The following is a 72089-nucleotide window of genomic DNA, read 5'->3' as shown; positions in this document are numbered from 1 at the left end:
AAACGATTCCCATAAGGAACAATTTGGTAGAGTGCAACCGTTTTCTCCGTATACATAACGTAAAATATTACAGGACCAAAATTGACAGAGTTACAATTCTAATAGTTGTACCTGAGGGGAGTTCCTTAACCCAAGCTGAGGATAAAGACCACCAGTATCTCGAAGTCCACCAAGGCTAGACATTGAAATGGCTTGCTGATACTCTTCCACCATAGCAATGGCCTCAGAATATATTGCCTGAAAGTGTAACCAACACACGGTACCAGAACCACATATCAGTAAACCCCAATGCATCCTCTCATGCTAACTTTTCTCATGATTATGACCAATATCTTGCGGAAAAAGAGACAAGACAACCCTTCCAAGAGTTTGTGGATCACACCATCCAAACATTTAGACCCAAGTCAAAATTGGTTTTAGAAAAAATCTCAATAGCCAGAATTGTTTGCAAGAAATCGAGCACAAGAGCAACATAGCAGAATTAATAACCTTTAAATGAATCAGATTGAATAGGTCATGCCACTATGTCATTCAACCACCACCAGAATTTCAAAAAACAGAAAAGAAAAATGAATATATTATAACAGCTTCATACTATTGCTATTTTTTTTTATCATTTTACAGATACAAATATCATAGAATATAGAACTAAAACCCTAATTCATTCTGTAGAAAACACTTTACCATGGCTTCCAAGTAACGCAGTCTTTCCCTACACATTTCCTCTCTGGCCTGCAAATCCATTCAGTGAGTCAATACCATAGTCAAACATTCGTCAAAACGGGTCAAAAAATGTTGAGTTTTTAGAGAGAGAAAAAGAGAGAGAGATACAAGTTGGAGATCGTTGTAGAGAGGCTTGGAGATGAGAGATCCATCAGGAGCCAAGCAATGGCGCTCCAGCTGATCAACGACCTGTGTCACATCAGCAGGGAGGTTCTGGCCGTGGAGCCCCTTCACCATTGATGAGTTCAAAACAGTGACGTTTTGGTGGAATCGTGGGTGCTGGCTGCTGCTGCTGCTGCTGGTGGCTGAGAGAGAGGGGAATGGGTTTTTGGCAAGGTTCTGAGAACCGGACCGACAAAAAATCATCAACAAATAATCACAAAACACTAAACCTTCACCCAACAATTACAAACAAAGCCAGCAATTACAAACATTAGCACATTATAAAACATTCCAAAACACTAAACCTTCACCCAGCAAAACCAACAATTACAAAACAAAGCCATCAGTAAATTTGAACAAAAATTTTAGACTAAATCAGTAAGTTTGAAACAAAGGAGTTGGAAGAAGATGCTGATAAAATAAGTCAGCATCAACAGGAGGTGCAGTTACTACAGGAGAAGATTAAAGAACACTTTGAGGCTGGCTCTCATACAACTCTCACTGTGACAGAAATGGCAGAGAAGATTGATGAGCTGGTCAACAAAGTGGTCAGCTTAGAATCCGCTGTTTCCTCACAGTCAGCTCTTGTAGCAAGATGGAAAGCACACACTGATGAACTTAATGCTCTTATTAAAGTTTTTGACAAAAATTTCAGACTAAATCCAGCAATTACAAAACAGTAAAACACTAAATCAGACTAACAGAGCCAGCCATCCGTAAATTTGAAAAAAAAAAAGTTTACAGCCATCACCAACCAGCAAATACAAGACAGATCCATTAGCAACAGGCAACTACAAAAGATTACAAGAAAAATGGAACAACGATGATTGAACAACAATTTCAGAACTTCAAACGAAGAAGAAGACCGAACATTCAGAAATTAAAAGGAAGAAGCGGAGGCCACTAACCTTCGACGGACGGCAACCGGCGAGACGAGGCGATAGGCGAGACGACGGCAAGCGGCGACCCGACGGCGAGCTACTCCAAGCCACGAACAGAGAAGCCAACGAAGATGAAGACGACGTGCCGAGCTACCTGGGTTCTTCAAAACGGGGAAGAGGAAGAAGCGGCGGCGCTGAGGACCTGGGGACGACGGCGGCAATGAAGGGCTACGATTTTGCACTTTTGCTTTGCTTCAGAGGTCTCAGGGAGTGCACGAATTGGGGGAAGAAGATGGGGGGGGGTGTTTGGTTGGTTTGGTTCACGAATGGTTCTGTATTTTAAATTTTTTTTTTTTTTACAAAATAAACAAAATGGCGTCGTTTTATTCGAACCGGCCATTACCAATCCGATCCAACCGTCCGATTTTAGGCCGGTTCGACAGTTTTTAAATGATTCTCTTTTCAACGGTTATAAATGGGGATCGGATCTCAGTTAAATCGGTTCGACCGACAGGTCCGATTCGGTTTTTAAAATTATGGTCTTTGGCGATAGAGTCAGAGACTGTGAGAGAGAAAGGGGTGGCGGTGGGGTTTTGTGGGCTATGTTTAGCCGTTTTCTATTATTTTTAAAGAATTAATTTTTATATTTTATTTTAAAATTATAAATTTGATAAATAATTTAAAAATAAAAAATATTTAATAATAAATACAAAAATTTTATAAATTATTTAATTTTTAGAATGTATAAAATTTATAAATTTAAATTAAATAAGATATTAAAAAATTATGTGTAACGAAATTAAGATAAATATTTATAAAGTTATAAATTAACTATTTATAAATATTATTAAATTTATTTATTTATTTTTTCAATTGTGTTTAATCTAAAGTAGAGATAAAAATTTATATTCAAAAAACTCTTTATCTTCATGCATAATATTAATGGATAAAAAATATTTAAGTCATAATTTAATATAATACATTAAAACAGAAAGTTGTCATTACTTTTTACATTAAATTGTTATTATATCAGTTTCAAGTTTACTTTATTATGCACATTAATTAAATTATATTTTATTATTTTATTTTGCATGTTTTGAAATTATGCGATTATACTATAAGAATGACATTAGTTTTCATAATCTAATATGGGGTATGTCTAAAAGGGTATGTCTAAAATCAGCCCAACCATTTTGTGTGCATTAGATGACCACCATTTATGAATTATTAGATTTTATTAAATAAAATTAAAATGATATTATGAAAGAAGAGTATTGATAGACTTTATAAATATAGAATATATTAGTATATACATACATAAATATATTTTAATACAGAATATTTTTAAAATGACATGTATAATCTTTTACTTTAAATTAAATATAAAACATATAAATACATACAAAAATATTTTTTATTTATTAAGGTTAATTATTATATAGTGCTATTTTTAATTACATAATATAAAAAATTAAATTATTTTATATTATTTGAAAATAATTAAATTATTTTATATTATTAAAAAATAATTAGATTATTCATTAAAAAGTATTTATTAATAGTTAACTTTATTAAAAATATATTATTATATAACATAATTTTTTATTCAAATATTTGTAAACATTTTATTCAAAATAGTATCTATAATATTATTTAAACAAAATTAATAATATTTGAAAAACGTGTAATATTTTCATGTATTATATATAATTTGAAAAAATATTTTGGCAAAATTAATTTTGGAAATATTAAATATGTAATATTTTCATGTATTATATATCACAATAAATGTAAAAACAATAAACGTGTAATATTACAATAAAAATTTGAAAAAAAATAATATTTTTATTTATTATATATAATATTTAAATAATTTTTTTACAAATATTTTGATAAAAAATTATATTATATAATAATATATTTAACAAAGTAATAATTAGTTAATAAATTTTAAATATAATAATCTAATTATTTGTCAAGTAATATAAAAAATATTTATATTATTTATATTTATATTTTATATTTTTTGAAAAAAAAAACTTTTACTTTTATATAATTAAATATGTAATAATCTTCTTAATATATATATATATATATATATATATATATATATTTATGTATTAAAAAATTATAATAATAAAATAACATATCAAATAACATATTAAATTTCTTACATTAAAACTAAAAATATTTTACTCTTGGATTTAACAAAATATATTTTTAATAAATTATATATGATGAAAAATATTTTGTGAAAGACATTTGTACACCAATTTCTCATATATATAAAAAAATCTTGTCGAGTTAGAGTATAAAAAATTTAATTAAAAAAATAAAAAATTATTTCGAAATAATAAAAAATAAAAAATGATCTTATTATAAATATATAATTATAAATATTATATATATGAAACTATAAATGTTAAATTTAAAAAATAATTTTAAATTATTATCTACTTAATATTATAACAAAATAAATATGAATAAAAAAGACAAGAGAAAAGAGCCATGAAGTGGCATATATATTAGAGAGTTTAAAGAATAAAAGAATATATATCAATCCCATATCAGTCACTATTACATACACACATATGATACATATACTTTATATCAATCCGATATTTTTACATTGAAGTTTAAAATATAATTTTAATATATTTTTTTAATATTATAGAAATTTTTTGCATAATAATTAATTTTAATGAATAAAAAATATTTATATGTTCTATATTTTTAATTACGTAAGTTTGATTAGTTTAGGTCTTACTAATATAAGTAAATATATAATGTGATAGGCATGTATTTAGAATTATATTATTTATTCCATTTTTCTAAAAAATTGAAAAAAATGAAAATGTTAATATTTTTATGTATTATATATAATATTTTAAATATATTATATTTTTAAAATATTTTGATGAAAAATTATATTATATAATAATATCTTTAACAAAAGTAGTTAGCTAATAAATTTTGAATATAATAATTTAATTATTTGTCAAGTAATATAAAATAAAATATAATTTTTTGATATTATAAAAATTTCTTGCATAATAATTAATCTTAATGAATAAAAAATACTCATATATTTTGTATTTATATATGTTATATTTAATTATTTAAAAATAAAAAATTCTCTTATCATTTAAAATATTGTGTATTAAAGTATTGTCATTTAAAGCATTTAATTATGTATTAGGATATTCTATATTTATTAGAGTCCATCAATACTCTTCTTTTATATTAACCTTTGACTTTTATCTAATATAATCTACAAAAAAGCTCTGCATACAAGCCCTAATGACTTGTATGGTTTACAAGTTCATTAACAAATAAAACCCCAAAACGCGCTCCAAGGGTTACGTTGTATGCACGCGCTATATAGGATCCCGTGTATATCTAACTACCAAATTTAAAAGATTTGTTTCCTTCTTCGTTTTCGTTATTTGCACAGCAGATTTGCTTGTTCTTCTTCTCGCGAAGCTTCCCCTGGTTTCTTCGATCGTTCTTTTCCCCTCCTTTCTCACTCGTTTCTTCTTCTTCTTCGTCATTTACGTTAGTTCCTCTCTCTCTAACTCGAGCTTCGTTTTCTATTTGATTTTTCGTTTTCTGAAATCAAAGTTTGAACTCGTTTTGAAGATAATGGATGATTCAACCTCAGATTGTCAGCTGAATCCAGGCGAAGTGGACTATGAATTTGAATCTAACGAAGTTCTTGAGGTTTGATTTACATAGGATTACTATGAATTTTGTTGCAGTAATTTGTATAGCAATGTGTAGGTGAATAATTCGTGAACATTGAGTGTCAAAATAATGCATGAAGATAAATCTGTGGATTGAATGTAATGTATTAGTTTTGATTAATTATCTGGAATTTATAGCAGACGCTCGGGTGTAGATCAGATCTTTTTTGGGTGTATTTTTGCTAGAAGTGTGGGTGTATTTACACTTTACTGCCTTTTCTGTTATTTTAATTGAGTTATTGTTGTTCAGGTGTATTATATCAGACATGATTGGGTGTGTTTTTAGTTTTTGACATGGTGTATTCTGCAGCCTGTGTATTTATAGTTTATGGCTTTTATTGTCATTTTAGTTGAGTTGTTGCAGTTCGGGTGTATCATATCAGACATGATTGGGTGTATTTGAATCATATCTATGGGTGTATTTGAATCATATCTATGGGTGTATTTACAGTTTTTGACATGGTGTATTCTGCAGCCTCTCTCGGTTGTTGATGACCAGCTTGTTCCGAAGGTTGGAATGACCTTTATCACCCTTGAAGATGCTGAAAAATTTTACAGGAACTACGCCAAGGCTGCAGGTTTCTCTACAAGAGTTCGGAGCACAAATAGGAAGGGAAACGAGATTAAGAATCAACTGATTACATGTAGTAGAGAGGGAAAATGGAAATATAAAATATCTCCGACCGAGAAGACCAATCCGACAGCCGGTTTAAACTGTCCTGCAAGAATTTATATACACACATTGAAGGATGTCGGTGCTTGGATCATTTCAAAGATTGTGCTGGATCATTCACACCCCTGCTGTCCAAGTAAAGCAGAGATGCTCAAACAGCACAGGGAACTAAGCATGTCCATTCGTCGTACAATAGAGAATAACGAGGAGGCCGGTATCAGACCAAGCAAAACCTACCAATCATTTGTTGCGGCTGTCGGAGGTCACCGCGAGTTAAATTTTATCGAAAAGGACGTGAGGAATTACATTACGAGGGAAGTGCGGAATGTTTCCGAACAAGAAGATGCAAAGGAATTCGGGAAATATTTGTTAAGAATGAAAGAGAAGAATCAGAATTTCTTTTTTGAGCTCGAACTCGAGGAGGATCAATCGATTAAGCTGGCTTTTTGGGCCGATGCAAGAAGCAGAGCTGCCTTTGAGTATTTCGGAGACGTCATTTCATTCGACACCACCTACAATACAAACAGGTAACAAACTGCCCCTGTTTATGATGCTAAATTAATGTATTTTTATGAATCCGCAGCAGAGGTGTATATTGGCTGTTTTTTTGGGTGTATACGAAGCATTTGTTGGGGTGTACCTAATGATTTTGCATTCTGCACTATGGTAATTTGTTTCAGGTATAATTTGGTATGTGGTTCTTTCGTCGGGGTGAATCACCACGGTCAGTCAACACTTCTCGGATGCTCTTTGATGAAAAACGAAGAAATTGAATCATTCAAATGGTTATTTCAATGTTGGCTTCGTTGCATGGGAGGAAACGCTCCGAAAGGGTTTCTCACCGATCAATGCGCATCAATGAAAAGGGCTTTAGAGGCCTGTATGCCAACAACAATTCACCGTTGGTGTATTTGGCACATCATGAAGAAGATTCCAAGCAAATTAAACGGGTACAAGGGACATGCCGATATTGAACAAGAAATGAGCCAAGTTGTTTGGAACTCTCATAGCAAAGACTCATTCGATAGGAATTGGAATAATTTTCTGCTCAATTTTGGTCTTGCGGACAACAAGTGGCTTTCAGGTAATGTTTTTTTAAAATCTGCAGCAGAGGTGTAAATTGCATGTTTTATCGGGTGTATTTATAGTCTGTGTTTGGGTGTATTCTGTAGATCTGTATGAAGACCATCACATATGGGTTCCTATCTATCTGGATCACCACTTCTGGGTAGGGATGAGAAGCACACAAAGGAGCGAGAGCATGCATTCATTTTTTAACAAGTTTATCACTCGGAACAGCTCGCTTATTCAGTTCGTCAAACAATACGATAATTGCCTCGGAAGCAGGGAGCAAGCAGAGAGAGAATCAGATGCTGCAGATTTTCATACGGTCATACCGTGTGCAACCAAATCCTTCATTGAAGCTCAGTTTCAAGATGCGTACACTCATCAAAAGTTTAGGGAAGTCCAAGCGCAATTCAGAGGAAAGGCGAATTGCATCACCAGATTAACGAATTCCACTCTAGGCTATTCAGTATACAAAGTCGGAGAACAAGTTTCCAGCTCAATATTCAACAAGTTTGTGGTTACTTACGACTCAGTTGCAGCCGAGGTAAAATGCCAATGCTTATTATTCGAGTCGAGAGGGATACTGTGTCGTCACGCACTAAGCGTGTTAAGCTTCGAACAAGTAAGCCAAGTGTCACCTAGATATATACTGGAACAATGGAGCAAGAAGGTAAAGAGGTGACACACACACATCAAGAGCATCCACGACGAGCCACTGATGGAGCCAAGAAGCAAGAGGTTCGACCAATTGGTTTTTCGTTCGCAAAATATTTGCGAATTTGCATCCGAATCAGAGGAGCTGACTGCAATTCTGCACCGTGCGTACGATAACGTCATGGCTGAGATAGAATCATTAAAAGCCAAAAGGAAGGGGACATCTTCTTTATCCCACGAAGATGCCAACTTGGAATCCGTTAACGAGCTTCAAAGCCCGCCAAGGATTCGAACAAGAGGACGTCCAAAAAATAGGCTAGGTTCAAAGTTGGACAAACAGATCGCAAATGCCACAAAGAAGAAGAAGACGAAAGTTTTAAGCGAGGTAAAAGTAATGTTCTTTAAATTTGTGGCGATTGAGTTTATTTTTCTCGTTAATAGTTTAGCTAATATGTGAGTGTTATATGCAGATAAACCTGTTTGATGCTGCATCAGTGGTGCATTCAAATTCCAGCCAATATCAAGGACATGTTATGAATTATCAGTTCAGGGTACCAGCAGCAGGGGATAACTCTTTGGGTGTATAGTTTTACAGAATATGGGTGTAAAAGCACTGTTCTTTTGGGTGTATATTCAACTTTATTTGGGTGTAAAAATTCGCAGGTTATGGGTGTATATTTGATTTGATGTTTTTCTTCATATTTTAGTACCTGTAATTCATACATTTTGAATACAGCACAGGCAGTTTAACAGCACAGACAGTTTGGGTGTATTTTTTAAGCAATCTTGGGTGTATATTAAACTTGCGTTGGGTGTAAAAGTTTATAATTTGTGTTTATATCTGCCTTGATGTTTTCCTTCATATTTTACCACCTGTAATACATCTTTTGAATACAGCACAGACAGTTTAACAGCACAGATAGTTTAACTATGGAAAAAAATTTCATTGAATAGAAGTTGTTTATAAATGGCAAATTTTTACAGCATTTGTTCAATTTACAAACTACCTAGCAGTTGGATTACGCAGTTTCTATATCAGTAGAATTTATCTGACAAAACGGACTCAATAATACGGAGGATGGCTTCGACAACCTTATTGCATTACTCTCTCTAATTGCTTGATCTCTCTCTTTATTCATTTCACTGAATAGTATCCGCGAAGCATACTCCACTCTATAGTGGTCCACCTCCTCCTACAATTAAAAAGTATATTCTGTTTAAACAGCAATATTAATTCAGTAAAGTAATACAGAGTTATATAGTTCTAAAGACAGTTACCTGTTTCCAATTATCCCATTCATACTTCCCCTTTTTAATGTTTTCCGGCTCAATTAACTCAAGCCACTTCATAACGTAGATAGCGCAGTCATAGCTGAAAACGAAAAAAATAAATTACAAATCTCATTTAGGAAAGTTTAATGTTCAGAGTCACAAATTTATACCTTGATTTTTGGCCTGATATTTTAACATATGATGCTTTAATTTCCTTCTCCTTCTCGTCTTTCTTCAAAGGTTTCCCGCCGGCATATGCTCTCAATCTTAAAATTACATATCCCTTAAATACCAAAATAAATCAGTAATACACCCGAATGAATGCACAAGATACAACCAACTGAATGGACAATATACACCCAACACAACAAACGAAATACACCCAACTTGATAAAAAACATACACCCAACTTGATCAACAAAATACACCCAAATGGTTCCACAAAATACACCCAACTCGACAAAAAAATTACACCCAAAGGAGAACATAATTACACCTTATATTGAACTAAAATACACCTATCTATTAAAGTAAAGAACACAGAGGCAACTTACAGTAAATTTGTTAAGCTGCTTTCTCTCATCGCTTAGAGCTTTCTTGTGTAGCGGGTCAAGTATATGAAATCTCCGCTTTCTTGTATCAATCACCCATAACCACCAATGGCCCGAGTAGCAAACAGTTGCAAAAATCTGAAGGATTGCCACATTTCAACAGTGTGTTATTTTATTTGGCATATAAGTAAAGAACGGTACTAACAAATTTAGCAAATGAAAACTTACATATGGATGCGAAGTTAATTTTTTTGCATCTATGAAGGGAATAAAACTCGGGTAGTCTTCCACCCTGAATTCTTTATTGGTTTTAGGTGATATGAATTCCCCCTTTGGGTGCTTCGAAAGGGCCATGTTCTGCAACAATTGTGAAACAACAAATGAAATACTGAAAATACACCCAAGTGAATACTTTAAATACACCCAAATGACTAAACAACTTACACCCAATCAAACGTAAAAAATACAACCAAATCAATACAGAAAATACACCTAAAATTCGTAGAAGTAACACTTACCGCAATATCGGGGGGGAGACAGTATACTTGTTCTTGAAACCTTTTATCATTTTTCTGGTTGAGGATGATGCACATGGCAGATACAATCTAGAAATATATGCCGAAATTAATTTACATTAATAAACATAGCAGTAAACTTTGGTGTAAAAACATTAATGTTATTCTAATATTACCTCAGATTCTATATAACTTTTTGCCTGGAGGGATGCAAGGTGCATTCTATTTAAAATGTAATTATCTTGGGCAATCAGAGTGCACATGTGGTCATACTCGTTAGTACCGCCATCTGCGTATGTCTTCAGTCGCGTCCCCCAGATGTAGCACTTTTCTTTCATATCATCCGTAATCTGATTTATTCCCTCAGGAGTTTCAAACTTCCCAGAACTTTCTCCCCCAGTCTCCTTTTGAATTTGTGGACTTTTACTTTTTTCTTTCGCCGCACTGCTTCCTATTTTTTGTACCAAATCACCTAATTGTTCTAGCAAATTTGCAGTTTCTGGAGATTTTGCCCTTTCTGTCTCCTGCGTTGACGCTTCCTCCTGGCTTGAATCAGTCAAGCCAAGGCTGAATGATGGCACTGGATCTGTTTTAGGAACATAGGATGTTGTCCGTGCCATCATCATCAGGGCAGCAACGTCTTCTTTGGCTGGATGACTACGTCATCATGTATAACGTATTATAAGAGTAAGAATATACGGATGATAAGTAAAGATTGATTTTAGTCTGATGAACTTACATTTTAGATGGAGCTGGGGGAAGCGTGGGTGTGGTTTCTTGAAGTTGTTGGGGGGGGGTTCAGGAGTGCTGCACAGTTACACAAAATTAATCATGGCGTAAAAAAAACTACTCAGGAACAATATACACCCAAGTTGTTACCAAATATACACCCGAACTGTAACCCAATATACACCCAAACTCTAAACAAATATACACCCAATACAATTTCTTATGTTTCTGTAGTTCCTTCAATCTGTAGCAGAGGGTTGGTTCAAAATATGTCTCAGGTGTTTCTTGAAGTTCTGGCACAGTGGTTGTTTGGGACGCCGGCACAAAAACTTGAATCGGGACTCTAAACAAGAAGAAAAATGAAAGGTTAACAACGCCTTTGAAAATAATAAGGTTATAAGGTTGAAATATTCTTGGAAAACTCACACTGCAAGCGCATCCGACGGTGTCTGTTCCCTCACAACCATCATATTCGAATTAGCCGGCTCACTGGCTAACTGTTGAACCGGACTCAACCTAAAATACACCCAAAGAAAGTCAAAAAATACACCCGAACAATTCAAAAAGAAGACAGGCTTTGTTTTTTGAGAACTTACATACTTGCAGTTTTTGCTTTTTTTTCCTGCCTTTTTTTTCTCGAATAAAATAATAAAGGGTTTTTTTTTCTAAAAAAAATATATACAGAATTAGAAGTAGAAGGTAATAGAAGAACAAAAGTAAAGGTTATTTGAAAGAGAAATTACATGCTCTCTGCCGGCTGGTTTACACTACTATGTTCTGTGCGTCCTTGAGAGGAAGGATCATCACTTCCCAAGTTCACAGCCGGTATTCTAAACAGATTTCATGTTATTCAGACAAAATATGATACAGGTATAAAATAAACCCAAATGAATGCACAAGATACAACCAACTAAATGGACAATATACACCCAACACAACAAACGAAATACACCCAACTTAATAAACAACATACACCCAACTTGATCAACAAAATACACCCAAATGGTTCCACAAAATACACCCCAATCATGATAACAAGATTTTATTAAATAAAGCTTCTTACGTTTCAGAGGAGACATAGCGACCTTCTGTCGATCGCAGGTCAGCTTCGTTCTCCCTGCGAAACAAGAAACAATTATTAGCAAAGAAAACACACCAAAATCTGAAATATACACCCCAACAAGACATACCCCTCTGCAACAGATTTTTCAACGTTTCCCCTTAGCAATTCATCTAGATCTTTACTTGATATTTCATATCTCTCACTACATTCATAAAAGAAGATGTTAACAAAAATAATTTCGATGATAGACGGTAATATAGCTTACGAGGTACTGTACCCATCAAAGTATTGATCTTCTTCAGGAAATGAATGCTCAACAACAACTTTTTTCTTTTTGGATTGTGTTCTGGGTGGGAAAAAAAAGTATGAATCAGAAATAAAAAATTAATTTTATCACAGAATATTATCCAAAGAAGTGCTTACTTTTTTGGTGTTGTTTTTGTCTTTTTCTTTTTCTTTTCCTTCTCCATCGGTGATGATTCTTCGCTTCTATAAATTAATAAGACACACTTCAGTTAATACATGAAATCTTTATAATGAAGCCAAAAGAAAGGAGTAATAATTTCAGAACATTACTCATCAGTTGATTCAGATTCAAATTCTGAATCAGAATCTGACTCCTCCTGACTCTTCTTTCTTTTTCTGGAGTCCATTCTGGAAGGCAAACAATCATTATTTAGAACATACTAAAGATATAAAATACACCCAAATGAATGCACAAAATACACCCAACTGAATGGACAACATACACCCAACACAACAAACGAAATACACCCAACTTAATAAACTACATACACCCAACTTGATCAACAAAATACACCCAAATGGTTCCACAAAATACACCCAACTCGACAAAGAAATTACACCCAAGTATGGTACTTACTTTTTCCCCTTTTTGCTGGGGTGTTTTCTTGGTGAATCCTCTGAGTCTTCTTGAGTCTCAGACTCAGAGGTAGAACTGTCACTGTCAGTAGTTGTTTCTGTCTCCGAAAACGATGTTGAACTCGCCTTCCTTTTTTTTGTTTTTTTGATTTCTTGTTTTTTTTTTCTATTTTTTTCATTTTTTTTCTTGTTTCCGCCATCTTTACAATCCCCTGAAACATTAGACATTTTAGTTAGCAGCATTCAGGTAAATAAAATACACCCAACATATTATGTTCACTTACCAAAATTTCCTCTGTTTCTGCACTCATTCTTTCCACCAACTGCTCCTTACTCCAGTTGGCAATCCAGGGTTTTAGTGGTCTTTCAGCCCTCTTCTTGCCTTTATTTTTTGAAAGATGAAAGTAAATTATCATCAGGGCAAAGAGGCAGCCATCAATTGCCTTCTTCTTTTTCTCCTTGTAGTCGGTGATGCCCTTGACGATGAAGGTCAAAACATGCCCCCCCCAGTTTCGCTCCGTGATGCTGCCCATCTCAAAAATTGGGGCCAGGTGCACATGCGAGATTTTGTTTATCGTCGTTGGCAAAAGGAACGCCATCTGTATATAGAGGATGAAAATCCTCTTGAACATTAGGCGTTCCTCTTCGTTACCAACGCCAATATCCATCATCTCATCGATAAGACTTTTGAGGGTCTTACCCTGGAATCTTCTAAAAATTACTTTGTCATCCTCAGAAAGTTTCTTATAATCGACTTTCTGAGGAAATAAATCTCCTACAAAAAGGAAAACAACAAAGTATCAAAGTCGGTTCAAATACACCCAAGCATCAACTTAAATACACCCAAGCATCAGTTAATATACACCTATAATTTGTAGCTAGTTACCTATTGCATTGATGCCAAACGCATGACCTATCTTTCTTGGTGTTATTTTAAAAGAACCATATCCTGTTTCCAGTCTGTTCTCCCCAAGTTTGAAGTTGTTTGCCAGCTCCCTTAACAGTTGGTGATGCACCCTTAGTGGTGGGATGTGCATCAACCCACCAAATCCTAGATCCCTCACAATCGCCTTCTTTTCCTCACTCATGTTTCTGAATTTATCACTTAGGAGATGTGTGGCACACTTAAGGTCTTTTGTTTGCTGTAAGACAAAAATAAAATTATAGTCAGATATATATCTATTATATAAAACTGATTTCATGTAAGACATATATTTGTTCTTACATTTCTTCCAGGTTGGTTTCTCGCTACCATTTTCTCTGAAATGAAAAATGCACCCAAAGATATCAGTAAGATACACCCATATATATGAGTCAGATACACCCATTGGTAATAGTAAGATACACCCATAGATATGAGTCAGATACACCCAAAGATATCAGTAAGATACACCCATATATATGAGTCAGATACACCCATTGATAACAGTATGATACACCCATAGATATGATTCAGATACATCCATATATATCAGTCAGGTATCAGTCAAACATGCTTCAATATCAAGCAACATTACAAGGTCAAGCAATATACACCCACCAATCTACGGAATATACCCCCCAAAAATGAGTTACCAGAAGATCTAGAACAACAAGAACAGTAACACCTACAAGAACGAAGAAGAACAGTGTAACAAAGAAGCAAGAATAACAGTAAAACCTAGAACATTAAAACGTACAACCACGTAGAAGAACAGTAAAATCTAGTTCGTAATTTGGAAAATATACAGGAATTGTAATGTAACGTACCTTGAGTATTGTAGGTTTGTTTTCTCTGGAGATTCTTGATCGAGAGTTTGATGGTGTTTTGATGGAGGTTTCGAAGGTTAGCGACGAGTTGTATATCTTGATTTTCGAATTTTGCTCGAAAATGGAATGGTTGCGTTTTCTTTGAATTGCTTTGAGAAGTGGAAAAAGTGGAAGAGTCTGCCATTAAGGGGTGGTTCACTCGAAGCGAACGTAACCGTTTGAGTAGGAGCGCGTGAATGTTACGCTCTATTCAATCCTCTTCATGCGCGTGTGTTTTTTATGGGCTGGGTCAACTTGTAAAACTTGTAACCCGTTTTTGCTTGTATGTGTAGCAGGCCCGTATAATCTAATGATCTATATAGATATGACATATCCAATAAACACATAATTGTTGTGCTCATTTTAGACATCTTGTCTAAAATGAGCACAACAATTATGTACTTATTGAATGTGTCACATCTATATAGACCATTAGATTTTATTAGATGAAAATTAAAGGCTAATATAAAAGAAGAGTATTGATGGACTCTAATAAATATAGAATATCCTATTACATAAATAAATGCTTTAAATGACAACAATTTAATACACAATACTTTAAATGGCAACAGAATCTTTTATTCTTAAATAATTAAATATAAAATATATAAATACAAAAAATATGTGTATTTTTTATTCATTAAGATTAATTATTATACAAAAAAATCTATAATATTAAAATAATATTTTAATCTATAATATAAAATATAAAATAATTAAAATTTTATTTTATATTACTTGATAAATAATTAGACTATTATATTTAAATTTATTAACTAATTATTTTGTTAAAAATGTTATTATATAATATAACTTTTCATCAAAGTATTTTAAAAATATAATTTATTTAAAATATTTTATATAATACATGAAAATATTAACCTTTTTATTTTTAAAAATTTTGTTAAAAAAAGTATTTAAGAATAAAATTAATATAAATAACTTAATTTAAAAATGAAAAATTTTAAAATATAAATGATAAAATAACTTTATAATAATTTATTATTTTTATTATTTTACGTAAGGAGAATTTTGTTTATTAAGGTCTGAAAAATAATATTAAAATTAATACTATCAAAAAATATTTTAAATTTAATATTATAAAAAGTAAAAAAATTATATAAGGGCTAATTTGATTAATTTTTAAAATTTTAGAGATGAAAATGACTTACGTCTAAACTTTCAGGGACTACTATTTTGATTATAAATAACTTTTTACATGTCGTGTCACTGACTTGATACATCATCATACCACGTGGCACTTAATGTGACACGTCATCATCTAACTAACGGAAGGAGTAATATGACTTACGTTTTATCTTTCAAGGATTAATATGATTAAAAAAATCTATTGAGGGCTAATTTGAAAAATGAGTAATCTTTTAAGGACGAATTTGACTATTAACCCATATATATATAATTTTGGTCGAGTTAGAGAATAAAAAATTTAATTAAAAAATAAAAAAATATTTGAAAATAATAAAAAAATAAAAAATGATCTTATTATAAATATATATCTATAAAGATTATATATATGAAACTATAAATGTTAAATTTAAAAAATAATTTTAAATTATTATCTATTTAATATTACCCCAAAATAAATATGAATAAGAAAGACTAAAGGAGAGAGTCATGAGATGACATATATATATATATATATTTTTTTTTGGTGACTTAAAAGAAAAATAAACAAAAACTAAGAAAGAAAAAAAATAAGAAACTGCTTAAGAAAGGCAGTCCCGCTGAATACTACTCTCAAACTCCTTCCAAGGCAATGGAAGCTCCACTTGGGGAGAAATAGTCCTCATTGCAGTCTTTGCCATGATGTCTGCTACTGTATTTGCATCTCTCAAGATCAACCGAAGATCAACACGCCATTTCCAAGACATGATATCTCGGATTTTTAACACCAAAGGATCAGTAAACCCAGAGCAATCTTGTAAATTATTGACAATAGTAAAAGCCTCCACACAGTCTGTCTCACATATAATGTCTCTTTGTCCCGAGTCCCATGCTAAAAGAAAGCCCCTCCAAATAGCAAACAACTCTCCTTGCAAAATGCTACGACTCTCAATTGTTCCCAGACAGCCTCGTTGCCACCTTCCCTTCCAATCTCTGCTAACACAAGCAAAACCAACTCGAGCACCACTGCCAGGATAGCTAGCATCACAATTAATCTTAAAGGTACCCACTGAGGGGGGAATCCAAGAGCCACTAATGGTTGAGGGGATAGATAGTCGTTGCAACTCAAAAATATATATATTAAAGTCTAAAGAATAAAAGAATTATTCCGACCCAGCCCAATTAACCAAATGTCCGGGTCCGAACGACTGGCCGACCCAACGGACTGACGGATCCCGAACCAGGCGGTGACCTGGATGTTACCTCCTCACGCCAGACATCTGGACAACTGGAGTTGGACAGCTGGAAGAGGAACCTTCCAGGAAAGAGAGTCTGCCCCTATGGAACCCACATTAGTACATACTATATAATGGGTGGGCCCTGCCCCTCCCCAAGTATGTCACCTACCCTTTACCCTAATTGCCGCCTTTGTACGAACACTAACTTGAGCATCGGAGTCCTCTTGCAGGTGGCCTTCTCCACACCAAATCGCAAACCGGTGGGACCTCATACCCCGATCTCAAACCCTTCACGTTGGCCCGGGAGATCTTGACGCACGTAGGCGAACCGAACCCAGCCCCCCACCACTTCCAGGCATCTGGCACATCCGACCCGTTTAGGAACCGAGCTACCAAACAAGAATATATCAATTCTATATCAGTCACTACACACATATGATACATATACGTAGTTGATACATATTATTTATTCAGTTTTTCTTAAAAAAATTAAAAAATATATTTTCATGTGTTATATATAATATAATATTTTTAACAAAAGTAGTTAGTTAACAAGTATTGAATATAATAATCTAATTATTTATCAAGTAATATAAAATAAAATTTAATTATTTTATATTTTTTATGTTGCAGTTTAAAATATTATTTTAATATAAATTTTTAATATTATAATTTTTTGCATAATAATTAATTTTAATAAATAAAAAATATTTATATTTTTTGTATTTATATGTTTGATATTTTTAATTACGTAAATTTGATTAGTTTAGGTCTTACTAATATAAGTAAATATATAATATGATAGGCATGTATTTAGAATTATATTATTTATTCTAGTTTTTTAAAAAAATTTAAGTGGATTCTCAATAAAACTTGATTATTCTAAGTGGATTTCCCAGAAATTTCGGTGACAAACCGATTGATATTTCAATGGGGTACCATTTCCGGAAATTTATACGTGCCCGGTCACCCTTACGACGTAGGGTCAATAGAGTATCGAGTCTCAACCTGGAACACTTGGTGGTAAGCCATGATACTTTACCTAGAAAAACTCATATCTCAGATAATTGAGTGTATAAGTCTCATAAACATTCGTAATCATTTGAAATCATGGCACAATCATACCAGTGAAGCCATGGCACCACATACACTCCAAGTATTCATATTTTCTTATATAATTCATCAATTTTCCAACCTTGCTTCACCCCCAAGTTATCACCATATCCTAACTCCATCTTGTTACTAAGCTTATTAATAAAATCTAGGGCTAAAAGAATGAAAATAGAGGTTTGGAAGTTCAAAATTGGTTTTAAAACACAAAATATCCATTTGCTGAAAAACAGGGCTATGCGTACGCATGTAAGAGGTATGCGTACGCATAGGTCTCTTTTGGGTCAGGATGCGTATGCATGCACCTGTCCGCGTACACATACGCACTGGATAGAATCGCATGCTCGCGTATGCCCCATGTTTGCGTACGCATGTCTCTTTTTGGGCAATATGCGTACGTATATACATGTCCGCGTACGCATACGTCCCAAATAGAATTGACCCTTCACAAAGGAAGGGTATGCGTACGCATGCAAGGGGGTTCTGTCAAAAATTTTGCTAAGTCTGAAAGTCTGCAGAATTTTAGTTTTAAACCCCAAACTTCCGACGCGGATAACTTTTTTGTTTCAAATCATTTTTTATCCGTTTTTCGAACGGCGTAAATTTCACGAACCCAATTTTCATATGAAACAAGTTTGAAACTATTTGGGGTCCGGAAGCCGAGTTATGGCCCGCCTAAATTCGGCCAAAAATTAATTTTTTACAAAATCCCTCAAACCTTTATTTCATTAATTCACCATTCAATTATCAATCTTCCTACACTAAAAATCAGTTCCAATATATGCAATATCACAACAACATAGTTCTACACCCTTCTATCATCCGTCATTCATCAACATTACACAATTTCACACTTAAATTCTCGCAACCTCATTAACACATCAATCATTATTCAAACACCATTTTAGCATTCTAATTTCACCATAACAATAATCACCGACACATGCTCAATCCATATCATCAACCATTATTACAAATACTAAACATTCAACATGCTTAATTATTCCAACGTATCCTATAGTCCTCTAGCCTAAGTTTTCACAGAACATTATATATTAAATACCAGAAACCTAAACCATACCTTGGCCGATTTCCACGTATGCCCCAAGGGAACCCACTTGGGCAAAAAGCAAGCCCTCAATACCAAAAATTCAGCTCTAGCACCAACCAAGCTTCCACTTAAGCTTCCAACATATCCAATAGTTTCATATCACATATACATATACACCTAACACATTTCATAACATTTGTATACCCAAAATTCAATATCCAACATACTTAATTGAGGAAATAGTTAGGGTTCTAGAATTCTCACCTTACCCAAGTATCAAATAAGCAAGAGTGAACGTTTTCCTCAAGCTAATTAGGTCCTAATACATCAAAGAAGCAAAATCTCAACACCACTCTAATAATTTTTGAAATTTTGGGAGAAAGAGAGGCTGAGAATGAAAATGGAAGTTCCATACCAATCTACATACCGGGTTTTGTAGAGCTCGACGCTGCGGGAGCGTGACCGCAAACAGTGTGGCGATCGGAGCTCGGAGTGAAGAGATATGGGTGTTTGAAATCAAGCAAGGGTTTTGAGTTATTCTTCCCTTCTCCAAGAATGTTTCCAGCGTGAATGAAGAGAAAGGAGGAAGGGAAGCTGTGTTTGATTGAGTGTTGTTGGGCTGAATTGGGCCTTGGACCCGGTTCGGCCCAATTTTGGGATAAATTCTTTGAAATTAGTGTCAAAATTCTTATTTTAATTAGCTCTATCTTATTTTACTATAAAATTTACATTTATAATTTTCTTTATTAAAATTTGATTTGTTAATTAATTATTCGCTAATTTTACGGAGTTTACAGTCGCCTTGTCCTATTTTAAAATGGATAGGGACTGAATTAGGTGTTTACTCAATATATAATTCATTTTTTACGAAAGACATTAGCCAGTGTTTATATTTAATAATCTTAATTTTTTTTCAATGGAGGGTTCCACTAAAAAGTAATTTACAGCGTCTATCACTTCCTGCAAAATTGCTATACCAAACATAAATACAAAATGCCATATATCAATCATAGTTATCATAATTAAATTGGATCGGCTAATTGATAAACCCCAATTTTGTGGTTTATCTTGTGTTGAATTTGGTGGATTTTATCAACTTTTCTGATATTTATTCAATGAAATAGCATGCTTTTGTAATTCTCCCAAATTTGTGCTTAAGAGTGAAAACATGCTTTTTAGCCCTTAAAATAGCTAAATTTAATTCACTTTAATTCCATTCGATGCCTTGATATGTTTGTTGAGTGATTTCAGATTCATAAGGCAAGTAATGGATGGAAGAAGTGAAGAGAAAAACATGCAAAGTGGAGAATTCTTGAAGAAATGAGTATTTGAAGAATTCAAGGCCACGCACACGTGTCATCCACGCGTACGCGTGAAGAGGACATTCAAGCCACACGCACGCGTCACCCACGCATACGCGTGAGGGGGAAATTTGCCAGCAACGCGCACGCGGCGACCACATGCACGCGTGACACTGATCACGTGACCTCATTAAAGTGAATACGCTGGGGGCGATTTCAGAGCTTTCCAGGCCCAAATCCAACTCATTTCTGAGACTAGGGAGCAATTAGATTAGGTTAGGAATCATGCTTTAGATAGTTTTTAGAGAGAGAAGCTCCCTCTTCTCTCTAGAATTAGGGTAGAATTAGGTCAAACTCTCTTAGATTTAGGTTTAATTCTTATTTTCATCTAGTTTCTTTTACTTTTCCTTGTTCAATTGCTTTGATTCTCTTAGTTCTTCTTGTTAATTTCTCATTTTGGGTACTTTTTTTATGTTGATAAACTCTTGTTGGATCTTGATTTTTCTTTAATGCAATTTTATGTTTTATGTTTCTTATTGGTTAATTTAGTTGTTATTGTTATTTTCTTGCATTGGATAGTTGTAGAATTTATTATTTCTTACACTTTTATGATGCTTTCCTTTTACGCCTACCAAGTATTTGACAAAATATTTGGTTAGATTTTAGAGTAGCTTTTTGAGCGTTCTTGGTTTGGAAAGAGAAATTAGGCAATTTTGAGTCATTAATACCCAACTCGTGTTGGTGATCTAGAGTTGTTAGTTAATATTATTTTTATTGACTCTAATCTCTTTCTAATTCAATTAGTAAGCTGATTAGGATTTTTGGATTGAGATTAACTAGTCCTATTTGACTTTCTTCCTATGTTGAAGATGACATTGTACCTTCTTCTGATATTGAAGATGACGAAATAGGATTAGCTCTTGTTAATTGTTGTATGATCATTAATGACTAGGATAGAAAGCCTAGGTTCTCAATCCTGGCCATGAATGCCTCTTTTTATTAGTGTTATATGTTTGATTTACTTTCATTGTCATTTAAATTTCTTGTTATTTAGATTGTAGTCTTCTTATTGCAAACCACCTCTTGGAACCTCATAACCAATAATGTGCAAACATCACTGTAATTCCTTTGAGAGACGACCCGAAATCTAATACTCTCGGTATTTTTATTGGTTTGCACTCATGACAAACAAAATTAAACTTTAATGGAAGGTTGTTTGTTGGTTGGGATCTATACTTCGACGAGATTATTTGTGTGAAATTCCTAACTGACGAAAATCCTCACATCACCGATTCGACAAAAAAATTGGTGAACCGATAGTTCAGTCATTTCGGTTTGCTATTTGGACCGTTCTTGTAATTAATCCAGTCAACATTGGTTAAATTCATTAAAAACCAGACGGTTCGTATCGAACCGGAAGCGATCAACCGTTGAACCTGCACCTCCACTAGTAAACCCACGTGTGGATCACCGTAGAATATCAACTATGAAAAGCCTCCAAAAGGGAAGAGCTAAAAGAAGGAAAAACTTTAATAATATCATGTTGCCACCAAGTAGGGGTGGCAGTGGGGCGGGTAGGGGTGGGTTTTTGCCCTACCCGACCCCGCCCTGCCCTCCTTTGACCCTACTACTACCCGCCCCATCCCTACCCACGGGTAGTAAACTGTTCTACCCTAACCCGCCCCTACGGGTACCCGCCCCGCCCCGCCCCTACCCGCCCCTATCAAAATTAACTAACATTTTAATTTTTAAATATTCATATATAAATTAAGATAAAAATTTAAAATTCATACTTAAATTAAAATACAAACATAAAATTCATACAATGTCAAATAACTTGAAAGTAAAAAAGTTAACGTTTGATTACTACAAATTTAACACCATAATAAAAATATTACATAATTAAATATAAGAGTCTTCAATTTTTATTCTTGATCACTTTCAACATCTTCATCATCATTAAAGGTTTGGAGGTCAAGATTCAAACTTGAAATTCAAAGAGATAACAATTAATAAATTAATTAGTATTAAGTAAAACTAAGCAAACCATATAAAATGCTTTTGGAAAAGACATAAAAATGATAAATAATAGCATAAAACCAGATTATTAATCAGCCATCAACAATCAACAACTCAAAATCAACAATCCACAACACAATCAAATTATCAATCATAAAAAAGACAACAACAATAGACACTCACTCTTTGTGACAAGTACAACAAATTAACTCATCTTTATGCTATTGAAAATTTTTATGACTAACACAATAATATCATACTGTAGTCTCTTCTCTAAATACTTAAACCAGCTTGACAAGAACTAACTTTTAAAAAAAAAATTTAAGTTTATTAAATGTTAATTCTAATAAAATTTATTGTATAAAATAAGAGTAACAAATTTACAGTCAAGGGATTAATAATTTAATAAACAAATTTGATACAATAATGCTAAATGTAAGCTGTAACATCACCAACTTTGAAACAAGAGACCAAGAAAAAGGAAAAGGAAAAAGAAAAATAATAAGCACTAAGCAGCTAGAGAGAAGAAAGATAAAATTTTATATTTAAAGAGTTAGTGGACCTCATATGTCATTATAAGCAGCAAGTGAATCACTCATTACCTAAATGAGTTTTATGTGTATACATAGAAGCATGATGACTTGATGGTGTTAGATTGAAATCAATTATAACTAATCAAGCACAAATCACAAGAATATACAAAAGGATAACATTCATTGACCGACTCTGAATCAGATCCAAAAGAATACGTGGCATTATGGATAATCAGCCTTCAATTTTATAACTACCACAAGTATCTTGATTCTTAGAAAATATTAAACAGGAAAGCCATAAACAATGCTTAAACAAGAAAGCCATATGATATATATTTAAACATAAAAAATGAGAAGTAATAGATAATTTCAGTTTCCAAATATACTTTGATTTAAAAAAATAAAGATACATAAATACTCCAACCAAAGTTTATAGGCCAACACACATAAATTAGGCCGATTCTTATTAGTAGTAAGAAAACTTACAGTTGTTACTCAAACAAATTGCAAAGCTCATGCTTTAAAGAAGTACATAAATCAACTCAGCTTAGCAAATGTTAATCTATAATCTATAATCTATAATAATATATAATGCTAAAACTCATTTTGGTGTCCAAATTTTTTTTTTCATTTTTATCCTTCCTAATAACTTATTCTTAGTTACAACATTCCCATTACATCATTTTCATTCACGTTCACATTCACGTTCAGGTAAATGTAACCTTTTAATTTGATACCAGTTTCTCCCGTTAATTTCTCTCACTTCATGTTACTGCATAATACTCCACTACTTCATCTTCATCTATAATAACTAATAGGATACCAGTTTCTCCTGTTAATCTCTCTCACTTCACATTACTGGTTACTCTATAATAGAAAAAATTTCCTTCATTTCTCATCCATCTTCTCCTACATCATTCTCACTTCACCTAAATATAACATAAAATCTAATGTATTTTGCTTTTCGTCATTAAATAAAAGTGTAAAACTATATTTATATGTTTCTTTGATTTTTTATCGTTGACAACATACCAATGGAAGATTCACGTAGAAGTGGTTGACGAACTTAGCAAGACTATGCCAGGTAATGAAGACAGACAAAATATGAGTGAAGAACAGAGGCAGCAACACCTTGCCAGAAGGCGTGCCAGTTACCGAGAGAGTATTAGACGAGGAAAACAAATCGATACATCGAGTGGAACTAACATGACAAGACCATTATAAGATATCACAAATACACCCGCATATTAATATTCTGTATCAGGTACTCTAAGTTATACTTTCCATTAATAAATTTATGTTGTTAGTTTATCATATCTATGTTACTGTACTTAATACCAATTATGTATAATTTATCTCTTGAGTGTACCCTTAAATTATCAAATTACATGATTTTCATCTTAATAATAATTTTTCTAAATATACAGATACTCACAATAACAACGGAGCTGGTTCAAGTAATATACCGAATGGTCCAAATATGGGTAGGAATCCTGTATATTTATATTTATATTTATTTTCAGAAATTACTTTAGATTTATCTTAACGTTTTTACTTATAGTTTGATCTATAATTTAAAAAAAAAAGACATAATTATTTTTCTTCTTTGCACTTTTTGCAGGCACTTGAAAGATTCTTTAAATACAAATCTGTATTTTGGCTTATCACTTAAAAAAAAGGTCCCTAAACAAAGAAAAAAAATGACTTTTGAATATAGCTCATCTTTTGTAAATAATCGTATTTTTATATTTATTTTTATGACTTTGAGTTAGATAGAAGAATATAATATATTATAATAATTACTATTTTATGGATTATGGTATTTATAGATAAGTGACGTATGTATTTATTATAATTAAATCATTTTCATATTATTATTATTTATAGATAGGTAATATATGATTATTTTAATTTAAACATTTCTATATTATCATAAGTTATTCTATATTATTATTTTTAAGTTATTCAAATTTAAAATTTCAAAAATTATTAAAATAATTAACTTTAAATCCCATAGAAAAAGCGGCTGAATAGACACAGCAGTGTCTGTTAAGCCGCTAATTTCTATAAAAAGGAGAGGATCTTGGCAGGGCCAACAAGTTCCTGAGGGCTGAGGACATCATTCTTTATATCGTCATCTAGGGATTTTTCAGGATCAATAATTATTGTACTCAAAGAAGTCCTCTGTCAACAATTTACATAATATTAATGAAAAGGCAAGTTTAACTGTTTTAACATAAAAAAATAAATTATAAAATCTACTCACAGAAAACAAATCTGGAGAAGGCAAGAAGCAGAGAGCAAGTCAGTAAGCTGTAAGTAGTGAGTAAAAGAGGAGTGCTTGCTGCTTACCAGTGAGACGACGACAAAGGAAGGAGGGACCGGAGACTGCAAATCGAAGAGACGAGCGGCGAGAAGAGTGACGTCAACGAGAGAAGTGCGAGCGAAGTGAGTACGGTGAGGGAGAGCGGCGAGGTGAGCGACTGAGCGACGACGGCGGTGAGCGACTGAGCAAAGCAAGCAACAACGGCGGTGAGCCACGGAGGCGGTGAGCAAGGTGGCTGCTGTGTGTGTTTCTGGGATTTGGGTAAGTGGGTATGAGCCTATGAGGGATGGCATGGCTGCTGTGTGTGTTTCTGGGATTTAGGTAAGTGGGTAGGTGGGTATAACCGTATAAGGGAGGGGAGGGGGCAACCCTAATTTCTAAAAGAGATATATATAGGAGGGAGTATATGTACACTCCGGGGCGGGTAGGGGCGGGTTTACCATGAACCCGACCCTGCTCCGCCCCGATCAACACCCCGCCTCGCTCAGAACCCGCCCTGCTTCGGGTCGGGTTTAAACCCGCACCGGTCGGGTAGGGGCGGGTCGGGTACCCGCGAGTTCGGGTACTCCTGCCATCCCTACCACCAAGTCAAATTACTCTTCGATATATATAGCGCTAATAATTATATATATGATATCAATATATTTGATTGTCACACATTTTTTTTATATACTTTATATCTGTTTATAGTTATTATAGGCATCTTTTATATATATATATATATATATATATATATATATATATATTATGTCTTATTATAATTTATACATAATTTAATTAAATTAAATTTAAATGAAGATTTATTTTTTTATTTAATTATGACTGAATCAATCAGTTCAAATTGTGATTTATTGATTGAACCAATAACCTAGTAACTTAGTTATATGACTGGATCAATTACTGGTTCAATTTTGATAACTATAATATCAATAAGAGCTAGGAAGTCTAGCAAGCATATTTTTATACATAAGGAACAATTTTAGTTTTTACACCGTAATCTTGGCTAATTAAAGTCATCACATTGCAAATTCTAAGCAATCATAGAGAAGGTTAAATTCATAAAATTCAATAATTTATCTAAAATATCCATTTGTATTTGTTTAGATGGGATACACAGATATGATGCAACATGGTTATTATCCATTTATCCATATTTATAGGCAAAAAATTATTATCAAGTATTATTGAAAATAAATTTTCTTAATTTTTTTCAATTATTTTGTAAAGTATGATGTTTTATTATTCAACATTTTTTTCATATAATTTTTTTAGTCCCATTTAAAAATTATAAAATAAAAAATCACAATTTACAAAATAATTGAAAAAAAATTAGAAAGATCCATCTATTATTTATATTTGTCCGAAAAGCAGTATTATCAAACCGAGCTCAACTTGATCGGTTGGACTGAAAAAACCGGTCATTCGGATCTTAAACCAGGTCGAGCCACCAATTAGACCAGACATGCAGATGCAATAGACCTACTTTGACCCGCTTCAACCCGGCTGGTTTTTAAAACTCGGACCGGATCAAGGTTTGTGTTTTTTGTTAATCTTTCTCTAAACTCAAAAAACGATGTTACGTTTTGCTATTTACCCTGAAAGTCAAACTGTTCCTCCCTCCCTCCCTCCTGGCCTCATCCTCCCCCAATTTCTCAGTCTCTTCGACTGAGTCTCACTTCCCTCACCCTTCCAGTCTCTCGTCGTCCTTTGGTTCATCACTGTCGTCGTCACAGGTGTGGGCATCCGTTTCTTCTTTTTTCTGTCTTCATCCACTCGTACTTCTTACCTTTGTCTCACCATCTGCCGCCTCTGCGTAAGTGCGTATCCTGGTTTGTCGTGGCTGTCCTTTTCTCTGCCGTCGTCGTGCTTGGGCTGGCCGTCTGCCTCTCCTACTCCTCTGAATCTACCGCTACCTGTGCTAGAAAGCTTTGGGTCCTGTGTGTTGTGAACTATTTAATAATTGGTTTACAATTAAATTGTCTTCCAATTCATTCTTGAAGAGGCTATCAGCCTCTTGGAAGTGATGCGGTGTATTAACGATGTGAAGGGATCACATATTGGAGGCAAAAGAATTTGATGTTGAATTTGTTGCATGAGATCGGACCTCTTATATTAAATTTTGAAAATGCAAAAATCTTCAAATTATGGTGTTCTTAGTGTTGAGTCCAGGTGCTCAGTTTCTACCTTAGCTTACTGATGCATCTGCCGTAGGAATGCCATGTGGAGGTTTGGTGTCTTGCTTCAGGTGTTGGTTTTTTTTATGATTTGGTGTTGTCCTATCTTGTATTTCTTAGATGTGGATCATAGCTTATATTTTGCTAAGGTTAGGTATTGTATTTAGGTGTATGTTTTAGAACCTTTGTTACCTTGAATCTCCCCTTTTCACGTCAAGAACACATAAAACTATTGGGAAAAATAAAACAATTAGTTGATAATTAATTTATTGGCATTGGTAAAAATGTAGAACAAGGCTAATGAGTAATAGCTTAAATGGCATAGTCTCTCCATACTCAATTAAGAGGTTGTGGGTTCGAGTCTCATAACTTTGGTTAAAAAAAAAAAAAAGATGTAGAACAAGAGTCATAAAGCTTGGAAGGGAAGAATATATTTTAGGTATAAGAATGAAGGAACCATGTCTGTATAATAAAAGTGAAAAAATATTTCCTTTTGCTGTGAGTCCTTTTCTATTGTTGTGAAACTGAAAAATGGAACTCTATGAATGAATTGAATATGCAGAAATGAGAAATGGAATTCTTGGAATGAAAACAATCTTCATAAATGAATTGAATCTGCCTTATTTATGCAAAAATGAAAAAAATGAACCTTTGAATTTGAATCTATTGAGAATTTAGTAAAAAAAATCTATCGAGAATTCTAGTATTTTTATAATGATAATATATGAATTAATTTTTATAATTAATTGGTGATTAGTGAAAATATATTATTTTTTATATTTATTTAATTGTAACTGAGTTAGTCGGTTTAATCAGTAATTCACTGGTTGAGTAGTATGATCGGTTTGATTGTCGGTTCGCCAAAACCAAGTTAACAATTAAAAAACCTGCCTTGTTCAGGAAGGGACAGATCCGGGTTTTCTCAAGTTTGTCGCATCTCACGCACTCACTTGTGCCGGCCACCTTAAGTCAACTCTCTCTGGCCTCTCGCAGTCTGCCTTCCTGTGTCTCACACAACGGTACTGCTGTCTTCAGTTAACGCTGACGCTCTCTTCGCACTCTTCCTCTCTCTCGCTCGTTCCATCTGCCAACACTCAAACCTCCGTGGCTCTTTTCTGCCTCCACACTCATCCTGCTCGAGGAAGAAACAAAGACACCGTCGCAGGCGCAGCATCGACACCGCTGCAGGTTGAGTTCAGTTGACCCTCCTCTTTTGCTCCTCCATTCCAGGTGGTTTCCTTTTCCAGAAGCTGTTATGCTGAATTTGCTGAAATTGGATGCTTTTATAAATAGAAAGATGCTTATATTGACTAGATTTTACAATCTATTACATGCGCAAATTTTTTTGCATTTTTTTTTGTATATACATGTATTTTTAGTCCATCTGCCATTTCTGCCGTTTGGCGCAACGCCATGAGGCGCCATCCAGAATAAAAAATTATGCCAAGGCGTCGATGTTAAGACAATCTGAGCAATAAAACTACCCCATATTTCGTATACAACTCGTGCTTTCGTACGGATTGTAGGATATTTGTCTAACATTTGTCTCTGTCTACTCCAACCTTGATTATATACATTCCCACTATTTGGCCATGTAGCATTGCTGCTTTGCTCATTTTTTTTCCAAATTGTAAGTTGTGTAACAGTTTTCTGCTGTTAATTATCTTTCTTGGTTATGAGATATGGTTATTGTTATGCATTAGCATTACCCACACTTGTTATGAGCTTTTGCCTCTTATTTCTTTCTGGGGATTTTGGTCTTTTTTCTAGTGGTGAATGTTTCAGTGACATGATTATTGTTTGCACTTTTATCTGTTGTAGTTAGATCTGGAACTTTGCTTAGAAGTTTTCTATCTTTTGATTCCAACCCTTTTTTGTTTACAATTTGCTGAGTTGGTGCTCTTTGTTTTCATGATGTTTAAAATTAGCACAGACCCTTCTTTGTTCGATTTCAAGAAGGACGGGCCTTGTTTTGTGCAACACATACATCAAAACAACTACCATGGGACATGAATCCCGAAAGCTCTTGGATGAATATGAGGTGTCAGAGATTCTAGGAAGAGGTGGATTCTCTGTTGTTAGGAAAGGCATAAAAAAATCAAGCAGTGATGAGAAAACTCATGTTGCCATAAAGACACTAAGAAGAGTAAGTGCCTCTACTACAACCCCTGGTTGTTTACCAAGAGAGAGGAGCAACATGGGGTTTCCCACATGGAGACAGGTTTCAGTATCAGATGCTCTTCTCACCAATGAGATCCTTGTGATGAGGAAGATAGTCGAAAATGTGTCGCCACATCCGAATGTGGTTGACCTCTATGATGTTTATGAGGACTCGAATGGTGTTCATCTTGTTTTGGAGCTGTGTTCTGGCGGTGAGCTGTTTGATCGCATTGTGGCACAGGATAGGTACTCAGAGACTGAGGCTGCGACAGTTATTCGCCAGATTGCGGCGGGCTTAGAGGCTATTCATAAAGCAAACATTGTCCATAGAGACTTGAAGCCTGAGAATTGCTTGTTCTTGGACAAGAGGAAGGATTCTCCTCTAAAGATCATGGATTTCGGTTTGAGCTCTGTTGAAGAGTTTACTGATCCAGTTGTTGGTTTGTTTGGTTCCATTGATTATGTTTCACCGGAGGCACTTTCTCAAGGAAAGATAACAGCTAAGAGTGACATGTGGTCTCTAGGGGTAATTTTGTACATCTTATTATCTGGGTATGTTAATCTAATTCATGTTTGGTACAGTTGCACTTTGTTCAGTTAACGGTTAATGCTTACTTTGGTATACATGTGAACCATGTTGGTCTCATAGGTTTTAATGAGTCAAAATATTTTCTGTAAATAATCGTGAGTCAAGTTAGCCCCGCATTTGATTAATGAAGGACTAATCAAATAAAGTGCTAACTTGACTCGCATTTATTACTTAAAGGGAACTATTTTAACTCATTAAAATCTATGGGAACCAAGATAATTCACACGTATACTTATAGGCACCAAAGTGAATATTAACTCTTCCAAGTGACTTTGTACATCTTTCTGTTTGGGTATGTTAATTTAATTGATGTCTTGCACAGTTGCATTATGTTCTATTTTTCGGTGATGCCGATATACCTTGTGCTTAATGCATATGGATGATCGTACTTAATCATCACTTTTAGATCTAGAAATGAAAAAAAAAAGGTTGCAAAGTGCCTTGGTATGAGTTACTTCTTCTATTCTATATTTAATATGTCAATTCTAACATTTTGAAGTATTATTGAGTCAGTGAATTTAAATAAATTGATTCAAAATGTACTAAAAAGTTAACTTATACAAGAAAACTAATGGAGTAATTTGTTTAGGGTTTAAAACTCTTGGCAAACAATTAAGGGATTGTTTACATGTTTTGCAGATATCCGCCTTTCATTGCTCAGTCTAATCGCCAAAAACAACAAATGATAATGAATGTAAGTAACATTTGCACAGATTAATGTTGATGACTCAAGAAAGTATAAGATATCAATTGGTTACATATGATCTAATATATCATCTATTTTCCCTCTACATCCTCTATGTCTTAGAGATGTTACTCTAGTGCAATGGTATTAGCATCACCACTTTAGCCACATAAGTAATTCAACTAATTGAGCATTTAAATTTTGCCAAATCCAATGACCAATAATTTCCAACACTATTTAATAGATAGAATTATTACCCCTATTCAACCATGGAACCGAAATTTTCACGTGTCACAAGGGGGTGTGTAACATGGCTAATACAAATATCATAAACTCATTGTTTTATTTCGTGTTAGTTTAACAAAATTAAAACTTGAAACAGGGGAACTTCAGCTTCTATGAGAAGACATGGAAGGGCATTTCTCAATCAGCAAAGCAATTGATTTCGAGTCTTCTGACAGTTGATCCTAGTAGGAGACCTAGTGCGCAGGAGGTATTGTATACCCTACCAAAATAAATAACCAAGGCTGTGACATATTTGCAATATAAGCAACCATATTTTTCTGCATGAGGATATATTGCTTGGGGAATTGGTGTAAAATTATACATAAAATTTGTTTAGGTAGAATTTAATCTGATTTTCACCTTTGAAACAAGACAACCTTTTTTTATCTTAAAAGCTACCCTTACAAACACTATGGTATCACCCAACACAAGACAAGACAACCCCCCTCCTCTCTTTTCCCTCCTCCTCTGGTCCATTTAATTTGAAAATTACTCAATGCACAACTATTTCTTCAAGCTTCTATTGCCTTTTATTTTTGTTTTATTTTTTCCGTGGGTAAAGTTTTCTATATAAAAAGAAAATTTTGTTTTCCTTCTTGTTCCTATACAAACAGTAGCCATCCATTCTTTCAAAGAATACATTTCATTTCATATATTGTAAATAACACACAACTAAATAGTATGTACTTAATATTTTTTAAAAAATATATTATTCTCTAAATAAAGGGGCAACTCAACAAGTACGGTCTTGTTGAGTTGCTAGCAAATTAGAAGCTTGCCAAAAAACTCCATAGAAACAAAGGGTAATCTAACCTAATGCAAGAATTGGTAATTGATTACATGACTTGAACTAATGATCTTGAAATCACATGGAGACAACTCAACTGATATTTTAAGGTTTTCATAATATACACAATTTCTCACTGCTGTACAAGACAACAATAAAGCATTGTGATGCCTTCATAGTTCCTAATTACGTCTCAAATTCGGTGCTAAATTATTTTCAATAATTTTATCGTATTTCAAGCGGATTAAAGTTTTCAGATAGTATATTAACATAATCAGATAATAAGAACTCATAGCTTCATTTGTCTATGTCTTGGATAAGCTCCTGAGTCATCCATGGGTCATAGGTGATGTAGCGAAAGATGATCAGATGGACCCTGAGATTGTCTCAAGGTTGCAAAGCTTCAATGCTCGTCGCAAGCTCCGGGCAGCTGCAATTGCAAGCGTATGGAGCACCACAGTGTTCTTGAGAACTAAGAAACTGAAATCCTTGATAGGATCCTATGATCTTACAGAAGAGGAAATTGAAAATCTTAGGATACACTTCAAGAAGATGTAAGTAATCAGAATATACACCGAAAAAATATTTATTAGAGTCATTAATTGTTGAAAATTTATTAGTGCTCAATAAACTTCACCTATTTAGCTAGTTTTTGAGGTTTATGGCTACTTATTTTTTATGTAATATTAAATTCTACATTTATAAACTTTAGTCTTCTGATGTTTAGTCCTGGACTTAAAAAGGTATGGTATTAGAAGTCTCTCAATTACTTAAAAATCTAACCATGATCATTTTTCAAGTATTTGGTAATCCTCATCCCCTTAAAGATTATCTTTATTAGGGATTGAGATAAAATAACAGTTTTTTTTAATTTAATTTTAATCCCATTTAAACTGTCCCACATTACATGAAACAACTTGTACCATTTCAATGTCTCAACACATTCAACTATATTAAAGCTCATCTAATTCTAATATGACTGTGTTTAACACTTAACAGATGTGGAAATGGGGACAATGCCACGCTCTCTAAGTTTGAGGAGGTACTGAAAGCAATAAATATGCCATCACTAATTCCTCTAGCACCACGCATATTTGACTTGTTCGACAACAACCGTGATGGAACGGTTGACATGCGAGAGATTTTATGTGGGCTTTCCAGCCTCAAGAATTCCAAAGGAGATGATGCCCTCCGTTTGTGCTTCCAGGTTAGTGTTTTAAGGGTTTTGTGTGTGTGTGTGTGTGTTTGCACACGCACGCGCGTGTGTATTACTAACTTGTCATATTTTTTGAACTATATTATCAAATTGTTCTTCGGAGATGGATTTTTCTATTATCATTATCACATGGTATTTTTAACATTATTTTTTACAAATTTAAGGAATTAATTTGAATATTTTATTAGGATTAACCACTATTTTTTGTCATCTAAAATATTTTGGTTTTAATCAACTTGGTTGGTCGAATGGTCAGTTCACTCGTCCGCTTAAGTAAGTGTCAGGGTTTTCTGGATATGCAACAAACTCATTGGCTAATGACAGACCTTTAAATGAAGTCTATATTCGCGGCAAATTAGTTCTTGGTTTGTCGGGATGAGAAATATCATGGGCAACCAAAAAAAAAAAATTGGTTTTGACAAAATAACCCTGAATTTAAAGGAAAGACGTTCATATTTCATATTTGTGATCTTTGGAGGGGCACGTTTAGTGAAATTTGTCAAACCTTTGTAATATTTTATAATTCCGTAGAAGTGTTACAATTCCTGAAGTTGAATTTCAGAAATATAACGTAAGTTAGGATTGTTTTACAAAGTTGGATCTAGGGAATAGCGAAATTAAATTCCACACAACTCGGAAGGGAGCAGAAGAGAATATCCTAAATCAAGGAAGTTTAATAGAGTTCTTCACAATTCACACTCTTTAGTTTCCATTCCCAATTCACCCCCTCCCCGACGGCGGCGGCGGTGGCAGCGGCAGTGGTCTCTCTCTCAACTTGATCTCCTATTTGGGTCCAATTGGGCTTTTAAGTCCCATAATCATAACAAGAAGCCACCTGATACGTTAACATGTCATGTAACATGGTATGATAATGAAAACATGATGGTGCACATTAATGAAAATAGATTTAGACACTAATGTAAATCATGTTTTCCAAATTCAGAGCCTTAAAAGGTTTGTTTGTTCTTTTTCTTGTTTCTTAACTCGCCTATAATTTCATATATAATATGTGCTAATTTTGGTTGTTCGGTTTTCTTGGACCACCAGATGTATGATGCAGATCGATCCGGGTGTATCACAAAGGAAGAAGTAGCATCCATGCTTAGAGTAATAAACCTCTCTTCCATTTCCTTTATTTCTAAAGCCTTCTCCTTTGGCATATTCTTTTAACAAAAATAAACAATCCGTTGAAACAGGCTTTGCCGGATGACTGTCTTCCAGTTGATATCACGGAACCTGGCAAATTGGACGAGATTTTCGACAGAATGGATGCCAACAGTGATGGAAAAGTCACCTTTGAGGAATTCAAAGCTGCTATGCAGAGAGATAGCTCCCTCCAAGATGTAGTCCTTTCTTCCCTTCGCCCACTATAGTTTTTCCATTTTTCATCCAATCAATCACAATGTTTGGGGCTTTCCTTTTTCTTATGTTCATACTGATGGTCTCTTTTGAGTCCACTATGTCTCGCTTTTATTCTCCAACCAAACATATCCTTGGAGAAAAGAGAGGGAATGCAGTCTATGACAATTAGGAACCTTTGCATTCTCAAGTTATGTTATTGAGTACCTGAAAGGCAGAAAGCTAACATGTTCATCATAAATACTGTAATTAAACTAGAAAAGCCAACACTTTTCAGTCATTACATCCAATGTGTGATATATGTAACAGATACTGTAATGGAGATGCAAAGTTTGGTTTGAGAGAAGTGAGAACATTTAAGTGACTATATAGATACTACCGTAATCCTATCCCACAAAAAGACCACCTAATATAAATCTCAGGCTAGACTAACATAAAATCATAAACAGAATGAAATTTTCTCTCTCAAATTAAATCATCTACGTGGATTTTATAGAAAGAAAATATAATTATTCTACTCAAAGTTACCAGAGGAATTAAGGAACAACATTAGTGCACTGGAAGTGACTTTGTTTATCGATGAGAATCTAACCATTTTCAGTTGGATGAAGAAAAAGAATAAATAATATGTAAGGCTACTTGAATTCGTACGAGTTTCTATTATTTGTCTCAAGTTTCGTTCTTTTAGGGATTGACCCAACAACAGATTCAGAAATTTTGAGTCATCATGGAGATCATATTTAACACACAACAATAACAAAATTTTTGTTATAAATATTTCAAAGCATGTAGAATTAAATAACATAAAAATATTAAAAATTAAATAAACTTTTATATATTCATTATCATTATTGGTATATATATATATATATATTAATAGGTACTAATACAACTATTAATTTATCTTTTATAAATTAAATACATTTTGTTAGAGATATAATCAATAATGTTATCTTTTTCTATCAACTTAAACTTTTGTGATGAGTGATTTCAGAATATAATATCAAAATTTTATATCTCATTATTTGAGTCTTTTATTTGAGAGAGTGTTAAAAAGATAACCATTAATATTACTTCATGACACATTTAATAATAATACATGTGAGATGAGTTAATATTCAAATTGCCCTCAATTTGGACTATGAATTTTTATTTTATAACTCACGTTATTAGCCTCTCACATGATTTATGTTACAATACCACGTGTCAGAACAATATTTGAATATGTATGTAGAATGAAGTGATGATGTGACACATGATATGTTGACATGGATGATAGTGACACATGTCATAACATAATTTATCCATGTGTCAAATATGTGTTATGTGTTATAATATAATTTTTTCATGTGTCTTTAATATGTTATCATTTTCAGTTATTTAAATTGGCATTTGAATTTTCACTCATAACTTATTTTAGTTTAATGAAATTGAAAATTCGAATCAAATTATTTCATGAAATAATTTCTCTGATTTATTTCATAAATTTAAAATTATTAAATCTTTTAAACCTTTTAATTTCTCATCTATTTTTTCAAACGTAAAATACAATTCTTGTTGCATAATAGAAAAAATTATTTCAAGAAACTTATAATACAACAAATTATTTTATAAAAACAATAACATAACTTATATATCAATTGGACAATTCTCATTTCTCATATGTAAAGTTTAGTTGAATTCGATTAATGATTATGTATTATATTTCATTGCAGTGACAGGTATAAAAATAAATTGTTTATTTATTTAAAAATACAGGTTTTTATTTATTTAAATAATTTTTTTTATTTTTCATTTTACTTCATTTTAAAAAAATTGTTGTGAAATAACTAAATAAATAAATAGAGAAGAGGTAACAAATATAAAATATGAAAATATAATTAGATAACTCTAGGATTACTATTCACCACAATTACTATAACAATATAATTAATATATTAATATTGTAGTAAAGAATATAAGAGAGGGAAAATGGTATAAGAAAGAGAGAGTGAAAAATGTTTTTATTGCTGTGTATATATCATGCACTGAGGTTGTCTATTTATACATGTAAGGAGGCCACTATTTTCCACTATCATTAAATGTAAAAACTTTGGTAATATAGCCATTCAGTATGAAAAAGATGATCCGCTCATGGTCATCCATTTCATCCTTATCTCAACACTCCCTCTTGGATGACCATTTAGGATTATTGCCTCGTTAAAATCTTACTAAAGAAAAACCGAGTGGGAAAAAAACCTTAGTGAAGGAAAAAGAGTACAATATCCTTTATGATGGGACTGCCTCATTAAAAACCTTGTCAAGAAAAACCCAATGGGAAAAAACCTGACCAAGGAAAAAAGAGTACAGTCTCCCCCTCTTGTCGACATCAGTTGATGTCTCGAAATCGGCGCATCCCAATCTCATGTACCAATCTTTCAAAGGAGGATTTTGGGAGTGACTTTGTGAACAAATCTGCCAGATTGTCACTTGAGCGGATCTGTTGGACATCAATTGTCCCCTGATTTTGAAGATCATGAGTGAAGAAGAATTTGGGAGAAATATACTTTGTTCTATCACCTTTGATATATCCGCCTTTAAGTTGAGCAATACATGCTGTATTATCTTCAAACAGGACAGTTGGAGCTATCTTATGATCAATTAGTCCACATGATGATAGAATATATTGAATCAGACTCCTCAGCCAAAAACACTCGCGACTAACTTCATGAATTGCCAGTATTTCAGCATGATTAAAGGAGGTTGCTGCTATCGTCTGTTTCGTGGACCTCCATGATATAGTTGTACCACCATATGTGAACAGGTATCCTGTTTGAGATCTCCCTTTATGTGGATCAGACAAGTATCCGGCATCTGCATAGCCAACTAGCTGTGACTTGGATCCATAGGGATAAAACAATCTCATATCAACCGTTCCATGAAAATATCGAAAAATTTGTTTGATTCCACTCCAATGTCTTCTGGTTGGAGAGGAACTATATCTTGCTAGTAAATTCACCGCGAATGATATGTCAGGTCGCGTATTATTAGCAAGATACATTAGCGCTCCAATGGCACTAAGATATGGTACTTTAGAACCAAGGATATTTTCATTCTCTTCTTTAGGACGGAATTGATCATTTTCCACATCCAAAGATCTTACGATCATTGGGGTACTTAATGGATGTGACTTATCCCTATAAAATCTCTTCAAGATCTTTTCTGTGTATGTTGTTTGATGAATAAAGATCCCACTTTTTATATGCTCGATCTGCAGGCCGAGACAAAACTTAGTCTTTCCAAGATCTTTCATCTCAAACTATTCTTTTAGAGTTTTTATAATTGTTGGAATCTCTTCAGGAGTCCCAATGATATTTAAATCATCAACGTACACAGCAATTATAATGAATCCAGATGCAGATTTCTTTATGAAAACACATGGACAGATATCATCATTCTTGAATCAATTTTTGGCCAGATACTCAGTAAGACGATTATACCACATTCGTCCAGATTGCTTTAGACCGTATAAAGATCTTTGCAATTTAACTGAGTATAACCCATGTGAATATTCATTGGATGGTTTAGATATCTTTAGTCCTTCAGGGACTTTCATATAGATATCCCGATCTAATGAGCCGTATAAATAGGATGTTACCACATCCATTAAATGCATATGTAGTTTATGATATTCACATAAACTGACCAAATAACGCAATGTTATCGCATCCACTACAGGGGAATATGTTTTTTCATAATCTATACCGGGCCTTTGTGAAAAACCTTGTGCCACAACTCGAGCTTTATAGCGCACAATTTCATTTTTCTCATTTCGTTTTCTCACAAATACCCACCGGTATCCAACAGGTTTTACATCTTCTGGTGTACGGACTACAGGTCCAAAGACTTCACAGTTTGCAAGTGAGTCTAACTCAGCCTTCATGGCTTCTTTTCATTTTGGCCAATCATTCCTTTGTCGACATTCTTCGACTGATCTTGGCTCAAGATCCTTACTTTCATGCATGATATGCAATGCCACATTATATGCAAATATTCCATTGTCAATTGTCTTATTTCGGTCCCATTTCTCTCCTGTAAAGACATAATTTATCGAGATCTCGTTATTTTCACAATTTTCAGGTACCTGAACGTCTTCTAGCGTTAAAATTATATCAGAATTTTGGACAACTGCAGGTGTCTTTACTATGTCTTTTTCAACAGGAATATTATTTACCTCTTTTCTCTTTCGAGGATTTTTATCTTTGGAATCGGCAGGCCTGCCACGCTTCTGGCGTGTATTTGCTTCAGTGGCTATTTGTCCTACTGGGACATCAATTCGAATTGGGGTATTTTTCGCCCTGCCACGCTTCTGGCGTGAATTTGCTTCAGTGGCTACTTGTCCTACTAGGACATCAATTCGAATTGGGGCATTTTTCGCTGGTATATAAGATTTGGCTATCCTCTTTGTATCGAAAAATGCATCAGGCAATTCATTTGCTATTCTTTGCAAATGTATAATCTTTTGAACTTCTAGTTCACATTGCCCTGATCGAGGATCTAAATGCATCAACGATGATGCATTCCAATTAACTTCTTTTTCAGGAAACTTATTCTCTCCCCCTAATGTTGGAAATTTTGATTCATCAAAATGACAATCCGTAAACCGGGCTTTAAATACATCTCCAGTTTGTATCTCAAGATACCTCACTATAAAGGGAGAATCATATCCAACATATATCCCCAATTTTCTTTGGGGTCCCATTTTGGTGCGATTAGGTGGTGCAATGGGAACATATATCGCACACCCAAATATTCTTAAATGGGAAACATTTGACTGCTGGCCAAATGCTAATTGCATAGGAGAGAACTGATGGTAACTCGTTGGCCTCAAACGAATAAGTGCTACGGCATGTAAAATAGCATGCCCCAAACCGAGGTTGGGAGATTTGTTCTCATAAGCAAGGTTTAGCAATTAATTGGAGGCGCTTAATAAGTAATTCTGCTAACCCATTTTGTGTGTGAACATAAGCTACTGGATGTTTAACACTTATTCCATTAGCCATACAATAAGCATCAAAAGCTTGGGAAGTAAATTCACCAGCATTATCAAGACGAATTGCTTTGATTGGATTTTCTAGAAATTGTGCTTTTAATCGAATAATCTGAGCCAGTAATCTCGCAAACGCCAGGTTGCGAGAAGATAATAAGCACACATGTGACCATCTCGAAGATGCGTTTATCAAGACCATAAAATATCTAAAAGATCCACATGGTGGATTAATAGGTCCACATATATCACCTTGAATCCTTTCTAGGAATTCAGGGGACTCAAATCTAATCTTTACTGGTGATGGCGTTAAAATTAACTTCCCTTGAGAACATGTAGCACAACAAAATTCACTAGATTTAAGAATCTTCTGGTTCTTTAGTGAATGTCCATGAGAGTTTTCAATAATTCTCCTCATCATGGTTGTTCCCGGATGACCCAATCTATCATGCCAAGTTATGAATTTATTTGGGCTAGTAAATTTCTGGTTTACAATGGCATGTGATTCAATTGCACTAATCTTGGTATAATACAATCCAGATGAAAGTGAGGGTAACTTTTCTAATATAACCTTTTTATTTAAATCATGAGTTGTGATACATAAATACTCATGATTTCCTTCATTCATTGTTTCAATATGATATCCATTTTAGCGAATATCTTTGAAACTCAACAAGTTCCTCAGAGACTTAGTAGATAATAGTGCATTATTTATTACAAATTTTGTTCCTCCAGGAAACAAAATTATAGCTCTTCCGGAGCCTTCTATCACATTGCCCGAGCCAATAATAGTATTAACATATTCTTCTTTTGGCACAAGATGGGTAAAATATATATTACTTTTAAGAATAGTGTGCGAACTTGCACTATTTGCAAGGCAAATATCTTCAGAATATGTCCTTGCCATTTTTCTTCAAAAACAAATGATAATTATAAAATGAGTAGAAGTACATGCACAGTCAAATTATTCACATGAATACTTAACAAACACATACACATATCAAACAATTCCATCATTGATCAAATAGCCAATATTACCTTCAGAATTCTTAAAGAACTTAGATATATCATAATGAGTGGTGGAATTTTCATCATTTGAAACAAAATTTGTTTTCTTTTCTTTGTCATCCCTTTTCAAGAATGCTTGATAAAGATCAACTAGGTGCCTTGGGGTACGACAGGTACGTGACCAATGACCCTTTCCACCACAACAAAAGTATTTATCCTAAATTGATTTACTTTGCCATTGTTTCTTTCTTTATCCCACTTCTGGTGAGATCCTTTCTTGTGAACATAATTTTTTTTCCTTCCATAATTTTTCTTGTTGTCAAAATCTTGCCATTTACCTCTTCTGGGGTTATAAGTTGCTGCATTTGCTTCAGGAAATGGGGCGGCGCCAGCTGGGCGCGCTTCATGATTTCTTAAGAGCAACTCATTGTTGCGTTCAGCAACAAGAAAGCAAGAAATTAGCTCAAAATATTTTTAAATCCTTTTTCTCGATTGCTACTGCAGGAGCACATTCGAGACATGGAACGTCGAGAAAGTTTTTTCTAACATATCGAGTTTGAGGAGGTATCACTGTCTTTTGATGATTGTACCTTTCTTCAAGGTCTTTCCACAGATCTGCAGGATCTTTTAATGTGGGATATTCATTTTTCAATCATACGTCAAGATGACGATGAAGGAAAATCATAGCTTTGGCTTTATCCTTCTGGGATGTATTATTTTCAGCTTTAATGGTATCTCCAAGATCCATTGAATCAATATGGATTTTAGCATATAGTATCCATGATAAATAATTGTTTCTAGATATATCAAAAGCATTATATTCAAAATGAAAGAGATTCGACATAATAACAATTTGTTACCTGGAGTCTTCCTAAAAGTTCGTTAGAGCTTCGTGCTGATAACGTGTTGTGAAATAATTAAATAAATAAATAAGGAAGAGGTAACAAATATAAAATATGAAAATATAATTAGATAACTCTAGGATTACTATTCACCACAATTACTATAACAATATAATTAATATATTAATATTGTAGTAAAGAATATAAAAGAAGGAAAATGGTATAAGAAAGAGAGAATGAAAAATGTTTTTATTGCTGTATATATATCATACACTGAGATTGTCTATTTATACATGGAAGGAGGCCACTATTTTCCACTATCATTAAATGTAAGAACTTTAGTAATATAGTCATTTAGTATGGAAAAGATGATTCGCTCATGGTCATCCATTTCATCCTTATCTCAACAAAAATTTACATTTTTGTACATTATCTCACAATTTCATACACACTGTGCGAAATAAGAGACATTTTTTTTACCTCAATTTCACCGTCACTGACAGCATAAAATTGTAGAAGAATGTGTTTTTTCCCAAATTCAACAATCACCACTAGCCTAATTGAAGAAGAATATTTATGTTACTAAAACAAACTTTTGAGATTTCTGTTTCTCCTTGATGTGTACTTTTCGGATAAAAGACAAAGGTAACAATTTTCTAACTCAATGAATCATTGAAAGGGAGGCTATCAGGATCCACACTAAGATTGACAAATTGATCCAACACTGATTTATTCAGTCGAAAGATTAGTATACATTCAATTATAATTGTTAATTTTTATGTACTCATTAATTTTTATTTATTGATTTCAACTGTACTCTTTGTTAATTTTCATATACTATATTTTTCCTCAATTACGTTGGTGATGGCTGCAAATTTGGAATAAAACACGTTCTTCTATAATTACCTAGTAGTGGCCGCGAAATTAAGGTAAAAAAATTGTTTCCTATTTCACAAGCAATGAATGTAAAATTGTGGGAGAATGCATCAAATCCAAAATTTTTTAGAAAAGAGTCCCGTTCTACAATTAATGGGGTATTTATACATTGTATATAATGGGCTGCTTATTTAGCCTAATATGAGTTAAAAATGAAAATTACTCACAAAATAATAAATTTAAAAACTCTTATTCAATTATTTCAAATCAAATTTTAAAATTTTCAATTTTAAATTTTAAAATTTTAAAAAATCCAGTTAGTTATTTCAAAAAAATAACCATCTGAAATCCTCCAATACTTTCTTCTTTTTTAACCGGCGGCCACCTCACCTTCATTAATAATAATCCTATTTCACCGTCGCTACTTGGCTTGCCACATGCCACTCATCCTTAATAAAAATAACCATCCACTTAAGAATAAAAATAATCATCCGCATACCTAATGAATTGAATATCTAACATACATTGTCTTCTCATACTTTTCCTTTCTAGAACGGTGTAAGATAAAAAATAAAGAATTTTTTATTTAAATAAGTAAAAAAACCCATAAGAATACATATTGGATGGAATAACCCATAATTACATTTATAATTAAATTCATAAGCAACATAACAAAATTTTATAATAATAAAATCAATAAAGTAAATAATATAAAATATAATTAAAGTAGATTTATATTTATAATTAAAATACAAACAAAAATATAAAAATACAATAGTGCCTAATTTTTTATGTTTAAAAAAATTTTAAGTATAGTATTATAAAAATATTTGATTATTTTACTTTAAAACATTTGATTATATATTCTGCTGTAAAATATTTTATTATTTTGTTAAAATTACGTAAAATAATATGTATAAATACATTTAAATATTTAATTATTGGTTTTTGGTATTTATAAAACATCTTTTGTAAACTATTTAACAAAATGGCATTATCTAATGAAAAAATGCTAGGAAGCTAATATTACTAGTATATGTATTTGTGCCCTCTACGGGATATATATATATATATTAAAAAATTTTAAATAAAAAAATCCTAGTAATTTTTGTTATAAAAATTAAAAAAAGTTAAATATGTATGACTTTTTACTGTGAATAAATTATAAAATATAAAATATAAAATAAGTAAAATAAAAAAGAATACAATTATTTTTTTAATAAATTGAAGAAATATTTACATCTATATAATTGATATTAGACATTTAGACAATAAATTACAAGAAAATTTTAATAGAAATATTAGAGTTGATATTAAAATTAAAAAATAAATATAAACAATGAATAAAAATTTAAAATCAAAATATTTAAGATCAAATAAAAAATAAAGAGAGATCTTTTGTAAATAATAAATCAAACATTAACATGACAATAAATTAAATCAAATAACATATGTTTGGATTAATTAAATTAAATAATTGATATAATAAATTAATTATAATTATTTGTATCAATAAAATGATTAAATAAATAAATAATATCTTATAAATATGCCATGTAAAAGTTATAATATTTTTAAAAATTATTATTCAAAAGTCAAAATACATAAGACAAAAAAAATTAATGCAAATAAAAGCAAAATTAATTCATTTATTCTAGTCAAATCAAATAATTAATATAATTAATTAGTTATAGTTAATATATTTAAATAAAATATTAAATAATTTGATATTTATTTTAACCAAATTAAATAAATAATTAATTATAATATTTTTAAAAATTATTAATCAAAATATATAAGATAAAAAAATTATACAAATTAATATAATTAATTAGTTATTAATTAAAAAAATCTGATTTCAATAATAGATACTAGATAAATGACAATCAATTTCAGCCAAACATATAGATAGAATATTCAAATATATAACAAGCAGATACATTGAATGTAAAAATATTTCTCTAATATGATAAATACTATAAAGAAAAAAAAGTTATTATTTTGGTGCATTAAGTAAATTTGTCTCTTGTAGTTTGACCAAAATGATGTGATCTCATGATAACAGTTGCCCACGTCATAAAAAATGGAATGAATGAACCAATATATTTTTTAAATATTTAAAATAATAAACTAAGTTTTCATTTTTAAAATTGTCTTTTATTAATTCTTTTAGGAAAATTTTTGTATAATAATTATTAGTAGATGTAAATAGTTAAATGGCACTATTAATATTGTGATAGCCAATTAATATGGATATTTTTTAATTATAATTAACATGATATTCAAAGTTAATTTATATACAATTTTAATTTAATTAAGTTATATGAATAAATTTCGAATACCACATTAAATACAATTAAAATATGTCCATATCAAATAATCATAAGAATATCACATATTCAACTATTTATACCGGCACTATACTAATATATGAGTCATATTTCTGAGCCCAAAATATACAATATCTATTGATATATTACTCCATTGTGTGAAGTGTGAACCCTTTAAATATACGTTTGAAGTTACAAAGAAATTGGCAACAGAAAACATGGGAGTGAATGTTATTGTGATTTCATTGGGTTTACCAAGTCATATCAGGGTTGTTTCAAACGTTGCTAAGCGCCTTATTTCGAAGGGTGTTCATCATGTTACCATTGTAACCACAGAAGCAGCACGCCATAGCATACTAAGAAACAATCCAAGTTCACAAAGCTCAAACATTAGCTTTGAGTTCTTTTCCGATGGGCTTAGCCTTGATAACAATCGTAGTAATCCAGAAGAAGTAATAAATTCTCTTGAAACAGAAGGCTCCAAGAATCTATCAAGTCTCATCTCTGATCTTAAAAAAGTTGAGGACTACTCTTGTATGATTATTGGCCCAATCTTCCATTGGGCTATAAATATTGCCGTTGAGCATGGTATTCCTTGTGCACTACTTTGGATCCAAGCTTCTGCCGTTTACTCCATTTGCTATCGCTACTTCAAGGGCATTGATGAATTCCCCAACATGGAGGACCTGAATGAAAACATGCACTTACCAGGATTTCCAACATTTCAGGTCAGAGATGTTCATTCTTTTATTCTTCCTTCTACCCCTGAAACCTTGAGAAAAGTTTTCATTGATTTATTCAAATCAATTGACAAGGTGAAATGGGTCATGGGGATCTCTATTTATGAGATTGAGGAAGAGATAGTAAAGTCCATGGCTTCGCTAACCCCTATTTACCCAATTGGACCACTTGTTTCTCCAATTTTATTGGGAGAAAAGGAAACTGATAATGCTGCTAAAGACTCTTGCATAGAGTGGCTAGATAATAAGCCACCTTCCTCTGTTATATATGTGTCATTTGGAACCTTGGTTGTGTTGTCCAAAAAGCAGATACATAACTTAGCCATGGCTTTAAAGAACAGCAACAAGCCATTCTTATGGGTGCTTAACCCATTCAATAACGAAGGTGATGCCGAAGAAGTGCTGCCTGAGTTTCTACAAGATACCAAAGAGAGGGGTTTGGTGGTGAAATGGTGCCAGCAAGATAGGGTTTTGATGCACCCTTCTATTGCATGTTTTGTGAGTCATTGTGGGTTTAATTCCATGATAGAGACTATCCTTGCTGGGGTGCCAGTTGTTGGTTTTCCATTTTATTCTGACCATCCTACAGATGCCATGCTTATAACTAATGTATTTGGAAATGGGGTCAGAGTCAAGTGTGGTGAAGATGGTGTTACTAGCACTCCAGAGTTTGAAAGGTGCATTTGGGAAGTCACACATGGACCCAACGCTAAAGAGATTAAAAAGAGGGCACTAGAGGTGAAGGAACTAGCAAAAAAAGCGGCACAACAAGGTGGCAGTGCTGATAAATACATTACACAATTTATCAGTGAAATTACTAAATAAAAAACTACAATTATTATTGGATTAAGTTATGGTTTTGAGACATTGTTCCCTTTGATGATATTGCGTTTCTAAATAAAATCATGCTATCTCGATCGATCCTAGTTGTTTTTGTTTGTATTAGTTCAATCGTTCGTTGTAATGTTGGAAAGTGTTGGCTAATTATCTAAACATTTCACTTATTTATATTAAGTGTAAGATTCAAAATTTAAGACTAGTGATAATACAAATAAGTAATAAAATACAAATAAGAAATAAAATTTGCACTATTACAAATTAAAATATTGGAATTATTCTTTCATAAAAACTTTGGTAAACTATCACAAATGCTCTCAAAATGATCAAATTACTAGCAAAAGTTCCCTTAAATTTGTTAACAGAAAAAGTACTCTTAAAATATTTTATACAATTTTTATAGCATAATTAGAAAAATAACATAATTTTACTCTTAAAATTTGGTTATTTTACATCACATAGATATTTTTTATGATTATTTTTTACAATATCAAAAAATATTTTTAAAATATATAAAATTTAGAAATCAAATTTTCATTATTTTTTTACGTATTCAATTTTTAAATAATTATCCAAATATTATTTCAAAATCAAAGGCACTTAATTTTTTAAATACAAAAGTCATTTATCACTTATAAAAATAAAATATTTTTGTTATTTCTATCATGTTTTAAATGTTATTATGAGAGTTGTTATATCAAAAATATTTTCTTTTTGACAAAAAGTATAAAATACGGGCAACTTTTTTTTATTATGGATTACAAACGTGTGTAATCTAATCATGTTGCTTTTTTAGGTGTTTTTTCTTAGTACGAAGTTTCATTTTTAAAATTCTATTTAAAATAAATCGCCCCACATTGCAGTTTACTTTTTTCTGTAAATAAAAATTTAGGAAATTGAAATTGGTTGATCCGATTTTTTGCAGAATAATTTTTAATGATTTCTAAATTTCAAATTAGAGGGTTTAATTTTTTTTTTTTTGTTTTAGTTAGTTTTTTATTTCAAAAGTCATAAAACAGATGGTATGTAATTTTTTTTAATTTAAAAAACATAAATTGATGGGTACATCTAATTTGTATTTCGGTTATTTTTTTAAGCTGAAAATCGTAGGGTGCGATTTAATCCTGGTTAATTTAAAGGCTTTGCTTTTTTCTTTCTCCTTTTTTTTTTCTTCGCCTTCCTTACCAATTCTTTCTGTGTGAGATCCCAATAGAGGAAAGCTTCTTAGTAGATAAGAGACGCTAAGTGAGAAAAAAAAATAGATAATAGAATTATATTAAAAGTGTGTTGTAATGTCAGATTTTATTATAAATGTTTTAGAGAGTAAGATTGTATATCAGAATTCGATTAATTTTATTATTTCTTTTGCAATATCGTTTAAAAAATTAAATGTGTGATTTGTGAAAAGATAATTTTTCAAATATCAAAAAAGATATCATGAATTTTGTATAAATATAATGTATTAGTGTTTAGTAGATTCATTCGATATTTCTATTATAATAAATCAATAACAACGATGCTCTCGAGACATTTTAAATATTTGGTAAATGGAATATGAATGAAATAGATTAGATGAATATGAGAGCTTTTTTAGTAAAATGCAATTATTTTGAAAATTATTTTTCAAATTGTTACTTTTTTCCTTTTGCAACGGTGACAATTGATTTTTTTTGTCAGCTACTGACTAAGATTCATTGGACTGGGACGCGTTTCATGCATGAAAAATGCTTAATTGGATAACAAATTTATTACTGAATATACTGGTGCGGTCCATGTCTTCTTCCTTGAACTCGCTAACTTGAAAAGCTTAAAGTCGCCACGTGGCAAAAGAAATAATTATTAATATATATGTAAATCAACATAAATATTAAAAACAACTAATAATAAATCATTAAATTAGCGTTAACTATAAATATTAACTTACATAAAAACATATTAGTCAATTTAATAAATAAAAAAAGTATAAATTTAAATGGATGAAAATGTTAATATAAAAGAATAATTATAGAGAAGTACAAATAACATGTAAAACAGTGTAGCAAAGAGTAAATTAAATTATCAATATGGTATTAAAAAATTTATATCGCTAATAAAAAAATTTCTATAAAATTTAAAAATTCGACAAAAATAACTAAATATTAAATATATATTCTAAAAGAAGATGTTAGAGATTATATTTTGATGTAATTTTTTTTCAAGCATTATTAAAAAATAAAATATTTTCATTCTTAAAAGTCAGTAATTTTTATATCAAGTGAATTTTTTCAAAAAAAATTAGTGTATAGAAATTTTTAAAAAATTCTAGAGATGAAATTTTGCTTCAATTTTTTTGTGCACCTTCTAAAAATTATTCAAATGTCAACCATGAAAATTCGGATCAAATAGATAAGATGTTCGTTAAATATAAAATTTTTTTGTCTCATTTTTAATTAATTTAAAGGCTTATTTGTCGTTTGTATCTTTAAAGATTATTTTTTTCAGGGTATAAATTTATTGGTACCATTTTGATAATTTAATCATGTAGCAAATTACACAAAAATATCAAGAAAGTGGAGAAGGGAGAATTGATATAGGGGGTAGAGATATGGGTATGGGAAAGGGAATGGGAATGGCAGTCTAATATTAGTACTAGTAGAAGTGCTAGTTTTCCAGTCAGCCGAGGAGGTATAAGAAGTACAAAATATTTTAGTTACTGGAATGGATACTGAGAGAGCTGCTATAGTGGTGGCTAAGGTGGCGGCACAATCGATAATGGAGTGGATGAGATAGTTGGCTGGTTTGAGGAAGAATTGGTTCCTCCAGATGGAGCATGGATTAATTGTTAGGTATCAGACAAATGACATAGTAAAATATAGAGATGAAAAATTAGAAATTTGTATAAAATATGGAAACAATTGAATAACTTTCTTTGAGAATTACAACTTTTCTATATCACAAGGAGACTACAATAACACTCTCTCTTGACAAAAGGAGAACACACTTCTCTCTATCATATATAGGAGAAAACTACTCAAAGAAATATTATGTTATTCTATCTGGATGACTTGATTGAAATGAATAAAAGAAAAACTCAATTTATAGGTGAGTCTCTTCAATATGAACCATCCATCAATTAGAGATATATAATTTTTCTCTTTTTCAACCATTAAAATCCTAAGGTTATAAACTATGATTGTTTATTACCTTTCATTTTATTTAGTTATTATTTATTTATTTATTTATTTATTTTCTAAAATTAGCTTTACTAATTTTTACAATCTCCCACTTAAAGCTAATTTTGATAAATTTTCAAAAATTCATGTCGCTCATGTATTCCATAGGCCGTATGAGGATCTACACCATTCAAACTTTTCTGTGTTGATTGGTTTTGTCATGGCATCTGCTAGGTTGTCTTTAGTGTGAATTTCTGTATATCAACACTTCCTTCTTCTACTACTTCCCGAACAAAGTGATATTGTACTCCAATGTGTTTTGTTCTTGAATGAAAGGCAGGATTCCTTGCAATGTGCAAGGCACTCTGACTGTCACAATACACAGAAATTTTCTGTTGTTTGTGCCCGAGTTCTTCATCAACCTTTGGATCCAAATAGCTTCCTTGCATGCTTGTGTAGCTGCCATATATTCAGCTTCTGTAGTAGATAAAGCTATAACAGTCTGTAATTTAGATAGCCAGCTTACAGCTCCTCCTGCAAGTGTAAACACATAGCCTGTAGTAGATTTTCGTTTATTAAGATCACCTGCAAAGTCTGAGTCGACATATCCATTGACAATGAATTCTGATCCTCCAAAACATAATGCAACATTCGAGGTCCCTTTGACGTATCTCAAGATCCTCTTAACAACATTCCAATGCTCTTTACCCGGATCTGTCATAAATCGACTTACCACCACAACTGCTTGAGCAATATCTGGCCTTGTACAGATCATGGCATACATAAGGCTTCCCACTGCTGATGCATACGGTACTCAAGACATTTCCATCCTCTCTGCTTCACTACTAGGGCACATACTTGAGGATAATTTAAAATTCATAGGAAGTGGGGTTGAAATTGGCTTACATTCTTGCATGTTGAAGCGTTGCAGGATCTTCTTCAAATAATTCTTTTGCGATAGCCAAATCTTCCTATCTTTTTTGTCTCGGTGAATTTGCATCCCTAAAATCTTGTTTGCTAGTCCCAAGTCTTTCATATCAAACTCCCTAGCCAACTGTGCCTTCAATTCTTGGATTTGATCTTTGTTGGGACCTACCACCAACATGTCATCCACATACAACAGCAGAATGATGAAATCATTATCACCAGACCTCTTGTAATAAGTACAATGATATGAACTAAGTCTATTGTATCCAAGACTAATAATGAAAGAATCAAATCTCTTGTACCAACACCTTGGCGCTTGCTTTAGACCGTACAGAGATTTAGTTAACCTGCAAACCAAATTTTCTTTTTCTTTTTCTTCAAAAACCTTCTGGTTGGAGCATATATATCTCTTCTTCAAGTTCTCCATGAAGAAAAGCAGTCTTTACATCTAATTTCTCTAGATGTAAATCAAATGCAGCACACATAGCCAAAACAAATCTAATAGTAGTTAGTCTCACCACTGGAGAAAATATTTCATTGAAGTCAACACCTTCTTTCTGAGCATATCCCTTGACAACAAATCTTGCACGATATCGTTCCACTTGATCATTACTATCTCGTTTGGTCTTGTAAACCCATTTGTTACCAATGGCTTTTCGACCTACTGGAAGTTCAACAAGTTTCTAGGTATGGTTCCTATGTAATGCCTCAATTTCTTCTTGCATTGCTGTCATCCACATAAAAGCGTCTGGATTGCGCATAGCCTCCATAAAAGTTGTTGGCTCTCCATCTTCTGTCAAAAGACAATATGCATCATGGCTTGTCAAAACATAATTTGAGTGCCATGATGGTGTTCTTCTTTGTCGAGTGGATCGACGAACTTCTATGTCATTGGCCTCTGCTTCTTGTTCTTCGTACTGTGGTTCTGCTTCAGAAAGATCACCTTCTCTGCATTTTTCATCTATTTGAACAGTGGTTATCTCTTTCACAGTGCTGTCATTTTCTTGTTCTTTTTTTAATTCATCTTCTGCAAATATCACATCTCTACTGACAACTACATTGCGGGCAGTGGGATCCCACATGTGATATCCCTTAACTCCGTCAGCATAACCCAAGAATATACATTTTCTAGACTTTGGGTCCAGCTTTGTTCTTTCCTGGGAATTGTACATCACGTACACAGGACAACCAAATATATGTAAAGAAGAATAATTAGGTGGCTTACCTTGCCACATCTCCATTGGTGTCTTTAACCCAATTGCAGTTGATGGTGACCGATTTATCACATAACAGGCAGTTTTAATAGCGTCTGCCTAAAAAGACTTGGCTAAACCTGCAGTTTGCAACATAGCTCGTGCTCTTTCTAGGAAAGTCCTATTCATTCGCACTGCTACACCATTTTGCTGAGGCGTTGAAGAGAGAACTTTTGCATGGTCTAGAATTCAGAATAAATTCCCGTTGCAAGTATAGCTTCTAAACCAACAAAAGTCCTTTCTTACAAAAGTTTTGGTTATCACAAGTAACAAACCCCTTTTTAAAATTGATAACCGAGTATTTAAACCTCGAGTCGTCTTCTCAAGGAATTGCAGGGAAGTATGTTCTTACTATTGGTTATGAGTATTGTAAATTGGGGGTTTTGAAAGTAAGGAACCAGTATGTTAAATGATAAATAAAATAAATAAATAACTGTAAAATAAACTCTTGGCAAGGTATGAAAATTAGAAGTCCTATCCTAGTTATCCTTATCAATTGTGATGAAAATTGGATTTTTCTCCCACTTTGTTAACCTCTAACTATGAAGGTAAGTTAAGTGGATGAATTAATTTTGATTCCTCAGGTCCTAGTCTTTCCTTGGGAAAGGCTAGAGTTATTGGAATTCAAATTAATTCTTGAAGAAGTCCAATTTTCAGTCAACAATGAGTTTGATAACTCAAGTGTCTCCAATGACTCAACCAAAGCCAAAAGGAAAAAATTTAAATTATTTATATCATAAATAAAAGAGATCAATCATAAATCTGAATTACCTCAAATTGCATTAAGTAAAGAAAATCAATCTAAACATAAAGAGTTCATAAACTAAATTGATAAAATAAATAAAAGGAATATTGAACCTGTGATGAAGAAGAAATAATCCTAAATCCTAAAACTAAATCCTAAGAGAGAGGGGAAAACATCTCTCTCTAAAAACTACATCTAATCCTAAAAATTATGAATTGTGAGCTTATTATTATGAATGAATGGATTCTCCTACTTTATAGCCTCTAATCTGTGTTTTCTGGGCCGCAAACTGGGTCGAAAACAACCCAGAAATCGCTGGAGAAGAAATCTGCCACGCTGATTTTCGTCACTGCGGCGCGTCCGCGTGAAGCACGCGTTCGCGTCACCTAGCATCAGAGAAACTATGAAATATTATATATCAAATCGAAGCCCGGGACGTTAGCTTTCCAACGCAACTAGAACCGCGTCGTTTGGTCCTCTGTAGCTAAAGTTATAGCTGTTTGAGTGCGAAGAGGTCAGGCTGGACAGCTTAACAATTTCTCCAACTTCTTGTATTCCTTCCACTTTTGCATGCTTCCTTTCCATCCTCTGAGCCATTCCTGCCCTGTAATCTCTGAAATAACTTAACACACATATCAAGGCATCTAATGGTAATAAGAGAGGATTAAACATAGGGAACTTAAGGCCAAAGAAGCATGTTTTCAATCAAAGCACAAAATCAGGAAGGAGACTGTAAACTCATGCAAATAGTATGAATAAGTGGGTAAAGAGTTGATAAAATCCACTCAAATTAGCACAAAATAAACCATAAAATAGTGGTTTATCAACCTTTCCACACTTAAACATTAGCATGTCCTCATGCTAAGCTCAAGAGAAGCTATAAAGGAATGAAGAGGAAAGTAAGAATATATGAAATGCAACCTATCTATATGAATGCAACTACATGAAAAATGTTTCTACCTACTTAGTTAAAAGTAAACAAATCTTTCAAGAAGAAATATGAACTGGATTTCACTAATTCAAATCATAAAAATGAAGTACAAATAGACTTGCAAGAAGAAAATAGCTCATGAAAGCAGGGAACAAGGAATTGAGCATCGAACCCTCACTGGCAGTGTATATACTCTAATCACTCAAGTGTTTAAGGTTCGATTCTCTCAATTCTCTACTAACCTTGCTTTCTAAGGCTTGCTCTTCATCTAACAATCAACATAAATTTAATGCACAGATACACATATCAAGAGGTCTTTTAAGGGTTGTAATGGGGTTAAGGTCAAGGTAGGATTGTATTTGGCCAAGTGGATTAAAATCTGAATCCTTAATTAACTTAAACTTTCCACCTAACTTTAGACAATCCATGTAATCATAATACCACATCTAACTATCCATTAACCATGTTTTTCATATATTCATGCATTCTAATTTCAAGTACAGAACATATGCATTGCTTTCACCATTTACCTTGGGGCATTTTGTCCCCTTTTACTTATTTGCACTTTTTTTTTTCATTTTTTTCATTTTTTTTATTATTTATATATTATTTTTTTCTTTTGTTTTTCTCAATACATATGATTAATTTATTGAATGCATAAACATGTCCTAAACATTTCTTTCACATTTTCAGAAAATTCTAACATACTCAATTCTCAAACCAGATGTTTCCAAACCCACTTTTCCCCACACTTAATTCATAAGCATTCTCACTAGTCTAAGCTAACCAAGGATTCAAATTAAGGACATTATTATTTTTCGCTTAGAGTTAATGATGTGCTAAAAATAAAGAACAGAAGGGTAAAAATAGGCTCAAATTGGTTTGCAAGGGATAATGAAGGGTTAGCATATAAGTGAAACAAAGGCCTTAATCATATAAGTGCATGCATACATTAAATAATGGAAATATAGAATTAAGCAAGACAAAGATCACAATTTTAGAGAGAAAAAATACATACCAAAAATAAAATATTGGTTGGTAAAATGCAACCAATTCAAATAGACTCAAAAATCTCACAGGTTTTGTGTGTTCGAACTCTAAACCATGTTCCAGTATAATATTTCTTCAAACAAGTGTAACATTAAATTTTATTCAAATTAGTGAAATACTCTAAAAAAGTTTCTTGAAAAAGAAAATATTTCTTCAACCAAGTGGTAAAATATGCACAAAATCAAATAATCATGCAATCAAACATGCAAGTGCAACAACTAACAAGGAAAATAACCCATTGGTGTTGAGATAGAAGAGTAACTAACCCATGGAGATTGGTATCGACCTCCCCACACTTAAAGATTGCACCGTTCTCGGTGCATGCTAAGATGTACAAGTGGACGGGTTGCTTCAACTGACGCTTTTCTCATCAAGGAATGTGCGTAGGAACTTGTTTGTCTCCCTTTTTAGAAGTTTCTCCCTTTTTCCGTCTTCGGTGGCCAACCTGAAAGAAGAGAAAAAGAAGAACAGTAACCCAGAGATAAAGATAAGAAAATAAATGAAGTATGGGTGGGTTAATGTCAACTGATAAGGGTCTCATTTACATGGAAGCTTCAACATGTACATGAGAAAACAATAGAAGCACATGGCATACGAGTGGTGCAAAATTTGCAACAAAGGGAGGAGTGTGGGTAATGAAAATATCAATATAAGTTCATGTCAATGCAAATGAAGTGCAAGTATCATAAAAGATTGGCATTGGCAGATAATTAATATCATCCCACAGTGTAAAACAAGTCACTAAGCACCAAAATAATTTCAAGAAAAGATGCAACAGTTGAATAAGAACATTTAACACCAATGGTAAAATAATAAATTTAGAAAAGAAAAATAAAAATATGCACAAAATTAAAATGCCATGAATGAAATATGCAAATAAATTAAGGAAAATAGAATGAAGGTGAAAAGGAATGAGAAGTGAAAGAATGGAAGAAGAAGTAAGGAAGAAAGGAGGGAGGAAAAATTAGGATTGGGAAAGAAAAGATAAGATTTTTGGCAGACTAGGTTAAGCTGTGCGGCGCAAGTGACACAGACGCGTGGGTGACGCGTTTGTGCGAAATGCGCTTATTCGGATTGACGCGGTCGCGTCGGTCACGCGGTCGCGTGACACGTTTTATGCTACTGGCGCGAGGGCAGCCTTGTGCTCGCACAACTCTCTGTTCAAAATCTTATTTTGCCAAATTTTGGATGACGCGAACGCGTGGGTCATGCGACCGCGTGAGTGGCCAATATTGGGATATGACGCGGACGCGTGGGGCACGCGTTCACGTGGTAAGGGCTGTGCGTCTAGCGCTAGTCCAGCACCACTCCAGCATAACTTTCGACTATGCACCCTTTTCACGTCGATTTTCAGGTCACGCGGCCACGTGGATGACGCGGACGCGTCAGCGACGCGGTCGCGTAGATCAATTTGTGCAAAAGGCACGCCTCCAGCCGTGCCTTCGTGTGACTCTCTGTTCAATCTTCTTTTCTTCCTAATGCACTGGTGACGCAGACGCGTTAGCGACGCTGCCGCATCGCGTGCGTTTTTTTTTTTTTTTATAATAATGCAGTGTGCAGAATGTAATGCTAATATGAATGTTATGCATGATTCCAGATTCAATCAATACTCAAAAACAAATAAAAAAGACTAAAATTAAAACTGAAAAAGGGACGATCATACCATGGTGGGTTGTCTCACACCTAGCACTTTTAGTTAAAGTCCTTAAGTTGGACATTTGGTGAGCTCCCTGTTATGGTGGCTTGTGCTTGAACTCATCCAGAAATCTCCACCAATGTTTGTAAGTCCAATGGCCTCCGGAATCCCAAACTAGGCACGTAAAGCCTTTGAGCAGCTTCAAACTGATTCTTAGGCTCCCGGGGTGTTGGATGTCAGAACAGATTCCAGGATCCCAAACCTTGCTATTGCACCCGTCTTCTTGTTGATCATCATGATTCCATCCGGGTGGCAAGCAATCTGAATTCTCACTAAAGCGGCCAAACAACTTCCTAGACCCATTCAGTTGAGCTTTACACCAACCCTTGCATTTAAACTTTGAGCTTCCAACCATAATGAACCTTGCAGAACAATTCTTACCACTGACCATCTTCCTCTTACTCTTTATGCCACAAAGAGCTCTAAGTTGACCATCCGTCTCCAGTAGCCCATATTCAAGTGGAATTAGAAAGCTAAGGGATATGAATTTTACCCACTTGAATGTTGTGAAGGATGATGGCAACTTAGGGGGAGGGGTCTCCAATAACTTCGGCAAGGTGATTTCCAGCTCCACTCCCTTGTGCTCTTCTTTGACAACTTCCACCTCTTTGCAAGCTTCTTCAATTTTAACCTCTTCCTCTTGGTAGCTTTCTTCCAGTTCAATCTTTTCTTCATTGCTCACCAAGGGCATGGGAGGCTGTGCTTCTGCTTCTTTAGTCTCCATTTCCTGATCAACCTCTTCCAAGTCTTCAACCATGGTATGCCTTGGAGGTTGTACACCCTCCTCAGCATTAATTTCAATTGCCTTGGAAGGAGGTTCTATAACCTGACTTTTTCATGGAGGTTCAGCATCTCCTAAGTCTGCAACCAATTCTTCTTCTTCGATAATTTCGGCTTTCTCCACTTGTTCCAGTACAAAGTCATGCTCCTTACTATCCACTGGAGTTTCTAGTATCTCCTTCATACTACGTTCTTCATTAGATTGTCCACATGAAGCCATGGGGTTCCCTGAATGTCCGAACGTTTGGAAGGTAATTGATTTATTTCTTGGTCCAGCTGGCGAAGGGTTGCATTAAGTCTTTCCATTGCTTCCTTGAAACGCTCTGTTGAGTCTTGAGGTGATGGATATGGACATGGTACATAGGGAAGTGGTGGTTCTTGATATGGTTCATATGGCTCATAAGGTGGTTGGTATGGTGGATAAGGGTTAGGATCATATGAGGGTGTTTGGTGGTAAGGGGCTTGTGAGTATGGTGGTCCAAAGCTATTTTGAGGAGGTGGTTCATTGGCATATGATGGAGCTTGCTGGTAACTATAAGGGGGTCCACCATATCTATTGTCTTGGCATGCATTGTAGGATGGTCTTTGTCCATGGTATCCTAGAAGGTGTTGTTGCCTAAAGGGTTGATCAGATCCTCTTGGCTCCTTCCATCTTTGATTGTTTTGACTTTGATGTATGTTCCTGTTATAATTTCCATTCCTTGCAACAGCATTGGAACCAAACTCAAAGCGATGGGGGTGAGAATTCATAATAGCAAATAAAAATTAAAAACGAAAATAAAAACAAATTTTAAATTAAAAGGTTATTGAAATTTAAATTTTTTAATTTAAAAATTAAATTTTGAAATTTGAAATTTGAAATTTTGAATTTTAAATTTTTGAAATTTGATTTTTGAAATAAGGTAAGATAAGATTTTGAAAAAGATATGATTTTTGAAAAAAATTGAATTTTTAAAATTGAAATTTGAAATTTGAAATTTGAGTTTTAAATTTTGAATTTTTGAATTTAATGAGGGAAGAGAAAAATGATAAAATGACACCAAATTTAAAATTTTTAGATCAAAACGAAGAAAACAACTAAGAACAACTTGAAGATTAAGATGAACACCAAGAAAAAAATTTTTGAAAAATTTTTAATAACTAAATAAAAACCAATAACCTCTTAATTTACGAAAAAGCAAAAATAAAAACAAAAATAAAAATAAATAAAATAGGTAAAAAGCAAATATTTACAATAACCAATAATAAGACACACATTTGCAATTCCCCGACAACGACGTCATTTTGAAGAGAGAACTTTTGCGTGGTCTAGAATTCAGAATAAATTCCCGTTGCAAGTATAGCTTCTAAACCAACAAAAGTCCTTTCTTACAAAATTTTTGGTTGTCACAAGTAGCAAACCCCTTTTTAAAATTGATAACCGAGTATTTAAATCTCGGGTCATCTTCTCAAGGAATTGCAGGGAAGTATGTTCTTATTATTGGTTATGAGTCTTGTAAATTGGGGGTTTTGAAAGTAAGGAACCAGTATGTTAATGATAAATAAAATAAATAAATAACTGTAAAATAAACTCTTGGCAAGGTATGAAAATTAGAAGTCCTATCCTAGGTATCCTTATCAATTGTGATGAGAATTGGATTTTTCTCCCACTTTGTTAACCTCTAACTATGAAGGTAAGTTAAGTGGATGAATTAATTTTGATTCCTCAGGTCCTAGTCTTTCCTTGGCAAAGGCTAGAGTTATTGGAATTCAAATTAATTCTTGAAGAATTCTAATTTTCAGTCAACAATGAGTTTGATAACTCAAGTGTCTCCAATGACTCAACCAAAGCCAAAAGGAAAAAATTCAAATTATTTATATCATAAATAAAAGAGATCAATCATAAATCTCAATTACCTCAAATTGCATTAAATAAAGAAAATCAATCTAAACATAAAGAGTTCATAAACTAAATTGATAAAATAAATAAAAGGAATATTGAACCTGTGATGAAGAAGAAATAATCCTAAATCCTAAAACTAAATCCTAAGAGAGAGGAGAGAACCTCTCTCTCTAAAAACTACATCTAATCATAAAAATTATGAATTGTGAGCTTATTATTATGAATGAATAGATTTTCCTACTTTATAGCCTCTAATATGTGTTTTCTGGGCCGCAAACTGGGTCGAAAACAGCCCAGAAATCGCTGGAGAAGAAATCTGCCACGCTGATTTTCGTCACTGCAACGCGTCTGCGTGGAACACGCGTTCGCGTCACCTAGCATCAAGGCAACTATAGCATATTATATATCAAATCGAAGCCCTGGACGTTAGCTTTCCAACTCAACTAAAACCGCTTCGTTTGGACATCTATAGCTAAAGTTATAGCCGTTTGAGTGCGAAGAGGTCAGGCTGGACAGCTTAGCAATTTCTTCAACTTCTTGTATTCCTTCCACTTTTGCATGCTTCCTTTCCATCCTCTGAGCCATTCCTGCCCTGTAATCTCTGAAATCACTTAACACACATATCAAGGCATCTAATGGTAATAAGAGAGGATTAAACATAGGGAACTTAAGGCCAAAGAAGCATGTTTTCAATCAAAGCACAAAATCAGGAAGGAAAATATAAACTCATGCAAATAGTATGAATAAGTGGGTAAAGAGTTGATAAAATCCACTCAAATTAGCACAAGATAAACCATAAAATAGTGGTTTATCAGGCGTATATGTAACTGTGAATTGTCGTTGAATACCTGCTTGCTTGCAAAATGTTAGAAAATCACTATTGACATATTCTCCTCCATTATGTGTCCTTAAACACTTGATCTTCTTTCCAGATTCGAGTTCTAACTTTGCTTTGAACTCTTTGAACATTGCAAACACATCTGACTTCTTCTTGATTTGGTACATCCATATCCTCCTAGAATAATCATCAATAAATGATACAAGATATTTTGCTCCTCCTAGGGACATCTCCGGCGATTCCCACACATCAGAATGAATCAACTCCAATATGTGCTTGCTCCGAGCAGTTGATCTACCAAACGTCAATCTATGTTATTTGCTTATAACACAATGCTTACAAAATGGTAAGTTACCGATTTGAGCCCGGAAATGAGATTACGTTCTACAAGAATCTTCAAATCTCGTTCTGACATGTGGCCTAGTTTACAATGCCATATCATCGTCATTTCTTCTTGCCTTGTTGAAGCAACTGATGCCTCTGCCTCTTGCAAAGTATCTCCCACAAGCATGTATAGATTTGCTGCAATCTTTTCTGTTTTTATTACCACAAGAGCTCCTTTAACAACTTTTAAGATCCCACTTTCAATATGGGTCTTGCAACCAAGTTCATTCATTTGCCCAATCGACAACAAATTCTTCTTCAAGCCCTTCACATGTCTTACCCTTTGAAGTGAACGAATAGAACCATCAAATATTTTTATTTTGACAGTACCTATTCTAACAATTTCTAAGGCATGATCGTTTCCCATAAACACAGATCATTCCAAGACAGGTTCATATGTACAAAACCAATCACGATGAGGAGTCATGTGCCATGTTGCTCCTGAATCAACAATCCAAACATCAGTGAGCTATTTGCTGCCTCTAGAACCAATTATTGCTTCGCCATACAGGATTTCTCCATCATCAGAGGTACTCGCAACACATCCTTGAGAACTTGATCCTTCTGGAACCTTCTTTATACTCTTCTTATTCCAACAATCTTTCTTGAAGTTCCCTCTCTTTCCACAATTGTAGCATTTGACTTACTTCTTACTTTGTGACTTTGGTCTACTTTGACTCCCACTGGAACCACGCTCTATTGATCTCCCTCTTGTCATCAACAAAGCCTCTGCTTGTTTTGAGCTCTCTAATCTATCTTCCTTATTCTTGCGCCTAGATTCTTTCTCAAGAATCGCAACAGCCATGTCATCAAAAGAAAGATAATCAGTCAAAATATTATTAGTTAAGTTAATGATAAGCTGATCATATGAATCTGGTAGACTTTGAAGTAAGAGCTCTGCACGTTTATTTTCCGCTATGGTATATTCCAACGATGAGAGTTGGAAAAATAGCGTATTTAGATTATTGATGTGATCTGTTGCCGATGTGGATTCACTCATTCGAAGAGTTTAAAGTCTTCTCTTCAAGAATATCTTGTTGTGAAGTGACTTGACTTCTTATAATTTTGTGAGAGCATCCCAAATTTCCTTTGCTTTCTTTTTCTCTGCTATACTTGATAAAACTAAGTCATCTAGTGCCAAGTATAAGTTTGCAACAGCATTGTTGCCCATCTCCTTCCATTTTTCATCTGTAATTCCAGTGGGTCTACCTTCAATTGCTGTCATGCAATTGTCTTTTCTCATAATGGCTTTTATCTTCAACTTCCATATGGAAAAATTACACCCACTGAATTTTGGAATTTCATACTTTGCTGCCATTTATTTTTTTTAGACGGTAATTCGCAACAGAAAAAAATTATATTAATCAGCAACCTTTAGCTCTGATACCACTGTTAGGTACCAGACAAATGACACAGCAAAATATAGAGATGAAAAATTAGAAATTTGTATAAAATATGGAAACAATTGAATAACTTTCTTTGAGAATTACAACTTCTCTATATCACAAGGAGACTACAATAACAGTCTCTCTTGACAAAAGGAGAACACACTTCTCTCTATCATATATAGGAGAAAACTACTCAAAGAATATTTGGATGACTTGATTGAAATGAATCAAAGAAAAACTCAATTTATAAGTGAGTCTCTTCAATATGAACCATCCATTAATTAGAGGTATATAATTCTTCTCGTTTTCAACTATTAAAATCCTAAAATTATAAACTAGAATTATTTATTACCTTTCATTTTATTTAATTATTATTTATTTATTTATTTTTTAAAATTAGTTTTACTAATTTTTACGTTAATTAGCTGCTTGACATTCCGTCTCATCTTTATCAGTATCTTCTAGTGGTGGTTGAATCAATGCATGTGTGGGAGGGGTACGGTGTGATACTGTGATCATGCTCTCCCAAGTTCCCTCAAAATATCTATTGTAGCACGATGTGCATTATCTAAGGTAAACCTGATGAAGGTGTACCAGACGAGATATATAACTATTCGAGCATATCCAATTAAAAAAGAAATTAGACAATGTACTTGTACTTATTGAATAGTATCTTTAGTGTTATTTATTCCACCAACTTGTAGCACGTCATTTGGACCAACGGAGTACGTAATGGGAAGGTTTCTCTCGCCTTTGAGAATTCTATTTACACGCTCAGCAACATTTATTGTCAGATGTCCAAATCTAAACCCACCATCATATGCACAACTCCATTCTTTCTTTCTTCATTTTTCCAAACCATGTTCTCATTGCCTTAGTTTCAACTAATGAAAGAGAATGTCTTAGCTAATGGCATGTGTTAAATCCAAGATTATTATTTAATTAACTGCATGGAAAAATTAATTTAGTTACCTGTATTAATAAGATATTTCTTCAACTCCACGTTATCGAACTTGTGATTTAAGTTGCTTACAATATGACAAAGACAAAATCGGTAGTGCGCATTGTCTAATCTATTTACGGGCAAATGGTGGCGTGAGAAGGAAAGGTTAAAAATGGTCAAGAGTTCATTGACTTATAAAAAGAGTACAGGTGATAATACAATGAATATTTCTTTGATTTATGGTTATTGATTTAGTGTTAATAAGTTTATTAAGCTCGTGTGGAGCACAATAATTTGCAGAAATTTATTATAGAGATAGACTTGTAATTACGTCGTCCAAAAAATATTTTTTACTTTAGACTTTGTAAATAAGTGGACAAACTTTAACAAACTTTAATAAAACATTATAATTTTTATTTTTTCTAATACTGGTCCAATATAAGTGATTATAGATTTATAAAACAAAATATCTTCTTTATTTACTGAAGTCAACTATCTTTTATATAAAAAAAAATGATCAATTTAAAAAAAATTATAATTTAATTCTAATAAATAAAAAATCTTAATCTAAAAATACAACAATGATTAATTACTATTTTTAGATCTGTTTAGATTTATTTTAAATGTAATAGTTAGATGTAGATTGAACAAATAATTTTTAAATTTTAATATTTATATTTAGAACCTATTAGTTTAAATAAAATAGCGTGCGTATAATTTTAAATTATAAATTAACGTATCTAAATTATATTAGATAATTTATTAATAATTTTAAGAATAATTAAGAATAATTCACTTAAATGTAATTAAAAAAAATAATTATATAATTATCTATTGTAAAAGAATGATATTATCGCAAAATAAAACAAAAATTTGTTTTGAAGTTAGAAATAAAATTTATTTAATTCAAACAATAACAAAATTTGATATGTATCATAGTCTTTTTTTATTTACTCATTATTATATAAGTATTATAGTAAAAAAAAATATTTAGTATTAAATAATACTACACATTTAAATTTTTTTGTTAAACAAATTAGTCTAACTTAATAAAAATTAATTATGACTAGTATTATTTCAAATCTTTTGTTTAATTTAGTTAAATTTAATTTATAAAAAGAGTTAGATGTATAGCATTATTCAATTCTTAAACTCGTATTTTAGCCAATTTTTTTTTAAAAAAAAATTAAGTTTCAGTTTTTGTCTCCACCATTTATTGTTTTTTGTTAGAGTCTACGCCCACAGACAAGCTCAAATAGCAGGAATCGGAGCCCCAACCCTAAATATAAATAATAAAATTTAAAAATTATTTGTTTGATCTACGTCCAACTATTAAATTTAAAATAAATCTAAACATATCTAAAAATAGTAATTAATCATTGTTGTATTTTTAGATTGAGATTTTTTAGTTATTAAAATTAAATTATAAATTTTTCTCTAAACAGATTAATTTTTTTTTTACACAAAAAGATAGCTGATTTTAGTAAATAGAGAAGATGTTTTGTTTTATAAATCCATAATCACTTATATTGGACCACTATTAAGAAAAATAAAAATCATAAGAATTTAGATCCTCTAAATTTTGAATTTTCACTTTAGAGGATAAAGTGTGATCTCTCACCATTTATTTTATAAGTGGGACCAAGAGAAAATAAGAGAGAGAAACTATTCAAGGGTGAGAGATCACACTTTACCCTGTAAAGTGAAATTCAAAATTTAGAGAATCCAAATTCAAACCATAATATTTTATTAAAGTTTGTTAAAGTTTGTCCACTTACTTGCAAAGCCCAAACATAAAATTTTTTTTGGACGACGTAATTATAAGTCTATCCTACAATAAATTCCTGCAAATTATTGTGTTTAACACCGGCCTACTAGACTTATTAACACTAAGTCAGTGACTATAAGTCAAAACAGCACCCATTGTATTATTGTATTACCACCTGTTTTCTTTCCATAGACCAATCAATTCTTAACCATTCTTAGCCACCACTTCTTATGACACCATAAAACTTCCCTACATATAATTGATCATAATCACATTAGTTATTCCATATTATTTGGAGGGATGGATTCATATGCAAAATATATATATATATATATATATATATATATATATATATATATATATATTTGCCCTTTGTTATATTATGTTTGTCCCAAAATAAAATATAAATGGTTTTCTTGTGTTTTATGTTTTTTTGTTAAACTTAACATATAATAATAATTATATTATTAAATTTGAGTTAATATAATAATAAAAAATAAATAAATAAATTCAAAAAAGTGATAATTAACTACATTATATTAGATAATTAGTTGATAATTAAATTAAAACTTAGTTTTTTAATTAAATACAACTTAAGTTATTAGTGATTTTTTTAAAAATTATTTAAGATAAAAAAAAATATGATAAGTGATTGTATGTATATTTTTAGTTTTTATCTATGAAGTACGGATACTCCGTTGAGTTGTTGTGTTCGCGCGTCGGACACATTTTGGACACGACATTCATCGACACTCATCCGACACGCGTGTCTGCTATATCCAACCGTGTCTTAATAAAAAATAAAAAATTTTTTTCTAGACACTCTTCAAAATACCTAAATACCATCACGTGTTAGCGGGTCCAATCTTATTCTTAACATATATTCTTGAAATAAAATTAGATATAGTATATATTATTATTTATTAAAACAAAAAATATTTTAAGTACTTGATATAATTAAAATAAGATAATAAAAATAATTAAAAAAATTAATTTATATTTTAATATTAATAAAATATCAAAATATCATTACAATTTATCTAAAAAATACTTTATATTTTATATGTATGCGTGTCCCCGGGTCTTATAAGATTTTAAAATTTCCGTATCGGCGTGTCCCATGTTGTATTGTGTCCGGTGTCCGTGTCAGTGTCTGTACACCATAGGTTTTTATCAATATGTGTAGATAGTTCTAATTTAAATTTTAAATATATCTAAATAAATTTGCGTTGATCGAGTGATCAGCTTAGCCGTCCGTTTAAGCAAATATTGAAAGTTCAAATTCCGTCTCGTATGTGTAGCAACTCATTGACCAATTGCAGACTCTTAAATGAAACTCAAATTCATGACGGATTAATCCTTAACTTATTGGGTATTGTGGAAAGCAAAAAAAAATATATCTTTACCTAAATTTTGTTATATTTTTGCCCTCATTGCAAAATTTTTCGGGGGCCGTCACTGATTATATGTCTTACATAAGTGATCTCATTTATTATTATAAATGCTAATGGAATAAGTCATTATTATTTTTTATTTGGAATTAAATGAGAATAAAATTAGAGATACTATTTAATTTAAGTTTAAGGGTTTAATGAGCGTTATATTCAAATATAAATAGTGACTTCAGGATTTTGGTCCCAACACATCAAAGTCGCATTCGTAACTCTTTTTCCATAAGAGGAGTTGCAATTCAGTCCTATTAGAGATAGGGAAAAAGTTTGGTAACCAAAACTTCTCAGTCATAATTAGCCAAAACTTTCTATAATTTACTTGAGTAGTGCTAGGTAGCCAAAAAATAGTGTATAATATAGATATAGTACAGAATAAATGCCAGTCTCATGTTAAGCGAGTGGAGTACACCTGCTTATCAATAACATACTTATCACTCAACCTTCTTCTCCATGCCTGGAGTAATTAATTTCATTCCCAAAATTAATTTCAATTTCCTCTAAATCAAATCCCTAAAATCTCTCATCTACATTTATATCAATTAAAATGTAATTTCTATCCAGTGGATTAACATACGAAAACACTACAAAATTAACTCGAGTGAAAGATCAAGACTTTTCTCCCCATTTCATTCGATCCATAAGCCCACAATCGAGAAAAATGAAAAGACGCAGAGAGGAGGAAACCCAGCAGCTTCGTCATCGGAGCATCGCATAACCTTATCTCCGACTCCTATAGGTATGTTATCTAGTTTCATGTTTCGATTAATTGGCATATTGGGGCTCCATTATCTGTTGTTGCATATGGCTGGATTTGATGTTAACAATGAAAGTTTCGGTCTTTATCTCACGTTGATGGGTTTGGGAAAAGGAAAAAGCTTGCAAAGATGGCGTTTTGGGGGTGCAGATGAAGGAAAGTCATCAAAAAAGGTTTTTTTTTTTCGTTTTCATAAGCAGCCATAATTTTTCTGGGGTATTACGGTTTCCCTGATTTTTTATCTGTTCAACCGTGGTTTGAATTGCTATTTTGCGTGCTTGGTGTTGTGCTTTCTTTCAAGTTATTAATAATGTGATAAATATGAAAACGCCATTTCGTTCAAGTTGCCTCCATACTTCGAAGTTCTCCACTGGAAAAGCTGAGCATCTCCGACTCCTATAGGTATGTTATATAGTTTCATATTTCGATTAATTGGCATATTGGGGCTCCATTATATGCTGCTGGATTCGATGTTAACGATGAAAGTTTTGGTCTTTATCTTACGTTGATGGGTTTGAGAAAAGGAAAAAACTTGCAAAGATGGCATTTTGGGGGTGGAGATGAAGGGAAGGCATAAAAAAAGGGGTTTTTTTTCGTTTTGATAAGCAGAAATGATTTTTCTGGGATTATGGTTCTACTAATTTTTTATCTGTTCAACCGTGAATTGATTTCTATTTTGTGTGCTTGGTGTTATGCTTTCTTTCAAGTTATTAACAGTGTGACAAATGTAAAGTAGCCATTTCGTTCAGGTTGTCTTCATACTTCGAAGGTCTCCACTGCAAAAGTTGAAGCGAAAGACAGGTACCTTTCATTTTTTTTCTCTTTGTCAATTCTACTATGAGACAGAAAAAAATATGAATAAAGTATTTTTTCATGTCTGTCATTTAGATTATGTATTTTTTAATAGTTGACTGATTATGGTAGTTAACTATAGTGGGAGTACATTAGGAGTACTTAAGGTTAGTGGCAAATTATTTTTTTTCAGATTTCTATTTTTATTCATGTAAAAAAGAAAACCTTCTAGATATAGAATGCAATAGAGATGTTTGCCTTGATATTTTTTTAGTGTGAATTGCTTTATCTTTATAAAAGGTTGCGTTGGATTTTTGCATATATTAGTACACATTTCTACATAATTGGTGTCTGCTAAGAACTGAACATACATACATATATGACTATTTAAATAATGGTATATGGTTAAACAAATTAATTCACTCAATTTTGATTAGTTACTTTAGTGAAATGATTATGAGAATGATGGATACATAGTAAATAATCATAATTTTTGTATTGAACTAACCTAATTAGTGTGGTTATCACAACAATCACGGTAGGAATAGAGAATGGGATATGAGGGAGGATAATAATTTCATATGCAATCTCTTGATATCATACTTTTGTTTAAAGTTATTTGCAAGCAAAGTTGTTAGTTCAGGTGGGTATCGAATTTAAAATTTTCTAGAGATTATCAGTAAACTCTCAAAAAGTTGGACATGCAAATAATATTTTGAGGGGCCATTGTGATAGTTTAATGATAGAGCAAGATATGTTTCAATCATAGATGTTATACTATGCAAAGTTGTTAACATATCTATGCTATTGATAAATATGTTGGTATGTTATGATTAATTTAAGTGGGTTATTTAAGTATAGATAGCAGTTGCTTGTGAACAGGTTTTCAAAAAACAAGAAGTAGGCATGGCTCGTACCAAGAGCAAAAAAGAGACACATAAGAATAACACTCCCGAAAGACGATCGCAAGAAAAAAAAAAACCGATGGACCAAAAAAGGTACGTTGAATGGTTAGCAGTGAATTAACTATAAACTCGGGATATTGTGTTTTAATAGTAAATGTTAAAACTAATATTCTCCTTCGTTGTCACTTTGTGCTGATTATGAATGTTTGTGTAAAAAACACTGGTATCTAGGTGCTCGCCATGTTGCGTGGCTTCAGTTATGAAGCAATTAGGTTCAGACGCGGGCATACAGAAAATAATGGAGGTGTAGAACAAGGAATTTGGCTGGCTGCAATATGTGCCTGAATGGGCTGTCAACCAAGATATAATGGTGGCATTAGCATCATCATATAGTCGGGATGAGAAGTCTTTGATCGTTGGAATAAGAAAAATTCCCATATCGGTTCAATCCATTGCACGGTGTTTTGGACTACCGAACCATGGTAAGCAATCTCCCAAATAAACTAGGGAGAAAAGGAAAAAAATTATTCACAATAATCTTGTTGAGTATATGTTTTCGGTAAAATTATCCATTAAAGATTTGGACTGCATCGACTCATTTTGTGTTTGCCAGGGAATAGTTTCAAAATTCCAGAAACACCAACAAAGCACCGACTTTTTAACAGCTTCACAGGAAAGACACAAGCAGATTTGAAAAGGGATGTTATCACATGCTCGATGCAGTCCGATGCCGATAGAATCAACTTCTGGAGATAGTTCATCATGTTGATAGCAAAGTGTTTGTTCTTTCCCTCGCCGAAGGCCACCGTTTCAGACATACATATACGGGCTGCCATTGATGTATCGAACCCAAGGAAGATATATTGGGTGAGGTACATTTATGGTTTTCTAATTGAAGGAGTTCTGAGGTTTCAGGATGTAGGGAAGAAGACAGTGGATGGATGGATGTTTGCATTACTGGTGAGCCGTATATCCCTAACCTTTGATTTGTTATTTGTTATTCTATAGTATACCTTGTTTATAGCAATTACTATGACTTTCAGATTATATATCTCCATGCTAACAAGAATGGAGATTTAGGAAGATATAATGGGAGAGAACCGTGGATCAAAGACTGGTCGCTTGCTGATCTGAAGAAGATGGATGAAGAGGAAAGCACATCTCACTTGGTGAGACATATGATAGATATATAATCTTTTAATAGTGATAAGTGTGAGAGATATGTTAATCGGATCACTTCTTTTAAGCTCTAATGAAAATAAAACTTATACTTTGTCCACTGTAAGGGCTTCTAAATTTAATTGGGAAGATGTCTGGGTTACCGAAAAAGCACAACCATTTTATTTTTTATCCCACTCTCTTATCATTCCACTTATCATATTCTTATCAAATCCACTTATTAATGATATCAATTATAAAATCATATCCCTTTTTATTAGGCATTCTTGTGATCAATACTTAATATTCCTTTTTATAATTTGATTTTTGTATATAATAATAATAATAATAATAATAATAATAATAATAATAATAATAATAATAATAATAATAATAATAATAATAATAATAATAATAATAATAATAATAATTAAGAACGTTAATTATAATATCAATTACATTAAATAATTGCAATTGATTCTTTGTCCGTTATGGTATTTATCATCAATTATTGGAGATATGAAACATGAAACATACCCTAATATATACCTTATGTTAATTCAATCATGTTCATTCAAAAATCACAAGAATAATACCATTACAAGCGCAATAGTGTATAAACCAAGAAATTTTACAAGAAATCGTCTTTATCATTGCAATTTGTATGGCAATTGAATTCGACCTTAATACAGTACCTATGGCAGAAGGTGCTGAAGAATTTGAACAACAGACGGACTCACCCGACGAGATTGTTGTCAGTCAATCAATTTCTGAGAATATGAAAAACTATACTAGCTCTGATGAGGTATGGTAATAACTCAGATTATTTTTTGTGTATTTTTTACGCGCATTTATACCTATACTGTACTATTTAGTGAACTACCAATTTTAGCACTTTAGTTATATGCATAACATTCTTGATCATTATTTGTTTGCTATTTATGTAAAGAAAAATAATTTTTTTATTATTTTTGTTATATTTTTAATTTTTAAAAATATTTTTGTCATGTTGATCTCTAAAATAAGAAGTATTTTTTTGAGTAATTAAATTTTTTTGGTAATTAGTATTTAAATCTTTTAAATTTGCTCACTAATTTTTTTTTTGTTAAATAGAAAAAAGAAATAAATAAGACAACAAGAAGAAGAGACTAAGCACTATAGCTTATTGGTCTAAAATCCTGCCAATTATGGCCTTTTTGTTTATGCTGTTTATCTTTTATTTTTTTTTTTTGCATATGTGGACAAAGAAAATAATATTTATTTAAAGGATAAAGTATATTTTTTGTTCCTAAAATTTGGCAAAAGTTTCAAAAATACTCCTAAGTTTTATTTTGTTTCAATTTTGTCCCAAAAGTTTTCGATTCGTATCAAATATACCCTCGACGGCTAAATTTTCAAAAAAATTTAAGACCAATCTAACAACAATGCATGAAAATTATGCTTGATTTGCTTGTATTGAGGGTTGTTCTTATGAAATTGTTGTTGAATTGGTCTTAAATCTTTTAAAAAATTAGTCGTCACGGGTATATTTGATACAAATAAAAAATTTTTAGGACAAAATTAAAACAAAATAAAACTTAGGGGTATTTTTAAAACTTTTGCCAAACTTTAGGGACAAAAAATATACTTTATCCTTATTTAAATAAATACTTATGTTATTTTTGATATAATTAATCATGCTTTTAATTCCTTCTTCTTATGATTAATTAGTTATCAAATTATGGATTTTTTTTAATTTTAATTTGCTTAATAACAATAATTTTTTAGAAAATTCAAAATAAATAAATATATAAAAATTATTTTATCATGACCAGCCCATTAATCCATAAAAAAACTATAAAATTTTTATATTGTATTTTTAAAAGATTGAAACATTTTATTTTATTTATGGACAAATTTTATTAGACAAGAAAAAATCAAAACAGACATATCATGTTTTTACGTCTATATATAAATTATTATTTCTATTGTCATTATTATTTCAACCACCAGTACAGTTATACAATGTTTGCTGTATCGAGTATGATACTAATTGTATCCTCATTTATATTTATATTGTACTATTTAGTGAATTGCTAATTTTGGCACTTTAGTTATATGCATAACATTTGTGTAAAGTTTATACTTTATGCAATCAATTAGTTCATATGAATAACATTCATAATTACACGAAGTTAACATCCACGTTAACATACATAATGGCACGAAATTAGCACCTAAAAATATTACAGTAGTGTGTTTTATTTGTTATACTCGATATTGAAATTAGCCACTTTTGTATAGTTAACTATTAGGTAGAGTTTCATTTGTTTTTTTCTTCTTTTTTTTTTCCAGGTCATAAACCAAGTTATTGGTGACGAGGAGCTAGAGCACAAGGAGGGAATGTGCTTTAGCATATTAGAAGATGCGCGTGCATATTATTACCGATATGCGGCTAGGACTGGTTTTGTCGTTAAAATAAGAACCACTGGCTGGGAGACTAGAAATGGTCAGAGGGTGGTTATTAATCAGGCTTTGTATTGTAACAGAGATGGATACTGCACATCCCGTGTAAAGGCACCCAAGAGAAGGAAAACGGTGGCCTCAACAAACTGCAAAGTCCATTTCTATTTGGCATTAGATAAGATGATAGGACAGTGGAGGATTTCTTGAGTAGAAGTATCCCACTCACACCCGCTTAATCCGAAGCTATCTGGAATGTTCTCAGCAGACCGTCAGCTAAGTATGCATGTGAAGGACCTGATACAGCAAAACGACTAAGCTGGCATTAAACTGAGTAAGATGTACCAGGCACTAGCCAATGCTGCCGGTGGCCCTGCCAACCTCACCTCTTCGGAGAAGGATGTTAGAAATTACATTAGTCGTTACTTACGCATTTCTGGGGATGAGACGGATCCAAAAGAGTTACTTAAGCACTTCTCACGGATGAAGGAGCTCAATCCGAACTTTTTCTTTGAAATAGATGTGGATG

At 32.6% G+C, this 72089-nt stretch overlaps 3 protein-coding genes across 5 annotated transcripts in view; 2 read left to right on the top strand and 1 right to left on the bottom strand.

The window, feature by feature from the left end:
• Nucleotides 1–2082, bottom strand: part of LOC112720540 (AUGMIN subunit 4) — a 7846-nt gene extending 5764 nt beyond the window's left edge. The window contains exons 1-4 of the mRNA XM_072206592.1: nucleotides 1794–2082; nucleotides 832–1062; nucleotides 685–732; nucleotides 112–237 (exon numbers count right to left, since the gene is read on the bottom strand). Of these exons, the coding sequence (XP_072062693.1) occupies nucleotides 112–237; nucleotides 685–732; nucleotides 832–960 (303 nt within the window). The 5' untranslated portion in view covers nucleotides 961–1062; nucleotides 1794–2082. The remainder of the gene's footprint in view (nucleotides 1–111; nucleotides 238–684; nucleotides 733–831; nucleotides 1063–1793) is intronic.
• Nucleotides 2083–26684: 24602 nt separating this feature from the next.
• LOC112720538 (calcium and calcium/calmodulin-dependent serine/threonine-protein kinase) lies at nucleotides 26685–35008 on the top strand. 3 transcript variants are annotated; one of them, XM_025771504.3, is made up of 9 exons: nucleotides 26685–27652; nucleotides 28482–28769; nucleotides 29515–30293; nucleotides 30970–31024; nucleotides 31398–31508; nucleotides 32409–32641; nucleotides 33087–33294; nucleotides 34351–34410; nucleotides 34500–35008. In XM_025771504.3, exons 1-9 carry the CDS (start codon nucleotides 27626–27628, stop codon nucleotides 34674–34676), a joined length of 1938 nt encoding a protein of 645 aa, XP_025627289.1. In that variant the 5' UTR covers nucleotides 26685–27625; the 3' UTR covers nucleotides 34677–35008. The 3 variants fall into 3 exon arrangements, with proteins under 3 accessions (XP_025627289.1, XP_025627290.1, XP_025627291.1); XM_025771505.3 differs by having other exon boundaries at nucleotides 28482–28811; XM_025771506.3 differs by lacking the exon at nucleotides 26685–27652 and having other exon boundaries at nucleotides 28578–28811; nucleotides 29510–30293.
• A 9954-nt stretch (nucleotides 35009–44962) lies between these two features.
• Nucleotides 44963–46309, top strand: LOC112721134 (UDP-glycosyltransferase 84B2). The gene has a single exon (XM_025772204.1). It carries the CDS (start codon nucleotides 44963–44965, stop codon nucleotides 46307–46309), a length of 1347 nt encoding a protein of 448 aa, XP_025627989.1.
• Nucleotides 46310–72089: the final 25780 nt, after the last annotated feature.

This window comes from Arachis hypogaea, chromosome 11 (assembly GCF_003086295.3).
Source record: "Arachis hypogaea cultivar Tifrunner chromosome 11, arahy.Tifrunner.gnm2.J5K5, whole genome shotgun sequence".
Taxonomy (NCBI): domain Eukaryota; kingdom Viridiplantae; phylum Streptophyta; class Magnoliopsida; order Fabales; family Fabaceae; genus Arachis; species Arachis hypogaea.
Note: the sequence above shows the minus strand (reverse complement) of the source record. Positions and strands in the feature narration are given on the sequence as shown.

Excerpts from the sequence above, each read along its gene's own strand:
- LOC112720538 (XM_025771504.3), top strand. The coding sequence starts at position 27,626 with ATGTGGAGGTTTGGTGTCTTGCTTCAG. Across the intron at positions 32,642-33,086 it reads AGGATACACTTCAAGAAGAT|ATGTGGAAATGGGGACAATG; the intron begins GTAAGTAATCAG and ends AACACTTAACAG. Across the intron at positions 33,295-34,350 it reads CCCTCCGTTTGTGCTTCCAG|ATGTATGATGCAGATCGATC; the intron begins GTTAGTGTTTTA and ends TTGGACCACCAG.
- LOC112721134 (XM_025772204.1), top strand. The coding sequence starts at position 44,963 with ATGGGAGTGAATGTTATTGTGATTTCATTGGGTTTACCAAGTCATATC.